Consider the following 72,089-nt stretch of genomic DNA (forward strand, 5'->3'; position numbering starts at 1 on the left):
CTCCCCTCATAAAAACTCCCCACCAGCCTCACGTTTCCCCCCTCCCCCCCACTCCCTAACTTTCCCGTCTCTCACCCCACATACAACATCACATGCACACGATCTCATCAACACCCATATCTATGAATGCATAATCTCCTTCTATTTATATATAAACACAAAAGAAAGAACAAAAAAAAAAGGTAAAAACAAGGAGAGAAAACGGAGGCAGAGAAAATGAAAAAGTGTGCTTCTGTGCTTGAAGCTTTCCATAGCAATAGTTAAGAAATTTCAGCCATGAAAACATCTTTATTTCTCACGTCAAAATCAGTTCTTCCGCCTTTTTAAAATATCCCCAAATCCCATGAAAACACAGCCATTGAAGAACTGTCAATCTTCACATTTAGCAGCCCAGTTTTCACCATTAAACTCACCTAAAACCAGCTCAAAACGTCCATAAAACTCATCCCAAAATCACTGAAACACCATGATGTTTGTCCATGGTTCAGTTGGTTGAGTTCGATCGTTTTCGAGGTCGCCGATGCGGTTTATCAGTTTGATTCAAATCTTGTTGTGTTTTGCGCAAACAATTCGTGTGGAGCATTTTGTTTATAAAAGTTTTTACGTTATTAAAGGTCCATTATTTTCACCTTTCTTTACTATTTTTAGTTGAATGCTGTTTGTTATTTTCTTATGTTAAATCACTTGATTGTTTCATTTGGTTAAGGATTTTGAAGGAATATTATATTGTTTGTTCCTTGTTTCATTCATGAGATTTATTTGGTCAATGAGTTTATTTGTTTAAGATAAAATATTAAAATTGAATTAAGTGCAAACTTTGTGAAATGGACACTGAGAAATTCGGCTTGGACAATATTATGTTCAATCGTTCTTATGTCTTTCTTTCTTGTTGTTAATTGTTTGAGTTCATGATTGTCTCGAATACATAGTTGTTTGTCTGTTTATATTGGTCATCTGATATGAAGGAGATTTGTCTAATAAATTAAAGAAAGAAAGAGTAAAAATAACAATTGTGTGAGGGAGTGAGGTGAGTCGCGAATTAATGCAAGACTCGTCGCAAAAGAAAAAGGAAAGAGTAAAATAAATAAATAAATAATTAAATAAATATCTTAGATCTATAAAAGTAAATATTTGAAATATTCTAAAACGCTAGAAAAACTTTAGCTGTACTTTAAATATTAGACCATGTGTACATTCCGTACCTTGGTTTAACATTCTATTTCAAAGAAGTACCTTGTGTGCATCCCGCATCTTGGCGAACACAATTAATAAAAATATAATAATTAATTAGGCGGTAATAAATAATCCATAATCAATAAAATACAAGAATAGCTAGAAATTGATTTAAGCCTTACATTAGTCAATAAAGCGACCGTGCTAGAACCACGGGACTCGAGGGGTGCCTTACACTTTCCCCTCGATCAACAGAATTCCTTACTCAGTCTTCTGTTTTCGTAGACCATAAATTAGGAGTCAAATCTTCCTTTTGATAAGGGATTCAATGAAAGGTGACTTGGAACACCAAAACTCAATTCCAAGTGGCGACTCTAAATAATAAATAATCCCTTTTCAAAGTGTCACTTCAATTGGAAACACTCTTCTAACTCAACCTCGTAATAAGGGTTACGAGGGAAAAGAGGTGTGACAGCTCTGGCGACTCCGCTGGGGATAACTACTAATAAGAATTCGAGCTTTATATATTGATTCTTATTTGGCTTTTATCATGATTTGGATATTATTATGTTTGGAAGCCTAATGTGCTATTTGTCATTTCATTACCGCTTTAACATTTATTTGAACTGTGATATAAATTGTATCCTCTCTCGCACCCCTCTAAGTCTTCTGATAGGTAGTTATGTTGTGTTTGCCTACCAGCATCACAAAATTTCTGTCTTGAGATAAAGCCAGTTAGCCTACCAGCTTCTGGTGAAGGATTTAGTCACACATGTTTAGGCGGGAGAGCCGTTAGCTAGCCAGTGTTGTTCTACTACTGGTGACGCTTGACGCTCCTCGGCTCGGGTCGTCCACTCGGGTAAGCCAGGTCTAGATACCATCTCCTTTAGGATTTGAAAACTTAGAAGAACAAGCCACCAGCAATGAATATCCCTAGTAGGCTACGCTTTATTTGCATCATGTGCATTGGACTTAGCGGGACTCGGCACAGGGGTCGGGCCCATATAGGACATGTACCAATTTTTTAGACTAACATGTTCATTTTTCTATGCTACATATAACATTATTTGGTAGGCTTTACTGAAATATTGACCGGCTTTAGGATAGATTGATTGAACAGGGAAGAGAGAAAGAGAAAATTTCCTCAAAATTTTCATAAAAAACCCATTTTTTAAAAATAAATAAATAAATAAATTTTTGAAGGGTTCTAATGTGTAAAATCATAATTTTCAAAATGACTTTTTTTATTTATTTATTTAAATCGAACTACGCGGGTTTGATTCTCACCGGATGTGAGATACGTAGGCAACCTTCATTAGGTTCAACCCCAAATCAAAACAAAGTGTCTATGGACTATTATTGTTTTTTTTTCAAATAATAATAATAATATAGTCATTTTGTCAGTTTTATCTCTTTTGACTAGTTTTGTCCTTGCGTCCGGTCCTTTTGTCGAAATAGCCTTGAAAACTTCCTTAGAAATGCGAAATGGTTGTTTTAACAAAAGAGGCCAGTTTTTTTCTGTTCACTTATTTTTACGAAAAAATAGTCATTTTGAGCCTTTTATTTTTTAATTTCATGATTATTTTACTAATGTAATTAATTTTTTTTTAGTCCCACAGTTTGGCTTTTATTTTTTATTTTTATAGAGTCAAAACCCAAGAAATCGGATTTTTTGTGTCAATAATATATTTGATTAAAGTCTAACCTCGTGTCTGGGTAAACAGGTACACCATGAGTGGGAAAAGAGGTAAATCTGAAAAGAAGCCCAGATAAGAAGGGATACCGGATTTCTGATTGTCGATCAGATACCACAGTTGTTGTGGGATTGGTGGAGAGACTTTAAGGAATATGAGCGAAACCAAATAAAGAAGTACTTGGGACATTTGGTTCACATGATGACGATCAAGCCCAGGAGGGATATGATCGAAGCTTTAATTCCACACTGGGATCCTCAAAATAATGTATTCCGTTTTACCGACTGTGAAATGACTCCGACCTTGGAGGAAATCGCCCATTTTCAGGGGTGGGGCCGCAATCTTCGCCGTCAAAGGCCCGTAATACCAAAAAATGTTAATGAGGGTAAGTTTCTGAAGCTCCTGAACATAAATTACGGACAATATGAAGGTTTAGGAGGCAAGTGGGTTAAGTTGGGATTTCAGTTTCACTTGTATGGCCTAGAATGCAGTTTTGAAAGGAATGTGGGAAAATTGAAATCAAAGGAAAATAAGGAAACATGGAAGGTTCACAGAAGGTTTGTATTTATGGTTGCTTTTTTGGGCGCGTAGTTTTCTCGAAAAGGGAAGGACGCATTGACCTCCGCTTGGCAGGTGTAGTTGAGGCTCTGACTTCAGAAGGGGATGATTATACTTTGGTCCCAATGATTCTTTCTTGCATTTTTCGTGCTTTAACTAGATGTAAATTGGGCGCACGAAACTTTGATGGTTGCAACATTTTGTTACAGATATGGTTTTTGGAGCATTTTTATCGTCATCATACGATCACTGATTTTAGGGAGCTATGGCCCAATCATACTTATGATCACCAGAAAAGAATTGACGAATGTGACTTACCAGAAGGGATAGATGCCTGGAAAGTACTACTTCTTACTCCGTACGCCAAACGGATCACTTGGAATTATGATTGGTTTTTCTCTAAAGAGGTCATCTGTGAGTCTGCATACCATTCTTATTTGGTACTCATAGGATTGGATGGTGTTCAACCCTATGCTCCACTTCGAGTAATGCGCCAGTTTACACGACTACAAGAGGTGCCACCAACACGAGATATGAGCAAGTTCTGTTATGATTTTGGTAAAGATCAACCTCAAGACGAAGAAGAAATTATAAAAATTTGGTATGCAAGTAAAGTCTCGGAGTTGAATGAGATGGTAGAAGACCGAGATCGTGGAGAGGTGATCCCTGAATATATTACCTGTTTTAATGATCCTTCGTCATTTGGAGATAGGCCTGAGGGGTCGAACAGGAGGACAAATGATCAAAGAACTATAGAAAGGCTGAAAGAGGAATTGGAGCATGCTCAGATGACCATAACCAAACAACAAGCCCAGCAGCAAGCCGGAGTCGCTCAGATTCGTTTAAATATTGAGAAAGATTATCAACTTGCCTTACGGGTCATGGATAAAGATCTAAAACATGCTAAAAATGAGGCAGCCCGCTTAGAAGAAGAATTGGCAAACACAATTGGTTTAGTTAGAAGAGTTGAGGCAAACAAAAATGCTGAAATACATAAGCTGCAAGAAGACTTGAGTATCATTGAAGAAGATGCGAACCAACAACAATTGGAGTTTGATCAGCAGAAAGAGCAGTTTGAAAGAGAAAGGGCCTACTGGATACGCTCAAAGGGTCAGCTTCATGCACAATTAGAAGAAATAAAAAGGCAGAAGAAGGGTCATCAACATACAAATTTCAAGGCAGAGCGGCGTCAGTGGATGATTGAGAGAGGTGTGTTAAACCGTCGCATTGAAGAATATGAGGGACGGGAGGCTCAGATGGGGCACGCCCTCAACACTACCCAGATGTGGTTGCAGAACTATCACGTGAATATGGGGCAAGCTAGAGAGCAAGTACTTCGATTGGCAGAAAAAGCAGCATATATTCATGATGATCATCGCCATCTAAACAATGAGAAAGTTGGTCAACAGGCACATGCTCTAGTCCCACAGTTGCCAGTAGTGTTTCAAAATTTGTACGAGACTTTGGGGGGGAGAATGGAGGCCAAGAGATTCAAATCATTGATGATATCAATTTAAGCAAGAAGACCATTGAAGACTAAAGTTTTAGTGCAATCAATTAGCTTTTAGTTTCATTTTCGTTTATCGCATTTTAATTTTATATTTGGAGTCTGTTATTCTTATCAATATTTATTTTATTCCAGTCAAGTTCATGTCTTTAGAGTCAGTAGAGTCAGTTTCTATATATTTCCTTTTATCTCATTGTATATAAAAAAAATAAAAATGGTTGAAAATGAATGAAAAATATTTTAGTATGTTCTATTTTATTTTATTATTATTTTTTTATTAAAAAAAAATCTAAAAATCAAAATTGTTATTATTTCTCCCCTGAACTACATAATGGTCTGATTCATGCGGCGTTATGATACGTAAGCAATCCTCATCGGATTCGATCATAGCCATAATTGATCTTAAAAGAAATAAAATAAATAAATAAAAAAAGAGCGTTAAATTCAAGAGGAAATAAATCAATAAGCCGGGATGAAGCATAAAGCCTTCCAAGATCATTTTAGAAATGAAAATGGCATTAGGTGCATGACATATAATGTGTGATTAATATCTGCAAAATGCCTAACTCTAACACGTTTGTTGTTTGTCATTTTTAAAGATAAAGTAAAACAGAGGTGGTTGGTTTGTGGTTTAAACTGGTGACTCACCCTTACAACACGAGATCAAAAGGAAAAAGTAGAATGGCAAACAACAGTGAGAATGAGTCAGATAATGATGATGTCCATGAATAATTGGTTGAACAAGGTTCAGGACTGGTTGAAGAAGTAAGAGTGTTGAAGCAACAATTGGCAGAGATGTACCAAGCCTGGGTGAATGGACAAGCACCGCCCTCACTACCCATAGGGCCCTCGGATAATCTTCATAATGTGTCAGTTGCCACTCAAGTGCCTATCTCTATAACAAGTAATCCATTGTACCAACCTGGATTCAGTCTGAGCATTAACCTTCCCACTATCCCCAGTACCTCCATTCCACGTCCTCCAATCGCACCCCTCAGAAATGACTCACCTACTATACCCATTGTCCATACTTTCACTGTCCCTCAACCGGCTCTTGCTCAAAAGTCCAATAATGATCCACAACTAGATGCTCATGATGCCCAACATTACTCTCCAGAACTAACTTTAAAGGTTCCATATTTATACAAGTATACTCCTCATAACGTGTTCCCAATTGAGATCGAAAAGCCCAAAAAGAATATGGAACAAGAGGAAATGACCAGAAAAATGAAGAGCTTGGAACAAACCATGAGAAACATACAGGGTTTGGGGGGCCACAAGAGTGTTTCTTTTAACGATCTATGCATGTTTCCCCATGTTCATTTGCCACCCGGCTTCAAGACCCCCAAGTTTGATAAGTATGAGGGGCATGGTGATCCCGTTGCCCATTTGAAGAGGTATTGTAACCAATTAAGGGGAGCAGGAGGCAAAGAAGAATTGCTCATGGCTTATTTTGGGAAAAGTTTGACAGGAATTGCTTCAGAGTGGTTCATAGATCAAGACATCTCTCACTGGCACGTTTGGAATGACATGGCTCAAGATTTTGTCCAACAGTTTCAGTACAACATTGATATAGTGCCAGACCGCTCCTCTTTCGTCAACATAAAGAAGAAACCAACAGAAAGCTTCAGAGAATATGCAATCAAGTGGAGAGAGCAGGCTGCTAGGGTCAAACCACCAATGAAAGAGGCAGAAATGATTGACTATTTTCTCCAAGCTCAGGATCCTGATTACATCCATTACATATTGGCCGCCATTGGTAAGATTGGTGAAATAGTTGAGAATGGCATGAAGTCAGGCAAAATTGTGAGTCAGGCAGCCCTTAAGGCGACCACACAAGCAATGCAAAGCGGGTCAGGCAGTTTCGGAAATCGAAAAAAGAAGGAGGAAGGATCCCTGATGGCATCTGGGTTTGGGGGAGTTCAAAGAGGAATAGCTCCTTCTTACGTGCAATTCCAACAAGGACAATCCAATTCTCCTCAACATTATTATCCGCCTCAAGGTCCCCGATACTCAGTTCCCCTGCAACAATACACAGTGTTTAATGCTCAGGCTTATGCTAGGCCTCCCAATCACCAACAATGGCGGGCACCGATTCCACAAGGCTCGCGTCAACTCCGGCCAAATTTTCAGGCACCATATAATCCTCGTCCCTGACAAAAATATGTGATAGAACAGGAGCCAAAGAAAGAGTTCACCCCAATTGGAGAATCGTATACAAGCCTATTTCGAAAGTTGATGCAGTTGAAGTTGATTGAACCTATTATGCCGCGTTATGTGAATCCAAATTCAAAAGGTTTTGACTCAAATGCAAGATGTGAGTATCACTCTAACACCCAAGGGCATAGTACCGAAAATTATTGGACATTAAAGAAAGCCATTGAAAATTTGATTGAAGCAAAGGCAATTATGGTAACAAACAATGAGGATACTCCTAATATCACAAATAATCCGCTCCCAACTCATGATAATACATATTTTATTGGGATGATTTGTGATGATCGGGATTATAAGCGGTCTGGCAAAACAAAGATGGTTGTTAGAACCATAGGGCCAGAACCAAAAGTGATAGTGAGCCCGCCGCAATTGGCACCGTTGATTGTGAAAGGTGCGAGTTCTAGTTTGAACTTGGCATGTTCTGAAAAAACAATTCTCTATGTTCCTGGAAGCACAAAAAAGGTTGAGGTTCAATTGGGTGGGCCAAAACTTTACATCCCCGGGGGCATTCAAAAGATCATTCCGAATAATGGTTTGAGGAATATAACGGAGCCAGTCGTGATCCGACCTATTGCCCAACTCTTAGTGACAAACACAAAAGCTATTCCCTGGAATTATAACAAGACTGTCATGACATACAAAGGAAAAGAGATAGTTGAAGAACCAGGTGAAATGGGGGGCTTGACCCGCTCTGGAAGGTGTTATTCACCAGAGGAATTGAGAAAAGCTAAGCAAGCCAAGGAAAGTCACTTGCCAGTGAAAGAACCCGTAGCAGAAAAAGAAGCGGATGAATTTCTTAAGAAGATGAAAATGCAAGACTACTCAATTATTGACCAACTAAGGAAAACTCCTGCTCAGATATCTTTGTTTTCTCTGCTTTTGCATTCAGAAGAGCATCGTCGTGTGTTGATCAAAACTCTGAACGAGGCATATGTCTCAGAAAAGACAACGGTGAATTAGCTAGAAAAAATGGCTGAAAGACTCTTTGAAGTAAATAGAATTACTTTCAGCGATGATGATTTGCCTAAGGAAGGGGCTAGCTACAATAGAGCTTTGCATCTTATGGTCAAATGTGAAGGGCACTACGTAAAAGGAGTCATGATTGACGGAGGCTCAAGTGTAGATGTGTGTCCTCTTTCTACTTTACAACAGCTGAACATTGACACTAATAGAATTCGAACCAGTAATGTCAGCATTAGAGCTTTTGATGGTTCAAAAAGAGACACTATTGGGGAAATCGAACTCACCATGACAATCGGCCCGGTTGATTTTAACATTGTCTTTCAAGTGTTAGATATGGAAACTTCCTATAATTTTCTTTTGGGAAGGCCGTGGATCCATATGGCTAGAGCTGTACCATCCACCCTATATCAAATGGTCAAATTCGAGTGTGACAGGCAAGAAATTATTGTTCATGGGGAGGACGACTCATCCATCTATAAAGACCCGTCCATTCCATATATCGAAGCCAAGGAAGGATGTGAATCCATCATATATTAAGCATTTGAGGTGATTGAGGTGGACCAAGTGGAAGAAGGAAAACCAATTCTGCATCCCCGTCTTTCAGCCACATCTATGATGGTTGCTTCGCTGATGTTGAGGAACGGCTATGAACCAGGAAAAGGATTGGGATCCTCTCTGCAAGGAATTGTGAACCACATTGCTCCATTTTCGAAGAAAAATACCTTTGGCTTGGGCTTTAAACCGACATCAGCTGATATAGACAGAGCCAAGGCCCGCAAAAAGAATGGTTGGAATCTGTCCAAACCAATCCCTCACATTGCCTACTCTTTTGTCAAGCCACAATTTGAAGAAGTCCAAAATCCTTCTACTCAGGATGACATTGACGGAGTTTGCCAGGGTCTCAAGGAGATGTTCTATGAGATCAATATGGTTCAAGTTGGGGAGGGCCCTAGCCGTGCAAGTGTTCAACTGATTGGTCCAGATACCTCACTCAAAAACTGGGAAGCGACTCCTCTTCCCATCATGAAGGAATCTTGGTAGCCTGTTTTGTTGTTTTTTCTGTATTTGGATTATTTTAAGGGTTATAATCCAGATATTTTAGTTTAATTGCTTTGCTGTGATGTTAACCCTTCTATCCTTTCAAATTCAATGAAATGAAGTTCCATTTTCGTAGTAAAATTCTATCTTTTTATTTCCCTAATTTTTGTTAATTTCTTATCATTTTCAGTTTCGATAATGCTGGCTTTAAAAACATGACATGCACGCGGAATTATGCCCAAATCGTAAAAAGCTGTCTAATCTCAAAATAATGAATCAAGAAGTTGAGTATGACGAAGATGAGGCTTTTAGAGAAATAAAAAGGGAATTGTATCAATTTGAGAATAAGCCTAAGCCTAACTTAAATGAAACTGAGGTAATTAACCTGGGAAGTCCTGAAGAAACCAGAGAAACAAAAATAAGCATTCATACTGAACAAAAGACGAGAGATGCCATAATTCAAGTTTTGTTCGAGTACAGAGATGTATTTGCTTGGTCGTATGATGACATGCCGGGTTTGAGTGCCGATCTAGTGGTCCATAAGCTTCCCACACATCCTAATTTTCCACTAATCCAACAAAAATAAAGGAAGTTTAAGACAGACATGTGTGATAAGATTAAAGAAGAAATCACGAAGCAACTAAGTGCAAATGTGATCAGGGTCGTATGATACACTACATGGTTAGCAAATGTTATGCCAGTGCCAAAGAAGGATGGGAAAATCAGAGTTTGTGTTGACTATAGGGATTTAAACAAAGCAAGTCCAAATGACAACTTTCCCTTACCCAACATTCATATCCTTGTTGATAATTGTGCTAAACATGAAATCCAATCTTTTGTGGATTGTTATGCCGGATATCACCAAATTTTTATGGATAAAGAAGATGCAGAAAAGAATGCCTTCACAACTCCATGGGGAACAATATTGTTATAGGGTCATGCCATTCGGTTTGAAGAATGCAGGGGCAACTTACATGAGAGCCATGACTACCATATTCCATGACATGATGCATAAAGAGATTGAAGTGTACGTTGATAATGTGATCATTAAGTCGAGAACACAAGCTTACCATGTGCAAGACTTGAAAAAGTTCTTTGAAAGGCTACGAAGGTACAATATCAAACTAAATCCAGCCAAATGTGCATTTGGAGTTCCTTCTAGGAAGCTTTTGGGTTTTATAGTTAGTCGAAGAGGCATTGATTTAGATCCCTCCAAGATAAAGACCATTCGAGAGATGCCTCCCCCGAAGAACAAAACAGAAGTCATGAGTTTACTCGGGAGGTTGAATTACATTAGCAGGTTCATCTCGCAGCTTACAACCACATGTGAGCTTATTTTTAAGTTGTTGAAAAAGAACGCCGCTATCAAGTGGACAGATGAGTGCCAAGAAGCTTTTGATAAGATCAAGGAATATTTGTCAAATCCCCTATTTTGGTCCCGCCGGAACCTGATAGGCCTCTGTTTTTATATCTGTCAATAATGGATAGTTCCTTTGGTTGTGTTCTGGGTCAACATGATGCCACAGGCAAAAGGGAACAAGCAATATATTATTTGAGCAAAACGTTCACCACTTATGAGGCCAAATACACTCTTTTGGAAAGGACATGTTGCGCCTTAACCTGGGTCGCCCAGAAGCTTAGGCATTATCTTTTGGCCTATACAACTTACCTCATATCCCGAATGGATCCCCTGAAGTACATCTTTCAGAAGCCGATGCCAACAAGCAAATTGGCAAAAGTGGCAAATCTTGCTCACAGAGTTTGATATTATTTATGTCACTCGCACTGCCATGAAGGCACAAGCTTTGGCTGGTCATCTGGAAGAAAACCCGGTTGATGATGAGTATGAATCTTTGAACACATATTTCCCATATGAAGAGGTTAATTTAGTTGAAGAAGTAGTCCAAGATGACAGTCAAATTTGGAAACTATACTTTGATGGGGCTGTCAACATCAAAGGCGTAGGGATTAGGACAATTCTGGTATCACCTACTGGGCAACATTACCCTGCTACGGCGCGACTTCATTTTTTCTGTACAAACAACACATCAAAATATGAAGCTTGTATCATGGGTCTGAACATGGCAATAAATCTAAATGTGCATGAACTGTTGGTGATGGGAGATTCAGATTTGCTTATTCGACAGGCTCAAGGTGATTGGGAGACTCGAGACATCAAGCTCATTCTATATAGACAATGTGTGGAGGATCTTAGCAAAAGGTTCAAGTCCATCGAATTCAGGTACATTCCTAGGTTTCACAATGAATTAGCTGATGCCTTGGCCAGCCTAGCCTCAATGCTTCCATATCCGGGTTATACTCACATTGACCCATTAGAAATTCAAATTCGGTATCAACATAGTTATTGCAATACAATTGAAGTAGAACCAGATGGTGAACCATGGTATCGTGATATTAAACAGTTTCTAAAAACAAGAGAATATCCGAAACATGCTAACAAGGATCAAAAGAGAACTATTAGGAGACTCTCTAATGGTTTCTTTTTGAGTGGGGAAATCTTATACAAAAGAACTCTGGATTTGAATTTGTTGAGATGTGTGGATGCCAAAGAAGCTGAAATGATTATGAATGAGGTGCATTCGGGAGTTTGTGGTCCGCACACGAATGGATATGTTCTAGCAAAGAAAATCCTTCGAGCAGGATATTATTGGCTTACTATGGAACGAGATTGCTTTCGTTTTGTTTGCAAGTGCCACCAGTGTCAGATCCACTCGCCACCTTCAGAGTTGTATCCTATGTCGGCTCCTTGGCCTTTTGTTGCTTGGGGAATGGACGTCATTGGCCCAATCGAGCCAAAAGCTTCAAATGGGCACAGATTCATCTTGGTTGCAATTGATTACTTCACCAAATGGGTGGAAGCTATTACATTGAAAGCAGTTACCAAGAAAGCAGTAGTAGACTTTGTTCACTCCAACATCATCTGTCGTTTCGGTATTCCAAAAACCATTATTACAGATAATGCTGCTAATTTGAATAGTCATCTGATGAAAGAGGTATGTGAACAATTTAAAATTGAGCATCGCAATTCTACTCCTTACCGTCCCAAAGCTAATGGAGCTGTTGAAGCTGCGAATAAGAACATCAAGAAGATTCTTAGGAAGATAATCCAAGGGTCTAGACAATGGAACGAGAAACTGCCTTTTACTCTTTTGGGATACCGGACAACTGTCCGTACATCAGTTGGCGCAACGCCCTACTTATTGGTTTATGGAACTGAAGCGGTCATACCTGCTGAAATTGAGATTCCCTCTCTCCGAATCATTGTTGAAGCCGGGATTGAGGACACTGAATGGGTGAAGTCCCGATTGGAACAGTTGAATTTGATTGATAAAAAGCGTTTGGCGGTAGTTTGTTTTGGTCAGTTATACCAACAAAGAATGGCACGCGCTTACAATAGAAAAGTGCGCCCAAGACAATTCGAGGTAGGACAACTTATTTTAAAACGTATCTTTCCGCACCAAGAAGAAGCAAACGGAAAGTTCGCCCCAAATTGGCAAGGTCCTTACCTCGTCAAGAAAGTATTGTCAAAAGGAGCTCTACACTTGGCAGATATAGAAGGAAAGGTGACTGATATATCCGTCAACGCAGATGCGGTCAAGAGATACTATGTATGACATGGCTCTGTTGGGGCATTCTTATATTTAGCATTTTCAGGTTGGGATGACGAAAGGCTATCATTCTCGCTACCCAAACACTGGTCAACCCTAGTTATCCCTTTGAAGCCTTGTTTATATTTCTTTGTTTTCCCCTCTTTTGGAACCAATGTACTTTAAAAAAGAAAAAAAAAATTTCATCAAATCAAGTTCATGTTAATTGAACTACGTTCGACCTGATTCCGAAAGGATACGTAGGCAGCCTCACTCTGGGGTTCGGTCACACCAAAACAAAAATTCACATTTTCCCAGTATTCAAAGAAACTGGGGCATGATTTTATTTTATTTTCGATGGTTGTTCCATCAAAATGGTTCCAAAAGTTGTAATTCAGTTGAATAGTTCTTTTTACCTTTCCCTGCTAAGACCTTCTGATCAACTTTCGAGAATGCTAAGTCAGTATACTACGGGTAATGCCTCAGCCATTGAAGAGAGAAAAAAATAAATGAGAGAGTCTTATTAGTGAAAACCTTCACGGGCACTATACGGCAATAATGAGTTAAGAGAAAGGCAAATGAGAGAGGTCAATTGGTGAAAACCCACAAAGGGCATCATTGATCGATTTAAGGCTTCATACATCCCGACACAAGCATGGTCAAGACAAAGAACTCGGTTTCAAAGTTAAGTTTACAATAGATTTCGAGAATTAGACGGTTCAAATGGATCGGGCATCCAATCCAAAGTGCATGTTATGTTCATTGAAGTCAGCATATTTCCTCCAGATAAGTCCTTTCTTATTCTTTCCTCTGAAAGGGACACTTCTTGATTAAGTTGTAATACCTATTAGTTCACCTTCTTATTTTCTTTCGCATTACTTTTTTGAGTCTCTTTCAATCTAATTTTGTCAAAGCAAAGCAAAGAAAAGGCCGCAAAACTGGTTACAGTTTTCCCGTTATATAAAGCAAAGATTGCTGGGCATAAACCGTATGGGCAAAGGCATAAAGCCATCTGTGATTTTTCCTGACGAACAAAAATCTTGAAGGATTGAACAATGTTTCAAGGGTCAACAAAAGTTACTTAGTTAAAAGTTATTTTGGGAGAAAGTTTGTTTGCACCATGAACACAAATGATGATAGGCGCAAAATGGTTAGGTTTTGATGTTGAGAAAGAAGATCTCCAGAAAGAAAAGACAGAATCTCCCGGCAATTTGTACAATCATCGACGGAGTCAGTTTTTCTAACAAGTGTAATGGATGCAAGGTCAAGTCGCCTAAGAAATCAAGGCCACAAACTGACCACCATTTTAAAACTAATGAATCTTTCTTTGTTCAGAACAGGAACATAACAATTTTAGGAAACAATTCGTGAAAAGACGAACACCACCAAGTGAAGTCCTCAAATCCTTGATTTTCTTCCAATATACATGTAATCATTTTATTTCTATTTTCATTATAGGGAATCAATACACTATCTTCAACACATGGTACTACATCCCCTGGTTGCATTACTCTTTGCCAAAATTGGGTATTATATCCCCCGATTGCATTTTTTGTTGCAAACATAGGGTACGACATTCCCTAGTAGTATCCCAAAGTGCCAAGAGCCTCACCTTATTGCTAACACAGGGTACTACATCCCCTGGTTGCATTTCTTGTTGCAAACATAGGGTACGACATTCCCTAGTAGCTTCCTAGAGTGCCATGAGCCTCATCTTATTGCCAACACATGGTACTACATTCTCTGGTGGCGTTTCTTGTTGCAAACATAGGGTACGACATTCCCTAGTAGCATCCCAGAGTACCACGAGCCTCATCTTATTGCCAACACAGGGTACTACATCCCCTAGTTGCATTACTTTCTGTCAACATAGGGTACGACATTCCCTAGTAGTATCCCATAGTGCCAAGAGCCTCACCTTATTGCCAACATAGGGTACTACATCCCCTGGTTGCATTTCTTATTGGAAACATAGGGTACGACATTCCCTAGTAGCACCCCAGAGTGCCTCGAGCCTCATCTTATTGCCAACACAGGGTACTACATCCCCTGGGTGAATTTCTTATTGCAAACATAGGGTACGACATTCCCTAATAGCATCCTAGAGTGCCAAGAGCCTCACCTTATCGCTAACATAGGGTACTACATCCCCTGGTTGCATTTTTTGTTGCCAACATAGGGTACGACATTCCCTAGTAGTATCTCAGAGTGCCACGGGCCTCATCTTATTGCCAACACAGGGTACTACATCCCCTGGCTGCATTACTTTTTGCCAACGTAGGGTACGACATTCCCTAGTAGCATCTCAGAGTGCCATGAGCCTCATCTTATTGCCAACAAAGGGTAACACATCCCCTGATTGCCTTCCATCTTGTTAACATAGGGTACGACATTCCCTATTATAAAATAAAAATAAAAAATAAAATCTCATTTCCTTTTCAATTCTTCATTTTGCAATAGCAAAGATAGTTTTATTGTGTTTCAATAACTCACAAAAAATTTCTAGTGCAAACTGGGGCAGAAAATATTTGTTTGTTTTGTTTGTTTATGATGGCTGGTAGGTTTTTATGCAAAGTATGGATTGGATGTGCAAGAATAAGATTCCAGCTCTCGCCAGAGAAAGTGGAACGCTTGATCTCAAATACCAGCCAAACCAGCTTTCACATAGGCATGCAGAGACATAGGATCTTAAGATCCATTTTTCTATCATCTGATCAAGAAACAAGCCTGCGAGAATATTTCATAGTCTGCTGCATCGAGAGCATCAAGTTTCAATCTAAAGTCAATGGGAGAAACAAATCAAGAATCAAGACAAGACTCGAGATGTCATGTAGTATTTCAAGAGTATGTAATTTTCTTTTTATTTTGATGTAATAGTAGGAACCGCGGATCGGAACCTCGACGGAACTTCGCTCGACTCTCCATCTAAGCATACTCTATCAATCATTTTTCACTTGAACTACACGTAACCTGATTCCCTTATAACCCATCATATGTAGGCTACCTATAACCAAGGCACGGTCGCACCTTTTTCTTTTATCTTCTTATCCTTTTTAAATAATAGTGAGGTCAAAAATCAGTCACATTGTTCATTTTCTTTATATGAAAACTCTTTATGTTTCCAAGCAAAGAGGGGCATGCTGTGAACAACTAATTTTTGACCACATCCAAATTATATATTATTTTAGTGTAAATATTATTTTTAGGTTTAATCTTAATATTTTAAACTTTTATCTTACTCTTAAAAGGTTTTGTTTTAAAAAAAAAAAAACTACAAAAATAGTCACATTCTTAGAGTATAAATTTTATCTCTAAAAATAGTTCAAATATATATATATATATATATATATATATATATATATATATATATATATATATATATATATATATATATATATGGTTTCTTTTAATTAGAATTTTAATAAGTAAGCTATAGAATCTTTCTTAGTATCATTTAAAGTACATGTAAATATTTAGTTTTCCTATATTGTAAGACATGTTGGTTAATATTCTTATCTTAATTTATCTTTTAAAATAAAAATAAAAATAAGCAAAATGAAGTTAACGTCACAAAGATAAAGTTTGTTAACAAATTTTTATCTCAAAATATGATATTTGCTAATAACTATCCCAATCCCATTATCTCTATTTTTAGCCTAATCTAATCCCACGGTCTGCTTATTTCCTAACCCCTTCACTTCCCCTCTTCTTCACGTCTCCCCTCATAAAAACTCCCCACCAGCCTCACGTTTCTCCCCCCCACACTCCCTAACTTTCCCGTCTCTCACCCCACACACAACATCACATGCACATGATCTCATCAACACCCATATCTATGAATGCATGATCTCCTTCCATTTATATATAAACACAAAAGAAAGAACAAAAAAAAACGTAAAAACAAGGAGAGAAAACGGAGGCAGAGAAAACGAAAAAGTGTGCTTCTGTGCTTGAAGCTTTCCATAGCAATAGTTAAGAAATTTCAGCCATGAAAACATCTTTATTTCTCACGTCAAAATCAGTTCTTTCGCCTTTTTAAAACATCCCCAAATCCCATGAAAACGCAGCCATTGAAGAGCTGCCAATCTTCATATTTACCACCCCAGTTTTCACCATTAAACTCACCTAAAACCAGCTCAAAATGTCCATAAAGCTCATCCCAAAATCACTGAAACACCATGATGTTTGTCCAAGGTTCAGTTGGTTGAGTTCGATCGGTTTCGAGGTCGCCGATGCGGTTTATCAGTTTGATTCAAATCTTGTTGTGTTTTACGCAAACAATTCGTGTGGAGCATTTTGTTTATAAAGTCAGAAAGTTTTTACGTTATTAAAGGTCCATTATTTTCACCTTTCTTTACTATTTTTAGTTGAATGCTGTTTGTTGTTTTCTTATGTTAAATCACTTGATTGTTTCATTTGGTTAAGGATTTTAAAGGAATATTATATTGTTTGTTCCTTATTTCATTCATGAGATTTATTTGGTCAATGAGTTTATTTATTTAAGATAAAATATTAAAATTGAATTAAGTGCAAACTTTGTGAAATGGACACTGAGAAATTCGGCTTGGGCAGTATTATGTTTAGTCGTTCTTATGTCTTTCTTTCTTGTTATTAATTGTTTGAGTTCATGATTGTCTCGAATACATAATTGTTTGTCTGTTTATATTGGTCATCTGATATGAAGGGGATTTGTCTAGTAAATTAAAGAAAGAAAGAGTAAAAATAACAATTGTGTGAGGGAGTGAGGCGAGTCGCAAATTAATACAAGACTCGTCGCAAAAGAAAAAGGAAAGAGTAAAATAAATAAATAATTAAATAAATATCTTAGATCTATAAAAGTAAATATTTGAAATATTCTAAAACGCTAGAAAATTTTTAGCTGTACTTTAAATATTAGACCATGTGTACATTCCGTACCTTGGTTTAACATTCTATTTCAAAGAAGTACCTTGTGTGCATCCCGCATCTTGGTGAACACAATTAATAAAAATATAATAATTAATTAGGCGGTAATAAATAATCCATAATCAATAAAATACAAGAATAGATAGAAATTGATTTAAGCCTTACATTAGTCAATAAAGCGATCGTGCTAGAACCACGCGACTGGAGGGGTGCCTTACACCTTCCCCTCGATCAACAGAATTCCTTACTCAGTCTTCTATTTTCGTAGACCATAAATTAGGAGTCAAATCTTTCTTTTGATAAGGGATTCAATGAAAGGTAATTTGGAACACCAAAACTCAATTCTAAGTGGCGACTCTAAATAATAAATAATCCCTTTTCAAAGTGTCACTTCAATTGGAAACACTCTTCTAACTCAACCTCGTAATAAGGGTTACGGGAAAAAAGAGGTGTAACAACGTGTACCTAATAAGTATCAAGCCTAATCTCGAAGAGGTAGAGACGAGATGGCCGACTTTGACACTCACTAAGAGTCAATAATAATAAATGAAATAAAGATAGCAATATCTAGATCAACATGATTTATAAAATTTACAATGATTTTCTTTAACCAGCAGAAATAATTTAATTCCTTCAATCCCAATAAATTTTTAATTTATCAATTAGCCTCATTTATAGGAACAACAATAATTTCCTTAACAAGCAGAGATAATTAATTCTTTCAATTTCAATAATTTCTAATTTATCAATTAAATTTCTTCAAATGCAATAATTCTCCATCTATTAATTAAATTCACAAGCTGCAATTAAAATAGCAAAGTATCGAGTAATTATTATTATTATTAGGCACGATTTCTGCCGAGGTCGTACGGCCCGATCTAGAGTGTCGTGTACAGGGACGTGCGACACGATCCATAGATGCATCTATCATACCGAGGCGTTCGACCCGCTCCACAAGAAAGGAGGACATTTTCTTATGTACCTCCGGAAGGAGAGTATATTCATTAAAAGATCAATTCGAGAGGATGAACAATTTCTTTTAATAATTAATTAATTTAAACAGAAAATTAAGCATATGAGATTTTTATCTTTTAATATTTTTTCCTAATAATTCACAATATATACCAAATAATTTAATTAAATAACGGATATAATTTACACAAGTAATTCATGCTTTGAGTCCTAAACTACCCGAACTTTAGCATTAATAGTTGCTACGTACGGACTCTCGTCACCTCGTGCGTACGTAGCCCCCACAATTAGCAATAATTATTAGTTTAATTACTTATGGGGTAATTTTTCCCTCACAATATTAGACAAGAGACTTACCTTGTCTCAAAGTCCACTTTTCGATTACCACGTCGCGTTAAGTTCACAATTCGGTGTCGAAAATTCCGAAGCTATCTAAATATTATACAAAATAATTAATACATGTTCAATAATTTGAATTTAGGCTATTAATTAAATTACTCTAACTAAAACAGTAAAATTCCTAAAATTTACCCCCGGATTCCGAAATATTTTCGATGAAAACGTTACCCATAATCTCAAGAAATCAAATATATAATTTCTATCTAATTTCATAACCATTTTCGTGGTTAAAATCTCGTTTTTATAAAATCTAGGTTTTTCATCTAAATCTTTGATTTCTAAGATTTACTAGTTATAATCTACCTATAATCTATATATTTAACTCAAGGGGTGTGGAATTAACTTACATTCCAATTGCTAGTTAAAATCCCCCTCTCAAAAGCTCTAAATCGCCCCGAAATGGAGGAAAAATGAGCTCAAAATGTCTGAGCCCCGATTTTAACACATTCTGCCAAGCAGGGATTTCGCACCTGCGGAAAAGCCTCTCAGGTGCGAGCTTACTTGACTGCCCAGCTCCGCATCTGCGCTCTTCTTCTCGCACCTGCGCGTTCGCAGGTGTGCTCGAGATTCCGCACCTGCGATGGCAGGCCTCCCCTTCCCTCTTCGTTTCTGTTAATAAATCTCGCATCTGCGAGTGTCGCTCCTGCGAGCTTCTGCCGCACCTGCGAATGTCGTACCTGCGGCTGCCCAAGCGCAAGTGCGATTCTGACAGTAGCTGGGAGCTTCAGTTCTGGCTCCCAATTTCCAACTTGGTCCGAGCCTCGTCCGAAATATTGACACTCGGAGGGTCCCCGGTACCCCCGCCCGAACATACCAATAAGTTTGAAATCGTAAAACGAACTCGCTCGAACTCACGGAACGTGTAAAAGAACATCAAATCTATGAATCATACCCCAAACCAAATTGATTCAAACTTAAGAACTTCAAGTTTTTCAATTTACTTTCAATGCGCCGAAACATACTTAAAATACTTGGAATGACACGAATTTTTGCGTGCAAGTCTTAAATCACTATACGGAACTATTCCCAAAGTCGAAATTTCAAACGGACTTCAATTACTCAAAAACCTACTCCAAACCAAATTTAAAGAACTTTAAACCTTCAAATAGTTGATTTTCATTATTAAGCGCCAAAACGTTTCCGGGTTATCCAAAACCCGATTCGAACATACGCCCAGGTCTGAAATCATCATACGAACCTATTGGAACCGTCAAATCCCGATTCTGGGATCGTTTTCTCAAAATGTTGACCGAAATCAAACTTGGCCTTTTAAGGCTAACTTAAGGAACCAAGTGTTCCGATTTCAACCCGAACACTTCCAAATCCCGAACCAATCATCCCTGCAAGTCATAAATCATTAAAAACACATACGGGAAGTTTTATTTTAGGGAACGGAGTTTCGAAAGTTAAAATGACCGATTGGGTCATTACATGTTAGCTCTACCGACCTTACGATTAACGACCGTCACCAATCGGTCGATTTTCCCCGTTTTTTTTAGTAATGATATATACGCACTCTCCTCGCCCTATCGTAGTTCTCCATTTACTCTCATACAATTTAATATCTCTAGTTATCTATAAGACTGCATACATTTCCTCGTTTGAAAAAACTTACGTATAGCTAGGCTTTATAATGATGAAATCTTCTAATGTCTCTTTCCTCCAAAAGTATGGATTTTACCACCCAAAAATACAAAGATATCACATTATCTTGTATTTACCTTTGCACTTATTTTTCTTTTGATCAGTTTGCCAATATATACTACTACTAGAAGGTGTTGCCCGTGTAATCACGGGCCAAACATTAGTGGAAGCCATATTCGATTATTGAACTCTACAATAGATATGCCTTCTTACCTCTTAGTAAAGTTTGTGGATAATCCCTAAGAATTAAGATTACACATACACAATAAAAAAAAAAAAACTTGGTTAAAGTAACATAAGTAGTTGGTGTATACCATCATTGTGGAATCTCTGCACAAACTTGAGTTTTACCAAAATAATGAATGCTGGACAGGTTGAAATATAGAGACTACATTTCAGATAGATTCTCCAAATTCCTTATAAAGTTTGTTGCCTCAGTCAATGCCCACTTCTTATCCAGAAAGCTGGTATATTCTTCTTGCTTGTTCAACTTTTATATGCAGTAAAAAAAATTCACAACAGCAAAGAGCAAACTAAGTAACATAGTGGATTACACTTGGCTTCTCTTGCACTTTGGACTCATTAGTTTACTGAATGCTCGTCACCAATTGTTTGCAAGAGAATGCATTTCTATATTCTTTAGTTTCTACATATCATCACCATTTTGAATTATAAAGAACTCAGTTGGGGAATAGTAGCAGTAGGATCACCGCTTGATACCAGCAACAGAATGCCAGTTGAAAGGATTCTTGAGCATTGTATGTGTCGTCGTTTCTTTTCCATGGTGCGTTGCATCACAAAGAGCAATTAGACGAATGGCAATTCTAGAACAATTAATGTGGTGTGGTTCATCCTTTGCCCGCTGTACTGAAAATCAATTAAACTCAGCATTTAATATATGCCACACGGAGAGAGGAATTGCTGCACATGTTACACAGGAAGCAGATTTCACCAAAATCATTTAAATCCATTTGAGTAGAGAAGAATTCAACTTCTTGGATATTTTACCTGTTCCTTTTGAAAAACCAGAAACCTACCTGACCATTATGTCTAAAATAGCAGTTGTACATCTTCTCTTTTGATTCTCATAATTATGGCAGGTAGCAACATATGTGAATTTCATGTCAGTTTTCAGCTTCTATGGAGCTTACAATTATCTTTGACTTTTTCTTAGCTTCCTCATATGATATTGTAACCACCTCGCAGCCTTCACGAATCTCTGCTAAGTGAAAAACAAATAGGTAAAATATTATTTTTTCACAAGAAAATATAACACTGTTGTCCTGTCCCGAGCATCAAGCAACAAAAGAACTGTCTCTTATTTATGTTGCAAGATATAATTGCAAATGATAATCTCTTCGACATAACATGGCAGGACAGTTAATACGAAAGAACTATGTTTGCTCATTAATAACTCATGCTACCATGTAAAAGAACCAATCATCATAACAAACTGTAATATGTGTAATCAAGTGATACTTGACATTAATAACTACTGAGTAAGCAAGCAAGGAAATCATAACTGCTAATTAAAAAATAAACAAAAGGTTTTTTCATCTCAAAGGAGTTCGTAAGAACTCTAAACCCTTAAGACAAACATAGTATCTATTAGCACAAAGATTTATTTGATGAAATGAGAAATCAAATCAAAATATTATTGAACAATCCAAGGCGAATTGCAGTTTATGCCATAGCGAAGTATAGAGGAAACTCCTATAAAAATAGCTAAACTTATGAGGATGTTTTCAAATAAATAGGATAAGTACATTAAAAATTGCCCAGCTATATTTCACATATAAAATAGATATAACTAATCACACAATAAGGTAAAACTAACTTGATTGAATTGTAGGTACTAAATTATTACACGTTTGCCTCTTCTATAATTAATCAGCAAAAAAATTAGAGTTCTCATTAACAGGTAAAAAGTATCTATTTATAATACTCGAAAAATTTGTTGTTGGTCATAATGACGTCTGTGGAATCTGGACGATATGAACAATAATCTTGCCAACAATGGAGCATCATAAGCTGCCAAGTTATATATAAAGGACTCAAAAAATCGGCTAGCAGATACATTGTAAAAGGCATCAAGTAGCATTAGAGTTTTCTTATCCCAAGTTTATCCTTCAGTAATGTGATCAATTTATCATCCGCTACTCCCTAGGTGGACTAAGATGCAACTCCCTTAGCAAAAATCAAAGGAAGATGGAAACAACTAGTTTTCAGAAATGTCAAGTCGAAAATCTATTTCAACACAGGATTCTCATGAAGCTACCACTTTACTCTCTCTAAAAGTTCCAAGCCCCTCTTGATGGCTCTTGCTCTTTTTGTTCATCACATGTTCTTTCCCTTCTATAGATATTAATACCTGAAAAAAGCAAAGTCTTGTGCAAGCTATTCTTATCCAAGTTTGATTCAGGCCAAATGGATAAGCAATATCGTTATACGAAGTGGAGAAAATACAGGCGATGGGTCCAAATTCCGATCACAGAACATACAACTACTTGTTCATACCCCAAAAACGGAGTCAAGAAAGAAATATAAAGAGAGAAAAATTGTACATCTTCAATCACTTTGCAACTTTTGGGCCATCTCCCCTGTGACTCGAGTAAATTTGGATTTGAAAAGTTCACGTGGTACATATACCAAAATATGTAAGACTTCACAACTTCATATTTTGCATCAATGTAGGTCAAAATGTCACTTACACCAAACTAAAACAGAAAACATATGAAACATCACAGAAAGTTGCTAGCTAAGATTAAGCATGTGCATTCATATAAAGATGCCCATGTCTAGATGATATCATTAAGCTTATAATAAATTTGTATATATCATAACTTTGAGATAAGCTCACAAGAAAGGCTTGACGAATCTATTTAATTCATTAAAATCTCAAGCAAGAATTTCTTTTAACTACATAATCATGCATGAAAACATTACCAAAATCAAGTTCACATGCCTTGCAAGAGTTCATAACTAATCTAGAAAGCTTGGGAATTTGGTTACTTTAGAAGTCGAGAGCATTGCTCCTTTAAACTATGTGGTTACATGCAGTGGCGGACCCAGAATTTTGTGCAAGCGGGTTCAATATTAGAAGTACATAACTTTAGTTGTAAAATAGTAGTTGTTAAGTGGGTTCAAATAAAATATTTATACAAAATTTACGCAGCTTTAATCCTAATTTATACATATACACAGTATTATTTTTGATGAAGCGGGTTCGGTTGAACCCGCTTGCCACCATGTGCGTCCGCCACGGGTTACATGTCAATTCTACTCAAACCCATATTTTTATATCATTGGACACATATTCATGTTCAAATATATCCCATTGTTATCACAAAGTACCTGCATATAAAATACGAAATTGGAACCAGCATGGAGCAAAAATTGACTTCTTAACACTTGTGTTAACACTTGTAGATCTTCTTCCGCAAGCTCTTGTCCTGACCCTTTGGGATGGTTTCATCTAACCGAATCCATGTATGGGTAACTTATATTTTAATGGGTCGTATTGTCTTGTCAACTCCCATTTAGTTACCTGCTAGCAAAAGTTGTTCTGAACCGAGTCAGTAATTAGCTTTTTTTATTTATAGTGAATTAACTAAATAGTATATAATACATAAGATATTGTTCAGTAATTTTGTCTAGTAGAAGTAATGTACATTTGGAGTTGCTAAATGATCCTTCTTGTGCCGAGGGTCTACCAGGGGTAAGGTCTGCGTACACACTACCTCCCCAGACCCCATTTGTGGGATCTCACTAATTGTTGTTGTTGTTTTGAGTTGCTAAATGATAGTATGTTTATGTAATAGAACAACTGGAAAAAAAAGGAATAAAAACTTGTTCAATTGTTTCAGGTTTATTGTCAAACACTTTTGCTGCATCAAAGTTCTTCCATTTTTGTTACTACTATTTATTCCTGATGGCAATTCAGTGCTTCTGTAGAAGAGTTCTTAAAAATAACTACATACATGAAGAAAGAGGAGAAACAAACAAATATCCAAAATCACATACTCTGTAGGAGTATTAAAAAGAAAAACAAAGCGAAAGGCAAAGATACTTTGAGAGAGAGTGAAAATTGTAAATCAATAATCTTGTCAAAAAATAAAATCGAACATCTAAATGCTCATCAAGAAGAAACAGAGAACAAAAATCAGCAAATCCACATACAAAGGGGAACCACAATAGAAATTTTGAAATGAATCAAGAATTCATGGCCAAAAGCAGAAGTAAGGAAGACATGCATATCAAATGAGATAGAAATACCAGACATGAATGTAGAAAATCTAGCAAGAAATTATTCAAAAGAATAGAGAAACCAACATCGAACAAAAATAGACAAAACTTTCAAAGAAATCTAGAAATGAAATCCAGAACACAACACAAGAAAAAGAAACAGGGGAGAAAATTTATAAAACTTAATAAACACAATAGACGCTAGAAAATTGAGGCAAGCAGAATGAAAAATCACAAAAAGACAGAATTTATGAAAGAAATATGAACATAGACAGAGGAGAAATCTCAAACACAAAGGATCAAAAGAAGCCCAGACGAATTGTAAAACTCACTAAACTTGCAGAGTGTGCGAAGGAGAGAAAATTAGAGGAGTTGTAATCTGTCTGCACTCTGCAAATTGAAACAGAGGAGCATTTGAAATGAATTACACGTGGTAAGGTAAAGGAAAAGTGCAGACACGTGTTACTTCACCAACAACTATGGGCCAAACATAGAGTACTATTCACACTTCGTTTTGGACAGTTCAGGAATGCCATGTTCGTACCCTCAAACTCCCACTTCTAAATAATAGAAATTACTGATCATTTGCCAGTTACCACGCAAATTTGAGATACCGTTGAATTAGTGTTACTATATATGGTATTGTCTTTAATCTGCTTGGACACTCGAGAGTGGAGACTGTTAATTCATTTTGTCATTCTAACTTAATCAAAGTATCTAGAACCTAGTTTTTAGCTAAAATTGTCCCTTAGTTAAGTTTAACTTTATTCTTTATCTATTGTGCTAAGTATTTATTGTCCTTTAAGTTTGCCAAACTTGAGCAGGTTTAGTCCACTTAACAAAAGACCCAAACTGGTAGGTAAAAAAACTTTAACTACTCAAATTTTGCAGAATCGATGTAGTGAATCTAAACCTGTTTAACGAGCCGGGTTGACCCGGTTCCGGACTGGCCCGGTGGAAGGGGATCGGGTAGGGCTGGGTTAGGGGGTTGGTCCGTATATATTTTTTTACCGGTTAACCGGATCGGTCAAACTCGGTCAATGAAAGTTACTTTTGAACCAATTAACCGGATCGGCCCGACCCGGTTCAACGACTATTTTTTTAATTTTTTTTAAAATTATCACATTTGTTTCCACAATCTTAAAGGTGATAAATGGGTGGGCCGAGCTGGGCCCTTAGGCCCGAAACCGTTCCGATTCAATTTTTCATCGGATGGGCTCAGACTAGTTAAGCCCGATTTTAAAAACTTGGCAACCGGTCATTATTTTTCTCAACCGGGCCGGTCCGATTAACCGGTTCAACAGTAATTTTCATTGACCGAGTTTGACCGGTCCGATTAACCGGTAAAAAAATTATATACTGACTAACCCCCAAACCCCCCAAACCCAGCCCTACCCGGCCCCCTTCCACCAGTTCGGGCCGGTTCGATTTACTACCGGTCTAGGCCGGTCCGGAACCGAGTCAACCCGGCCTATTAAATAGGTTTAGGTTCATTACATCGGTTCTGCAAAATTTGAGTACTGCAAGTTTTTTTACCCACCAGTTTGGGTCTTTTGTTAAGTGGACTAAACCTGCTCAAGTTTAGCAAACTTAAAAGACAATAAGTGCTCAGGACAATAGATAAAGGACAAAGTTAGACTTACCCCCAAATATAAGGGACAATTTTGGCTAAAAACTCTCTCGAACCTTATATAAGTATGGGAAGATGTGTAAAGAGGAAACATTCTTTTTTTTCGTTCTTCTTAATGTAATAAATAGTAACCGTACCTTACTATTACGACCGGCGAAAGTTAGAAATTTTTCCAAAGGGTGTTCAAACCTTGAAAGAAATTTTTCGATAAAAAGTGTTCAGTATATGTTATATACATCTAAAATTAATATTTTATTTATATAAACAGTATACTTTTTCGTAATATTTGTACGACCTTAGCAAAAGGTGGCTTCGTCCCTGTCTTTGGACATTGTTAGGCTCACATAATAACATCGAGCTTCTATAAGGGTGAAGACCAGTCATCAACTCATAAAGAGTAGAGCAGGCAAAATTGATATTCGTACTTTCCGACTATCGTGTTCACAGGTTATTGAGACGAAAACAGTACAGTAATAGGCATATTGCTGTCACCACTTTTATTTTACTGTAGAATAATGTAATCTTCCTATATTGATATATATAATAATGTCACAAAACAAACCAAACAGCTGGAATAGCTCAGTTGGTTAGAGCGTGTGGCTGTTAACCACAAGGTCGGAGGTTCAAGCCCTCCTTCTAGCGTTTTTGCACTAAATTTTTTTGACTGGTTAAGGAGAAGATGTTTGGAAAAATAAAGGAATAAAACCGTGAGCGGCAGGATTCGAACCTGCGCGGGCAAAGCCCACATGATTTCTAGTCATGCCCGATAACCACTCAGGCACGCTCACCAATATATCATTTATCTTGCTGTTTTCCCATGAAGTGAGTTAATGGCTTTAATGCCAAGCCCATGAATATTTCATGAACACTAGTGAAGGTTCAGCGCGGAGGAGTTAGAGAAATCGGGTTATGTTCCCTGATATAAAAATGGCTATCCAGAAAGGATATGAAATGGTAGTCACTTTTTTAACATGTTATTTAGTTTTTATTCAGTATTTTTAATGTGGATCAAAAATAGCCACTACTCTATTAAAATTAATACGAAAAGACGTTGTTATCCTTTCTTCATGAGTGTTGTGTAAATATTAAGGACATAGTGTCCTTAACATTTACACTGCACACATGAAGTTAAGGACGCCATGTCCTTAATATTTACATTGCACATATAAAGTTAATGACATGATTTCTTAAAGTTTAACAACGGAAGGTGCAAATACATGACACTTTGTCCTTAATATTTACACAACATTCATGAAGTTAAGGACACAATGTCCTTAATATTTACACAACACTCATAAAGTTAAGGACACTAAGTCCTTAACATTTACAGTGCACATATGAAGTTAAGGACATGAGGTTCTAAAGTTTAACAACGGAAGGTGCAAATACATAACGCTTTGTCCTTGATATTTACACAGCATTCACGAAGTTAAGGACATCATGTCCTTAATATTTACACATCACCCATGTCTAGCACAAGGGTATTTTCGTCCGGATGAGTACAAATTTATTAAGCACTGGCTAAAGAGTAAAGACATCTCTAATTAGTGGCTAACTGTGCACTTCCCCTATGAAATGCTATACAACATTTCTTTACAAGAAAATAAATTAAGTTGGGCTGGATTCTTACGTGGTACATATGGGCTGGATCATCTGATTCCAAACTGTACCAAGTCCAATAAATTATGATGTAAATAGAAGGAAACAAAATAAAGAAGAATTAACCTAAATAGCCGTGCACCAAACCATTTTAATATAGCTAATATATATATATATATATATATATATATATATATATATATATATATATATATATATATAAAATCAACGTATCATTTATATATTGTGAATCCGGCTGGCCCAACTCCCACCTTATTACCCTGTTTAGCTCTATTCTCCTTGTTTACATAGTAGCCAACAGCCCCATGGAAGTAGCAGTAGAAATGACACCAGGTGGCCACTCTAGATGGCTGCTATTTAGGAATTAACCAGTGTATCCTGAATTTCAGTTTTTCAATTCAATTTTTTCAGGACAAAAAGGTCCTGAATTGTCGTGAAGTTAAGACGTTTTGTTTAAAATTTCAAAATAAAAATAAGTATTGATTAGTCTCTAAATATCATCCCTGAAAATGACTATTTGTGCACTTGCCCGAAGTAGCAGCAGCATCTACAGTGTCTAAGGTAGTGTTGTATCCTTTGCATTATTTGCACCGGATGACATTTTAGGTATCATTCTTTAAAGTTTGACCTCTGTTAGCCTAGTAGGCAAAATAGGTTTCGTTTTTGAAAATAATTGAATAATTTTTTTGCAGACAAATTTAATTGATTGAACGAGTACAAAATTGAAAGGTAGACTCAAAAAAGGCAAAACTCCCGTATTGTATTTTTGAAAGGTATTTTTGTCATGGTGATTAATACTTAAATATTTTCTTCACAAAAAAAAAGAGAAACAGCTTAACTGCAGCTCGACAATGCTCTAACAACTACTGGTTTTTGCTGCATGCTGTCTTGCACATCACTGGCGGAGCTAGAAGGCCGAGTACGGGTTCGGCTGAACTCAATAACTTTTGCTGATCAACTAATGTATTTGTGTTTAAAAAATTCATTAAATATATACAAATATTAAATTTAGAATCCATTTATCAGTCTTGAAGTCGTTATAAAATTTAAAACTCATAAAGTTAAAATTCTGGCTCCGTATCTGTAGCATCATGATCTACAAAGGTAGAATGGTTGATTAGTTTAATCAGTCCCTTTCTGTTAGTACTCGGGATGTCATCTGGAAACATACATTACAAGAAAGATTACCACATAGACATAGTATAGTATATCAATTGTTAGACAAATGATAGCGTAGATAAACCGGGTATATATATGATGTTTTGTAGATTGGTTATATTAGAATGGTTAACTAGAATATATCCGTTACACTTATATATGATGTACTATATATCAAGGAGGAAAATGTTGCTGCAGACTGTAATACACTACTGAACAGCAAAGGAACTTTATTGTATGATCGCCAATAAATAAACTACATTTGGTTTAATTCATCAATTTAGTTCATCTGTAGCAAATAATCTATGTGATGTATAGTCAATTGTATATTACCAATGAAGATCATTTAAGTTTTATCTAATTAAGAAAGTCCAAGACTAATAAAAATAAAAACTAAAATTAAAATAAAAGTTGCATAGATTCTTAAAACTACTAACTACACAAATAAAATAAATTAAATTACTGTTAGTTGAAATACATACTTTCGGACAAAAGATTATTAGGAGGACCTCCTCCTCTTACCTTACAACATAAATATTAAAACATTTTGTTCCGTTAATTTATTGCATTATTCTGGTAGTTAAAGTATGCTTTTATGGGATACATTTAATTGAGTAACTGCAATATTAAATTAGAGATAATGACACACTTTAAAGAATAAAATTCACTAAGTATTCACATGACCATTCAATCTTTTTAATAAAAAAAATCTGTCAATAACACTTAAGAAGATAAGAACCAAAATTAATTGTGTGTAAATACTAACATTAGAATAATGAGTATTGTTTGACAGTTGATTATGAACTTCAATAAGTTTTCAATCATCTATAGTATAACCCGAAAAGCAAAAATATTTTATTCATAAAGTTACTAACTCGTTGTCTAGTGATTTTTAAACTATTAAATATATAACATGTGATTTTTTAAATTAATTAGATTACATTATATTTTAACTTAAAGTTACTTACAAATTGTCAATGTCATAGATTAATGCCTAGTGAATTGAACGTTTGAATTTTTTGGCAGAACCTTCATAATACAAGTAGGTGGTAGAATTATCTTTGTTCCTCTCACAACTCCACACTTTTTCTTTGTAGGGTTATTCTTCTTTTGATCTCATCCTTATTTGCTTTTGTTTCTTTCTTTTTCTTTTGAACACCAAAAGTATTTAAATCTTTGAGTATTATGAAAACACGGAAAGAAACTGAGAATTTTAAAAAAGAACGTTAGAGTAAACATGTTATAAATTTATAAAACCCATTTGAAGAAAAATCAAGGAGTTATGAGTGTTAGAAGAGAAACAACTTTAGACAAAGAACATCAGTTCAAAAAAGTTCATTGAAGAAAGAAAGCAAGGCAAAAAGAATTAAGAACATATAGAAAAATGATAAATCTATATATAAGAGGAAAAGAAAAGCACATTAGAATCTCACTTCGACATAGGAGAAAATCACTACTCAAAGTTATTATAATTGTATAGTATAAATATATAAAACAAAAAATAGATATCAAACTCTATGTATTATTTGAAAAAAATCACTACTTCAACTTATACAACAAAAACCTAAAGATGACAAAATCAAAGACCATTAATGAGAATTGTGAAATAGGCTTTACTTCAATCTTCGCCTCATTATTTGACACTTCCTCTGAAATATTCTTCTTAAGATTCACACATGTATGGAATATCTCCGTGCATTTACCTTAAACAAACAACAACGAATATAATTTAAACCATACCTTATTATATTTTTTTCTTTTTCACTCTACAACCTTTGACATAGAGATAGCTCAAACCATTATAAGCAGAATGTAAAGTTAGTATCAATCTTATTTGTTCAAAACATAGAATTCCTTATAAAGGTACATATGGAGGAACATATAATAAATTATCATAAACTTACACATTAAATATAGAGGTTATGAATATGAAAGATATGGGAGTTATTGAGATTATTAAAAATATAAGTTATGAAGATAAAGAGGTGTGAGCTATGAAGATAGAATTTTTAATATAAAATAAATGGAAAAAATGATGAAAACCCCCCAAAAAGGAGAAAAAAGATAAATATGTTTCTTGGCTTAAGAAAGGTGCCACCTCACTCTCATATTGCCCACTTATATATATATATATATATATATATATATATATATATATATATATATATATATGAGAGAGAGAGAGAGAGAGAGAGAGAGAGAGATTTATTAAAGGAGTAGGTTTTTTTTTATCCTTATCCCTTTTTCCGATGGTCCTGATTTTAAGGCATTTGTTGATGTCTAGTTTTATATCTATCCGTTTCAATTTAGATGATGTAGTTTGACTCGGCACGAGATTTAAGTTTTTTTTTTTTTTTAAAACTTGTGGTGTTAAAAGCTTAAGGGATAAAAGTTTTATGGGGCCATGACATTTGTGTGGTTATAAAAGCTTCTTATTAAAGGTAAAATGATTAAAATAAAAATTTTAAAATTAAATTATTTCCAAATTTAAAAATATGTCATTTATTTTGAACAGCCAAAAAGTACCTCATCTAAAGGAATTGCAAAGAAGCTTCCTCTCATCTCTTCTTTTGCACCTAATAGAATGAGAAATAAGGATTACATGGTGAAAGGGAAAGAAAAGAAAATCCTCTCTGATAAGTCATGCCTTGTTAGAGGAAAATGCCATTTGATCTTAGCTCATAGCTAGCCCAAGTGGCATTATGCTCTAGTATTTGTTAGCATAGCAAGTGGAGTACTATTTATCATATCTTAGACTAACATAAACTACAATTGCCTAAAATATGAATACATTTGTTGGTGCACGAAATGTCTTTTTTTCTTTTCTTTTCTTTTCAAATCAACAGTAGCTAGGTGGGAGCTAGCTAAGAAACCTGTGGATATTAATTAAGCTAATTACCTAGCCCCTGTGTACTCGAACAAGTTCACAGGACGTTTACCGAAAATTTTAACATAATATATTAATTACGTCCAAAGGGTTCCTAAAGTCAACACAACTTAGGAGGCACATGATCCGAGTCCGAAACCTAATTGTGATTTTTTTAAACTCTAGCTACCATAATAGGTAAAAAAACATACTGGGCACTATTTTATATATAGCGCAGTTATTCACCGCGCTATATCTTAACGATACGTTTGTCCGTTAAGGTTTAGCGCGGTGAATAATCGCGCTATATTTGAACTTAAAATGGACGGGAAGGTATAACGTGCATATATACCGCGCTATAGTGTTGCGCGATATATATGCACGCTATACCTATATAAAAAAGCGTGCCTTCTCCTTCCTTCCCCACGGACGCGACCCTCCCTTTCCCATTTTTTATTCCAGCAGCGGTCCCCCCATTTTAACGAAAAAAGCTCGGTTGAAGCCCACTGGTTCCACAAAAAGTATAGATTCTCGGTATTGTAGCAAGCTAACATCGTATCTAAGGCGTTATCGCGTGGTGGGTTGCTCATTTCGGTTCCAAATCATCAAATATTCAACTTTCAAAAAAATTAAAATCGAGGTATTCCGACTTATTTTTTGTTAAAACTCGTGTATAAAAAAATGCCATTTAGTTATTTTTTACCGTGTTCTATATTATTTCGTAATTGTTTTGTGATTTAATTAATTTATTTTTTATACATATTATATTATTAGTGTGCTAAAAAAATTAATAAAATAGAGAAATTATTATTTTATGAATAATAATGTTTTTAGTTATTATAAAAAATGGTAATTCGTTATTTTTTTACTGTGGTATATGTATTTTTGTGATTATTTTGTGATTAAATTAATTTGTTATTTTTTATCCGGATTAGATTAATTATGTGCTAAAAGATTAGTAAAATAGATAAATTATTATTTTAGGAATAATTAATCTTATTTAGATGTTATTGTTGTACATATATTAATATGTGACTTTAATGTTGTTTAGTTCCCTAAAGTGTTATGTTGTGCCCGTAATTTTAATGTAGTGCCCGTAATTGTAATGTAGTGCCCTTTAGTGTAGTAAAATATAGTGCCATTTTGCGTAGTATCTTTGTCGTTATTGAAATTAATCATTAATTATCTGTTAGCCCCAAAAATATCTGAAAAAAGATGATAGTTCAAACACAAAATCTCTCAAATTCTAATCAACAAACGTAAGAAAATAACATTAAAAAATAGCAATATTTGTCAAACTAAGTATTTTTATATGAATATTTAATAATTAAAGCATGTATAGTTATGAAAATTAATTATTTAATTCTATTATACTAAAACATAAGTGAGTAAGAAAATAAACATATAAAATAATAAACTAACATATAAAATAAAAAAATAAAAAATTACATATAGACAATGATTATCTTGTTTTCCCAACAGTTATCGAGTGGGAGGGACTACATAAGTTTCTACCACAGACGTTGGACGTATGAGTCCCATATTATTGTAGAAATCAAGCAAGTGGTCTTATTGATGATAGCGATGAAATACGATAAATGTGTGTCAACTGGGGCCTAGATTACGATGCCCTCGGTCTGGAGGAGTGCGTACACGATGTTGACGAAGAAGATTAAGACAGTGACAATGAAATAGTGCCAGACAATGACGATAATGGCGAATGACAATTTTTTTTTCTTGGGTGTAAGTTAAATTCTTGTACTGAAGTACTAATGCTAAATATCAATTAGATTTAACCCCAATGGAAACATAATTTTATTTTATACATTTTTCAAGTTGAACATTTACATACATTTATTACAACAAATTACTGCAACAAAACACTACGTGTATCCTTGATAATTGGGCACATTAGATGAACTTCCACCGGGAGCTGAATTACCACCGCTACCCAAACCAGCTGAAGGACATTTACGACGGTCGTATCCTGTTTGGGAACATATGCCACATTTACGCGCATAAACGGTATCGCCAATATCCATTTGGTTCCGTATACACGTTCTTTTTTGCACTTGTCGTTGACACACATAATCCTTGTTACACATCATTTTAAATGGTTCCGGCGGCCAATAATGCTCAGCACCCACTAGCTGCAACTGTCCACTATAGGTATTTAAGTATGCAACAATACTATATTCTTTATCAACGTGCCTCGTTGCTGCGAAACATGTACGTTGAAAGCACTTCATGACATGTGAGCACGACATGTGATAGATGGACCATTTTCCACAGGAGCATAACCTTCTGGCTTCAGTGACGGTGTGTGTATTATTCCCCAGATTGTGATAAATAGCAGTGCGAACTTCAAAAATATTTTACTCGTTGCAATACTGCAAAAATGAATGCCACTGCGTTCGCTTCCTATATTTCTCAAATCTTTTCATTGGTATTGGCATAAATTCAACACCCCTTTCCATCAATGACGATGCACCTCTAGATCTTTCAACAAACCTCTTCGCCATCTGCTTGAATGACATCCGCACCATGGTAGTGACAGGCAATCCACGTGTAGACTTCAATAACCCGTTGAAAGAATCTGACACATTTGTCGTCAGAATTCCCCATCTTCTCCCACTATCCGCATACAAAGTCCACTTGTCAAGCTCATGTCGCATCAACCAACTATAGGCTCCTTGGACCGGATCAATTCCATTTGCTTCCTGAATTTACATGATGATCTGTTGCAGCCATCCACATTAAATCATGCAAGTCCTTGTTCGGATAAGCCCTCTGCAAGTTGGCCTTCAGGTGCCTCACATAGTAACAGTGGTAGGCATACAGTTCCTGCCATGCACGCAAATTCTATACAGAACTTAAAATACCACTATGCAGATCAGATATTAGACAAATACCTGAATGTTGTCTGACAATGTGCTCCTTCAAGTGGTTCAAAAATAATGTCCATGTCTATTAGCTTTCATTGGTACAAATAGCAAATGCTAGGGGAAATATACTTCCATTAGCATCTACTGCAACGACGATCAACAACTTAATATCATACTTTCCATAGACATGAGTGCCGTCTATAGATATTACCGACCGACAATGCACAAAACCATCAATGGCTGATTTAAATGCCCAAAACACATATCTGAATATGTGTTTTGGTATTCCCGGACTCCGCTCAAGCTTCCATTCAATAATAGTCCCGGGGTTAAAGTATTGCAATGTAGCCATGTACTTGGTTAGAGAGGCAAATGACTTATCCCAGTTACCATAAACAATTTCAAACGCACGTTTGTGCCCGAGAAATACCTTTCTTTTGTAATGGTACATCCATATACCTGGTGGACAGATGTTATACACTCTTTTGTCACGACCCCAATTTCCCTCTGTAGGACGTCGTGATGGAACCTAGTCTCTAAGATTAGGTAAGCCTAACAATTTACGGAATAACTGAATAATAAACTGAACTCCAATCTCAACACATGATATATAAATGAAAAATGCGATTTAAATAATTACAACTCCCAAAATCCGGTAGAAATAAGTCACAAGCTTCTAAGAGAAAATGCTAAGTATCTTTATACATAAAAGTCTAAAGAGAATAAGGGGAAATAACATAATAAGGATAGAGGGGGACTCTGAGGTCTGCGGACGCTGGCAGATATACCTAGAAGTCTCCACGCACGGTCCAACTCACTGATATCTGGGCTGGTAGGAAGAACCTGGATCTGCACAAAAAGATGTGCAGAAGTGTAGTATAAGTACACCACAACGGTACCCAGTAAATGCCAGGCCTAACCTTGGTAGAGTAGTGACGAAGTCAAGTTAGGGCCCTACTGGTTTAAAAGGAAAGTAAGGCAGAAGATATAATAATATTTTGAAATGACTGAGAATTTAAGCAATAAGAAGTTTCAGAAAATATCAGCACAGTAAATAGAGGTAAACAACATGGGCACTCCCGAGGTACCGCCTCGTAGTTCCAAATGTAAATATGCATGATAGGGGGGATCTCCCGAGTAAACACATCGTAGTCCCAAAGTAAATATGTAATACATGGGGATCTCCCGAGGAACCGCCTCGTAGTCCCAAAGTAAATATACAGTACATGGGGATCTCCCGAGTAAACACCTCATAGTCCCAAAGTAAATATGCAGTACATGGGGATCTTCCGAGGAACCATCTCGTAGTCCCAAAGTAAATATGCAGTACATGGGGATCTCCCGAGTAAACGCCTCGTAGTCCCAAAATAAATATGTAGTACACGGGGATCTCCCGAGGAACCGCCTCGTAATCTCAAAGTAAATATGCAGTATACGGGGGATCTCCCCAGGAACCGCCTCGTAGTCCCAAAGTAAATATGTAGTACATGTGGATCTCCCGAGGAACCGCCTCGTAGTCCCAAAGTAAATATGCAGCCGATAATCGAAGGAAACATAAATTTACAGTAAGAAATCTTATAGTTAAAGATTTAATTCAAATCAAGGGAAGCAGGTAATTCAACTAAGCATGTTGTACAAATTGCAAGTAAGAGTTAAGGCACATAGGCATGCGATACTAGGCTAAACATGAACACTACATATGCTAAGGCAACTCAGTTAAGGAATTTAAAAGAAGACAACTTGACAAGAACCGAAAATTTCCATAATTAGCCCATGTACGCACTCATCACCTCGCGTACACGACGCTCACACAAGGTAAGACATATCACATATCACATATTGTTACAACAGTACCAAATCCTAAAGGGATTTCCCTACACAAGGTTAGACAAGTCACTTACCTCAAATCTCGCTCAATTAATTGGTAAGAATGCCTTTTCCTCCACTTTCTGACTCCGAATGGCCCAAATCTATCCAAAATCAATTATATAACATGAATACAATTACAAAAAACTAATTTAAATCATAAATCTACAACTTTAGCAAAGAATCGAAAAATCGCCCCAAAAAGTCGACCCGGGCTCACATCTCGGAATCGAGTAAAAGTCACAAAATACGAACACCCATTCGATATCGAGTTCACCTATACCAAAATTACCAAAATTCGACACCAAGTCGCCACTCAAATCCCCAAATTTAACTCTCCATATCCCTAGCTTCAAACTCCCAAATTTCACCTTTAACACACGCAACCTAGGTGGGAAAATCAATGGGGAAATAATGTTATTGATAAAAAATAATTACAAGAGACTTACCTCAAGAAACCCCGTCGAAAATGCTCTCAAAAATCGCCAAGACCCGATCTCAAAATGTTTAAAATGAGCAAAAATCGTGAACCCTTGCATTTAAGTATTCTGTCCAGCATTTTCGCTTCTGCGGACACTTAGCCGCATCTGCGGCATCGCAGAAGCGACAACTTATCAGCTTCTACGGTTCCCTCACTCCAGCGGTCGCTCTTTCGCACCAGCAGAATTTCTGCTTCGGCAGACCTAAATCCGCTTCTGCGCAAACTCGACCGCTTCTGCGAATAGGCCTCCCAAGCACTCATCCGCTTTTGCGATCCCTCTTCCGTAGAAGCGACTCCGCTTCTGCGGCCTTCACGTCGTATCTGCGACCACTAGCCACTTCCCCCAGATCCGTATCTACGCCCACTTGCTCGCTTCCGCGGGCTCGCACCTGCGGTCAATCTTGCGCAAGTGCGATTACATCAGAGCTGGTGCCTTCAGCCATTCCCACAAGTCCAAATTTGATCCGTTAACCATCGGGAATCCACTCGAGGCCCACAGGACCTCAACCAAACTTACCAAAAAGTTCTAAAACGTCATACAGACTTAGTCAAGCCTTTAGATCACATCAAACAACGCTAAAAATACGAATTGCCCATCGATTCAAGCCTAACGAACTTTAAAACTTCAAACTTCTACATCTAATGCCGAAACCTATCAAATCAAGTTCGATTGACCTCACATTTTTCACACAAGTCATAATTGACATTACGGACCTACTCCAATTTTCGGAATCGAAATCTGACCCCAATATCAAAAAGTCCACTCCAAGTCAAACTTTTCAAAAATTGTCAAATTTCCTACTTTCACCAATTGACGTTAAAATGAACTACAAACATCCTATTCAACATCCGAACACACTTTTAGGACCAAAAACACGCTACAAAGCTACATGAACTGACAAAACTCCATTCCGAATCCATCTTCACACAATTCAAACTACGGTCAATTCCAACGACTTAAACTTCCCTTTTAGGGACCATGTGTCCCATTTCACTCCGAAACCAAAAACAAAACTTCCTGGCAAGCCACAAAACCCAAAAATGAAATAGAGGGAGAAATAATTAGGGATTCGGGTCTAATACTCTCAAAACGACCGACCGGATCGTTACATCCTCCCTCTCTTAAAACAAACGTTCATCCTCGAACGAGTATAGAGACATACCTGGAGTGGTGAAAAGATGAGGATAACGGATGCGCATATCATGCCCGGTCTCCCAAGTCGCCTCCTCGACCGGGTGACCCCTCCACTGAACTTTCACTGAAGCAATGCTCTTTGACCTCAACCTTCGAACCTGCCTGTCCAAAATGGCCACCGGCTCCTCAACATAAGATAGATCCTTGTCCAACTAGACTGAGCTGAAGTCTAATACATGAGATGGATTGCCGTGATACTTCCGGAGCATGGATACATGAAATACTGGATGAACTGTAGAAAGACTAGATGGTAGTGCAAGTCTGTAAGCCACCTCTCCAACCCTCTCAAGAATCTCAAAAGGTCCGATATACGCAGGGTTCAACTTGCCCTTCTTTTCGAACCTCATAACACCCTTCATAGGCGAAACTCGGAGCAAGACCCGCTCCCCAACCGTGAATGTAATGTCACGAACCTTCTGATCCGCATAACTCTTCTGCTTGGACTGGATTGGACTGTACGAAGTCGATCCTAAATTAATTTAACTTTCTCCAAGGCATCCTGAACCAAATCTGTACATAATAGTTAGCCTCACCTGGCTTGAACTAACCCACTGGAGACCGGCACCGTCTACCATACAAAGGCTCATACGGCGCCATCTGAATACTTGAATGATAACCTTTGTTGTAGGGAAACTCCACAAGTGGTAAGAACTGATCCCAAGCACCCCCAAAATCAATCACACACGCACGAAGTATATCCTCCAATATCTGAATAGTGCGCTCGGACTGCCCATTCATCTGAGGGTGAAATGATATACTCAACTCCAAAAGAGTACCCAACTTATGCTGTAAGGCTCTCCAGAACGGTGATGTAAACTGTGTCCCCCGGTCAGAGATAATAGATATCGGTACGCCATGAAGTCTGACAATCTTACGGATGTAAACTTGAGCTAGCTTCTCCGAAGAGTAAGTAGTAACCACAGGAATGAAATGAGCTAACTTGGTCAATCTATCCACAATCACCCAAACTGCATCGAACTTCCTCTGAGTCTGTGGGAGCCCAACAACGAAATCCATAGTGATCCACTCCCATTTCCACTCCGAAATCTCTAACTTCTGAAGCAATCCACTCGTTCACTGATGCTCATACTTCACCTGCTGACAATTTAGGCAATAAGCTACATATTACACTATGTCCTTCTTCATCCGCCTCCACCAATAGTGCTGCCTCAAATCCTGATACATCTTCGTGGCACCTGGGTGAATGGAATTGTTACACCCCATATTTTCGTACGTGAAAGTATGCCGTAAGTCAATTGATGTAAGCTCGGAAATGAGATTCTCTTTGAAAGTATATAAATTGATCTAATGATATTACATCCCGTATTTCCATTAAACATACAAACGACTAGGTTGGGGACGAATGCACTTAAATATGAGAAAGAAGATTTTGGACAAATAAAAATGAGCTGCTTGCTTACCCGACGTGCCTGCTTCACCAACTTACTTTCCGTCCTACTTTCTTGAGCTACTCGATTCATGTCTAAATTATTTAATGAGGATGAGACACATGTTTCAAAATGGAAAAAGGACCAGCATGAATCACCTATTTGATTAAGTAGGTGCATCACCTACTTAGAGCTTGTGGATCAAATTAAAAGGGAATGGAAAAGGATAGAGATGGGCAAGTCTTGGGGCAGCCCAAGACCCATCTTCCCAAACCCATTAGTGGGGCCATATAAACATAGATATATCTCAATTTAACTTAGAAAATAATTCATAATCCCTATATATCTATTGTAACATGAAGGAGCTCCAAAATATCAGCCCAAGATCTCTCTCAAAGTTATCCTAGGGTTCAAGACCAAATCCACAAGTTGGTAAGGTGATTTCTCTCTTGGAAGATCAAGATCATCTAGTTATCTCTCTACTTTGTTGTTTTGGGGTAAAGAGCTTATTTGAGCTTGAAGTAAAGCTTAGTTGGGTGAGTATTCTTGCTGCCAAGGTAAGGTTTAACTTCTCCTATATGTATTTAAGATCATCTATGTATATCTAGTTGATTTGATAAAGGAAACTTGTGAAGTAAGTTAAACTTCATGTTGAAGTGTTGTAGTTGCTGGACTATTTTGGAGTTGAATTCTTGATGTTTTATGGCTGGAAATTAGAAATAACTTAATAATACTATTTCTATTGTGGTTGATGTGTTTGGAAGAAGAGAAGGCTTGGAAAGTGCAAGTTAGAACTTGGTTGTTGGGTGAGATGGTGTGGACTATTTTGGTGATGTATTGTAATGAATATGAGGCTAGATATTGTTATATATATATATATATATTTGTTGACATTCTGGACATGTTGGTCTTGTTTGTGGATTTGAGGAAAATGAAAAGAATAAGGGAATGTGTTGTCTAGAATTTCGTAGATGAGCTAGTCGCTCATTTGTGTTGAGTTCTAGCTTCCGTAAGCTTAACAATGGTCCCTTATTATTTGTTGTAGATTGAAGTACTAACGGGCTGAACCGACGTCGTGTGCTTAGGTAAATGACAAAGGTATGTTAAGACTATCCCTTCCGTTCTTTTGGCATGATCCATATAATACAAACGAAACGAGCAAACGCGCAACTTTTACAAATGACACTATTTTTTAAAGTACTAGGGGTTCCTATGTTCTTGATTCCCCATGTGTCCTATTATTCTATCATCTGTTCATGGGTCTAAAAAAATACTTAAGTTCATAAAGTTTATTTCATGATATTAACCGAAGGCATATTGATCTTATGACATCCTAAGAGATCTTATTCACTTACTTCGTATGCATTGCATTCATTTATACATATACATTGACCCATGACGATATGGCTTTATATATGAGTATATTATATGTATATGGGGTATGGGGAAAGGTTATGGCATTATATACGCACCACCACCTGATCAGCTGGTATACATTGATGATTTCGCTCATAGAGGTCGAGATGATATGATGGGATGCCCTCAGAGGCATGATGATTTTATGTACTCATATACCTATGCATGGTATGCTATTTACACGCATATGCATGACATTATAAATGTTTCACGATTCACAGAGATATTCAGACTTACATGTTGAGTTCTTTACACCATGTTTCTTTCATGTCTTACATACTCGGTACTTTATTTGTACTGACGTCCCTTTTGCCTAGGGACGCTGCGTTTCATGCTCACAGGTCCCGATAGACAGGTTGACGGTCCTCATAGTAGGCTATCAACTCAGCGGAAGGTGTTGGTGCACTCCACTTGCTCCGGAGTTGCCTATTTGGTCAATATGATTTGGACATGTATTGATTGGTATGGTAGGGCCCTGTCCCGACCTTTATGACGTGTATGTACTCTTAGAGGCTTGTAGGCAGATGTCATGTATATGGATACTTGTATGGCTTTATCGGCATATGTTTTGAGTGTACAAATGATCATGTCGGCCTTATAGGCCTGTATGTCATGTGTATAAGTTTCTATATCATGCTGAGTCGTCCTATATCTAGTATTCCCTTATGTTTTATTCCAGTTATCTCATGATGACCCTTCTGGCCCATTTACCTATGATGGTATGATAAGAAAGATATGTTACATTGGTACTCGGTTAAGTAAGGCACCGGGTGCCCGTCGCGGCCCTCCGATTTGGGTCATGACAGGAATACCGCGAACTGTGAGCCTCCTAGAGAATTAACTCACGCAAACCATCTATATTAGGCACACAGAGCCTGCCCTGCATCTGTAATACACCGTCATATCCAATAGTGACTTCCTTGGCATTACCGTGCTGAATCGATTGATGCTCCATGATACGATCATAAAGAGAAGACTGAGAGACCACACAAGCCAAAACTCTGCTCGGCTCGAAAACATCCAATCTGACAAACTGGTTGGCCAAGGCCTGAACATCCAAGGCTAAAGGCCTCTCTACTACTGGTAGATATGCTAAAATGCCCAAACTTTCCGCCTTGCGACTCAAGGCATCGGCCACCGTATTGGCCTTCCTGGGATGATAGAGAATGGTGATATCATAATCCTTAAGCAACTCCAACCATCTCCGCTGCTGCAAGTTAAGATCCTTCTGTTTAAATAGATGTTGTAGACTCCGGTGATCGGTGAAAAACTCACAAGGAACACCATACAAATAGTGCCGCCAGATCTTCAATGCATGAACAATAGCTGCTAACTCAAGGCCGTGGACATGATAATTCTTCTCATGCACCTTCAACTATCTAGATGCGTAGGCAATCACCCTACCGTCCTGCATCAACACCGTGCCGAGACCAATGAGTGACGCATCATAATACACCGTATATGACCCCTATATAGTAGGCAACACTAATACAGGGGCTGTAGTCAAAGCAGTCTTGAGATTTTGGAAGCTCTCCTCACAATCCTCGGTCCATCTGAACGGAGCACCCTTCTAGGTTAATCTGGTCATAGGTGATGCAATAGATGAGAAACCTTCTACAAATCGACAGTAATACCCCCCCAAGCCAAGAAAACTCCGGGTCTCCATAGCTGAGGACGGTCTAAGACAACTCTGCACTACTTCAATCTTCTTCGGATCTACCTTGATCCCCTCACTCGATACTACAAGACCCAAATTTTTCACTGAATCTAGTCAAAATTCACACTTCAAAAATTTTGCATATAACTTCTTCTCCTTCAAGGTATGAAGCACAGTCCTCAAGTGCTGCTCATGATCCTCCCGACTCCGGGAGTACAATAGAATGTCGTCAATAAACACAATGACGAAGAAGTCAAGATAGGGCTGAAATACAAGGTTCATTAAGTGCATGAATGTTGCTGGGGCATTGGTCAGCCCAAAATACATCACAAGGAACTTCTAATGACCATACCGAGTCCTGAAAGCAGTCTTCGGAATATCTGGCTCCCGAATCTTCAACTGATGATAGCCGGAACACAAGTTGATCCTAGAGAATACTCTCGCACCCTGAAGTTGATCGAATAGGTCATCAATACATGGCAATGAATACCTGTTCTTTACTGTAACCTTGTTCAACTAGCGATAATTGATACACATTCGCATAAAACCATCCTTCTTCTTCACAAACAAGACATGAGCACCCCAAGGTGACACACTGGGCCAAATGATGCCCTTATCGAGCAACTCTTGCAACTGTTCCTTTAACTCCTTCAACTCTGCTGGGGACATACGATAAGGTGAGATAGAAATGGGATGAGTTCCTGATAAGTGGGGATTTTGGCTACTTATTAGCGCTTTTTTACTTTCTTTTTAGTCCAAAAGCGCTTAATTGTGTTCCTGAAAACTGATAAAATATGCTTAATCGCAGGAATATTGGAAGATGAGCTCCAAGGATGAAATCCACTTCAAGAAGAAGTAATCTAAACTTAAGGACAAAAACAACACAAAACCTCAAAGTGTGGTCCGTAGAATACCATCTGCGGCCGCAGGTCATAAAACAATTCAATCAGAGAAGGTGGACCGCACATGAAATTGTGCGGCCGTAGAAACTGGTAAAAGCCAAAGTTCAGAGAACTTGCATCTCAAGTTCAACAAGAGTGCGTACCGCACAATTATTGTGCGGCCGCAGAAGAACATGATGCGGCCGCAACTACATTTGTGTGGACTACAGAAGAGCATGGTGCGGCCGCAGACATATTTGTGCTGTCCGCAGAAAGAGAGAAGTACGGCCGCAATTCAGAATTGTGCGGCCGCAGGTTTCCAATCCTGTCAGGCTTCAACAGGATTTGTGCGGCCGCAGAACCTCCGAAAGGAAATTTTTGTTCGAAAATTCTAGCACTATATAAATAGAAGAGTTTCACTTTTTAGGTTAAGTTTTGACATCAGCTGCTATAGTAGACGGTTTCATTTACTCTTTTTAGTAGTTTTAGCTATTTTGAGCTTTTTAAATATTGATTTCATCATTTTAATTATCAATATGGGTTTAATTATCACGTCTTCTTTTTCTTCCAATTTAAGCATGAGTAGCTAGATTTTCACTAGGGTTGTGACCCAACCCTGGTGTGTAAACTTAATGGGTGTTTGAGTTATTGCTTGTTTATGGTTGGGTGTTAATTATCTAGCCTAGTTCTTGCTTTTATATGAAGAATTAATGGTTACAAATATTATCTCATCCCTATTTGACTTGGTCTCTATTTGAGAAAGAGAGACTTAGTCTAGGAAAACTTGGCTAGCAAGAAATTGGGTCAATCGAGAGATTGATAAACCCAATTAAAGGGTTAAACCTAGAGATAGTAAAACCCGACTTGAGCTTATTATCAACTGTTTTGTTCAATACCCATTTGGACTTGAGAAAGCCAAACTGGGCAAAATCACTCTCTGACCGAGAGGTAGTGAGTGAGTACTTGAGTGTTGATATCTATAATACACCCCGACCAATAAAACAAGCTTTAAAGTTTGCAACCCATTAGGCAAACACCTAGGTGAAGGTCATAGCCCTAGGCCTTTTATATCATTTGAAAATAATTTTCTAGTTTCATTTTTTAAATCGCAATCGTAGTTTAATCTAGATTTTCAAACAAAACCAATTATTGCGGAAGTGTAAATTTAGATATACAAACTCACACGCTAAGATATATACTACTAACACCTATTCACATAGCTCCCTACGAAATTCGACTCCGACTCTTGTTCGGTATTACTATTGCTTAGACCATTTTCATATCCTCAAATAGAGGAGTGAAATTGGACGAGATCAATATTTGGCGCCGTTGCCGGGGAACTAAAAAACGGTGTTAGCTATATATTTAGGTGTATTTTTAGAATATCTTCTTTTTCTTCCTTGTTACTAACGTGTAAGTATTGTAGGTGCAATCATGGCAAACAATGAGCTTGTAAACATAGCCGTGGGGGATGTGGACGTTGATGATGATGTAATGGATGAGGTCCCTCTTGAACCTCAAGACAATAGACGAGGCCGACCGCCTCAAGACAATGTACCCGTTCCACCCCCACCTCCACCACGAGCGGCTCCACACCGGATGTTGCCAAATGAAGGGTGATAAGTATATATTATATATGTTTTTAGGTATATATTATATTAAATAAACAAATACTTTATTTATAGATATGACTTTTTGTTCAATATTTATACAAATTACTAATATAAGTTGCAGGAAAAGAAAACAAAAGAAAAGGAGAAAAAAGAAGAGTGTTCAAGCAGAGATATCAAAAAGGACAAGGATGGCATCCCCAATCCAAGGATGTCATCCTCAATTCTAAGGATGACATTCGTGGAAGAATCAACTGGAGAAAATTGAGCAACTCAGACTAAGGATGACATCCCAGACCACATCCTAGGCCAAGGGTGACATCCTTGGAAATTTATGCTTGTGTTTGTCCCTATAAAAAGGGCGTAAACTTCAATTGAAAGGAGAACCATTCTTGTGTAGAAAACACCAACGTTAATTAGCTTTGTTTTAGTTTTAAAAGTTATTTCTCTTATTGTAGGAATAGTATTTTTCTGTTTTATCTTTTCTCCATAATGGAGTAATTTTCTTTGGTTGGGATACTAGATAAAGCTATAAAAGTGTTATAATAATTATCTTAATTTTATTATCTTTTTATGTTGAGATTTTCTCTTTATCATCATTATACACCAAGGTATTTGATATTGATTATTTCTATTATTTGATATAATTATATCACTTACTGAAATCTTTATCTTGTTATTTTGTTTCTTATTCTGGAAAAGGGAAAGATTTTAACAAGTTTATTTATTTAGAAAAGGCTAATCGAAAGAGGCTTTTTCTCACTTGGTGCATTCAACTAAGATAATTCTTGTTTGAAGCCATTACTTTAATTGGTTAACTACACTAATCGAAAGAAGTGTTATTAGTCAATTATTATTTAATGTCACAAACTGTCAATAAATTAATAACATTAAGCGCGAGCGATGCTATTTATATATTGTTGTTATGTGGAGTGATGTCTTAGAAATAAGTGGTCATTCTTCAAACAAGGTGTTTGTTTCACTGTTAATCGATTGACTACACTAATCGAAAGAGGTGTTATTAATTGGTTACTTTTATGTGATTTGGTTGAATTAGAAATAAGCGATCATCTCATTAAACAGAGAAATAAATAATAAAAGTTTGATTTTATTATAATGGTTTATCTTGCTGATTCACAATATCCCAACCTCTATCTTTTGTTATAAAACTATAAATATTTATTGCTTTTATTTTTTTAATTTTTTCAACAACTCTCTCTTTACCAATTTGATTCTCTCAAATAGTGACAAAGACAATACAAATCTGTAGCCTAGGTGGTTCCAATCTCTGTGGGACGATATCTTAAACTTTACTATAATTTGACAGAGTACGAGCAGAAAAATCATATACGCCCAGAGCTCGTCAAATTTTTGGCGCCGTTACCAGGGATTGATAAACATCTACTTTAGATTAATTGTCTTACTAGTACTTTGAGATTTAGTTTTCTTTAGCTTCAAATCTTTTGTTTTCTAGCGCCTGACAAGTACTAGGGAGCAATACCATACCAAAAAAATAATTATTAAAAAAAAGGATCCTGAAGGTCAACTTATTCCTCGTACTTTCAAATGAATTTAGATCAACCAAGTAAACTGCTTGTTGAGTTGGTAGAAGAATACTGTCAGAAGGCCATCGTATGTGACTATTGTGGAGGCAACCACCAAAGCTTTGAATGCCAAACAAGTAACATATTCTCCTATGCGGATTCTAGGAGAATGAATGACCTTGAACAATTAATAAATAAAATCAGTCAAAGGTCCATTGCTTGTGAATATTGTGGTAGAATTCACCTTACTCATGAATTCCAACTCGGTAATTCCTATTTTTTTTGGTTTATCGAATGAACAATCTAATGTTATTTCAAGTTCTTGCAGGTTTACTGATTCTAGTGAATATGACTGCAATCCGGAGTGCAATTAATATTCACAAAAGAATAAAAATATTGAGAGTCAATCACCTCAAGAGGAGAATGTAAATTTGAAAAACGTTGTGCATAATTTCATAGAAAATACCGACGAAAAATATGCACAAAATCATAAAGCCATTACGGATCTAACAATAAAAGTAAATCAATTAGTAAGTATGGCAATCTCCTTGAATTTTTGTGGCAAGCTTTTAAATGAAATTGTATCGTGTGAGGATGGACCAATTGATCAAAAAATTGAGCTTTGTGAGAAAGTACCTACCACTCATGGTGAATATCCTGATCCAATCGAGAAGGCTGACAATAAAGGTTTGGTTGAAAATAATTCAATAGGAGATGAGTTCTTACTCGAATTTTCTTATTCACATAAATTAATTTAGTTGGAAGAAAATGAGAATAAAGAGGTTGTCATACGTACAAACCAAATTTTCAATGACCATCATTCTTTAATTTCTTTTGATCATTATGAATTTATGGATTTTGTTATTGGAGACTTTCAGGAAAATGCATGGAATGATCCTGGTAAAAAATACAAAAAAGAGTTAAGGATCACCATGTACAGTTATTCACCCGCTCGAGACAAGGCCAAAAAAGAACGGAATGTGAGAAAAAAGAATATATTTTTTATATTCTTGGACAAGTGTGCTCCAAGATGAACCCCGATGAGCGAAAAAGAAAGAGTGATTCAGAATTGGGGTTGGAGTTCACAAGCTCCGGAAAAAAGAAAAAGAAAATATCCAGGGGAGCCCCTTTACCCCGTCTTGCTTTTATATTATTTATTATTGGGGCATGACAATATTTAAGTTTGGGGGTAGAGGAATATATATATTTGTGTATATTTATATTTTTTAGTATAACTTCTTTTATACATCTCCATGGATTTTACTTTGTTCAGTTCTTTGCCATGGTCATAATATTTTGAACTGAACATTTTCTAGAATATTTAGTACATAAGTCGGCTAATAACTTCGTTTTTTTTAGAATGAGATTTTGAAAAACGGGATTAATTGAGTATCATCCATGTGTTTTATGAATAATTTTACACTCTCATATTTATTTATTGGTGATTAAAATTATAATATTTGTTGATCCCAAGTGTATGTGTTGTGAGGTTATATTGCCAAGTTTTCTAACTTATTCGAAAATCTAGAACTTGTCTTAAATGTGGTTCGAGGCGAAATTCTAGGTAGATTTTTGAGTTGAGAAATGAAAGTAGGCTTTCCTTGTTGAACCATTACCTAAATTAACCTGCCTTAATTATATTTATCCCTTGTCAGCCCCTTTGAGCCTAAATAAATTATTTCTTATTTTCTTGATAGCCAAACTTTAACCCTTAGCCTATTTTTATTATCACATCTATTTTTTCACCCTATCTCCTTTCTGGCACTTTAAAAATACAAAAAACTAAGTGTGATGGAGTTGTAATGGAAGAAAGAGATAGATGATTGTTGGGTTTACTTATCTTTTGAGAATGTTGTCATGTGACTTTAAAAGAAATAAATTATTGCGTGTGAAAAAATAATTATAGCAATAAAGAGAATTTTGAAAACTGTAAAAAGGGGGCAAACAAGAAAAACAATGAAAGAGTTTAAAAAGGAAAGACAACGAAAAAAAGGGAAGTTAAATTGGTTTAGAAAGAAGGAAGACAATTGTACTTAAATGTTAAAAGTATTGTGGTGCTTATAAGATACTTGAGTCACTTTATCCATATGTATCTTACCTGTCCTTGTACCAACATTACAACCTTATTAAAGCCCTACATGATCTCAACTCAAAGACTCCTATATTAGTGGAGAACCACATGATAGTCAAGCATATGAAAATTTTCAGTGGCTTGAGATAGTTCTTTGTTGAGAGTGAGCGAATTTTTCAATGTCCTTCTTTGTTTTGAATTGATATATTGTGATTTATGGGCATCTATCTCATTTGGTGAGACACACTTGAGATTTAAAAGTATTATAATTTTTGTTCTCAATAAGTGAACATGAGTACGATTAAAGATTATTTGAACTCGTGGTTTGATCTTGGTTATATTCTTGTTTGCAGAAAGTTCTCATAATTTTATTTTAAAAAATTTAGCCGCTATTTTATTCTGTGTACTTTGCTTGAGGACGAGCAAACTTTCAAGTATGGGGGTATTTGATAAGTATATATTATATATGTTTTTAGGTATATATTATATTAAATAAATAAATACTTTATTTATAGATATGACTTTTTGTTCAATATTTGTACAAATTATTAATATAAGTTGCAGGAAAAGAAAAGAAAAGAAAAGGAGAAAAAAGAAGAGTGTTCAAGCAGAGATATAAAAAAGGACAAGGATGCCATCCCCAATCCAAGGATGTCATCCTCAATTCTAAGGATGACATCCGTGGAAGAAACAACTGGAGAAAATTGAACAACTCAGACCAAGGATGACATCCGAGACCACATCCTATGCCAAGGATGACATCCTTGGGAATTTATGCTTGTGTTTGTCCCTATAAAAAGGACGTAAACTTCAATTGAAAGGAGAACCATTCTTGTGGAGAGAACATCAACTTTAATTAGCTTTGTTTTAGTTTTAAAAGTTATTTCTCTTATTGTAGGAATAGTATTTTTCTGTTTTATCTTTTCTCCATAATGGAGTAATTTTCTTTAGTTGGGATACTAGATGAAGCTATAAAAGTGTTATAATAATTATCTTAATTTTATTATCTTCTTATGTTAAGATTTTCTCTTTATCATCATTATACACCAAGGTATTTGATATTGATTATTTTTATTATTTGATATAATTATATCACTTACTGAAATCTTTATCTTGTTATTTTGTTTCTTATTCTGGAGAAGTGAAAGATTTAAACAAGTTTATTGATTTAGAAAAGACTAATCGAAAGAGGCTTTTTCTCACTTGGTGCACTCAACTAAGATAATTCTTGTTTGAAGCCATCACTTTAATTGGTTAACTACACTAATCGAAAGAGGTGTTATTAGTCAATTATTGTTTAATGTTACTAAATGTCAATAAATTAATAACATTAAGTGCGAGCGATGCTATTTATATATTATTTTTATGTGGAGTGATGTCTTAGAAATAAGTGGTCATTCTTCAAACAAGGTCTTTGTTTCATTGTTAATCGATTGACTACACTAATCGAAAAGGGTGTTATTAATTGGTTACTTTTATGTGATTTGGTTGAATTAGAAATAAGTGATCATCTCATTAAACAGAGAAATAAATAATAAAAGTTTGATTTTATTATAATGGTTTATCTTGCTGATTCACAATATCCCAACCTCTATCTTTTGTTATAAAACTATAAATATTTATTGCTTTTATTTTTTTAATTTTTTCAACAACTCTCTCTTTACCAATTTGATTCTCTCAAATAGTGACAAAGACAATACAAATATGTAGCCTAGGTGGTTCCAATCTCTGTGAGACGATATCTTAAACTTTACTATAATTTGACAGAGTACGAACAAAAAAAATCATATATGCCCAGAGCTCGTCAAAGGGTATGCAAGTGCCATAGTCTCGCACCCCATTAAGGCGGGCAACTTTCAAATCATGAATGTCATGCTCACATTGTTAGAGCAACGAGGATTATTCATCGGGGCTCCGAGTCAAAATGCATACAAATACTTGAAGGGGTTTGTGGACACTTGTTGGGGAAGAAAACAGACAAACGTTTCTGAGGATGCTTTAAGGTTGAGGTTATTTCCTTTCTCTCTACGAGGGAAAGCTTTGGTTGGTTAGAGAGATTGCCAAACCATTCCATCCATACATGGCATGAGTTGGCGGAAACATTTATCTCCAAGTTCTTTTCTCCTGGACATATGGCTACTCTTAGAGAGGAAATTCTAGCATTCAAACAAGAGCCCAATGAGCCGTTGCATGAAATATGAGAGAGGTACCGAACTATGGTCAAAGAGTGCCCCAATAATGACATGACGGATGCTATGATTCAACAAACTTTCTATCGAGGGATCAATACGACCAATCAGTGTGTGGTAAATCAACTTGCCGGTGGAAATTTCATGACAACGCCGTATGTAGAAGCTTGTGAGATTTTTAGATGAAATGGCGGACACTTTATCAGCATGGAAAAGTAGGAAAAATGTTCCTCAAGGTGATCCGAACGTGATTTACCTACATAAAGAATTACATGACCATGGGCAAGTCATAGCCGAGTTAACAACCACCATGAATCAATTAGCAAAGGTTCAACTTCAACAAGTACAAAACCGAAGGCAAGTCAATGCTATGGAGGGAGTCAATATGATGGTAAATAAGAGAAGAACAAGAAGTCTACAATTGCAACAAAGAGTGGACAATCCTGTGCAAGATGATAATGGATTTGGTCAAGGTGATTCTTACAATGATCAGGAGGAAGAGGTCCAATAGGTGAACAACTTTCAAGGGCAAAGAAACAACTTTCAAGGCCCTAGTCAACAACAATGGAGACCTTCAAATAATCAAGGCAATTGGAATTCTAACAACCAAGGTAATTGGAATAGTGGAAACAATCAAGACAATTGGAGTGGAAGCAATAACCAAGGGAATTGGCAAAACAATAACAATCAAGGTAATTGGGGAGGCAACAACCAAGGTGAGTGGAACAACAACCAAGAAAATTGGGGGTCGGGGTTTCAAAAGCCCAAGATGAATCAACAACCGAGCAACCCACCTCCTTATCCTTCTTATGGTCCTAGTCCCTCCAACAATGAAATGAGTCGTATTGAGAACATGTTCAAGCAAATGATGGAGAAGAATACCGATTCCGATTCCCAACTTGCTTCACACAACACGTCAATCTGAAACTTAGAAGTGCAAATGGGTCAAATCTCTCAAGCTTTAAATTCTCATCCTAAGGGGGCACTACCAAGTGATACGGTGGTGAACCCAAAGGGTGAGAACAATATGAGGCATGCCATGGCCGTTACTACAAGAAGTGGAAGAGGTGGGAATGCAACTACCTCAAGTCAAAGGCAACTTGTGAATGATGAACAACTGATAGAGGAATAGGAGATTCCAAACAATGTTGTGCACGCAAATAGGGAAGTGCGGATTGATATTGATGACACAGTGGAAGAGACTCAAGAGGATGTGAACCCGTCTAGGGATCATGTGATTGACATACCGGAACCGGTAGTGCAAAAAGCTAAGGCACCATTGCCTAAGCCACCTCCTCCCTATCCTCAAAGTCTCCAATAAAAACGTCGATGACTTTTAAAACTATCAAAGTCACACACCAAGTGAGTGCAATCGTGCATTCGATGGCTCCTAAGTTGGAAGATCTCGGTGCTTTCATAATCCCTTTTACCATTGGAAGTGCCAAGTTTGCAAAAGCTCTTTGTGATCTTGGGGCAAGTATCAATTTGATGCCCTATTCAGTTTTCAAGTCATTGGGAATTGGGAAACCAAGACCCACATCTATGAGATTACAAATGGCCGATCGTACAATGAAGAAACCGTTGGGGGTGATTGAGGATGTATTGGTTCGAGTTGACAAGTTCATTCTCCCGGCGGATTTTGTTATTCTTGATTATGAAGTGGACTATGAGGTCCCGATTATTCTTGGTAGACCTTTCCTTGCTACGAGGAAGGCTCTTATTGATGTGGAAGCCGGTGACCTCACCTTCTGGGTGGGTGATGAAAAGGTGGTGTTCCACGTGTGCAAATCTATGAGGGAACCGAATAGCAATGAAGTGTGTTCGTTCGTGGACTTGGTGACCGATGTGATTATTGATGATACAAGTACCACGATTAATGTGGGTGATATGTTGGAGGCCATTTTGCTCAATTTTGATAATGATGATATGGATGGCTTTATGGAATGTGTTAATTCTTTGCAAGAGATGGGGTCATACAATTATGCACCTCGGAAACTTTCCTTGGATCTTGAGAATAGGAAAACTCCTCCTACAAAGCCTTCAATTGAAGGGCCTCCTATTTTGGAGTTAAAGCTATTACCTCCACATCTCAGGTATGAATTCCTTTGCCCTTGCTCTACTTTACCGGTTATTCTTCCCTCTTGTTTGACTAACGTGCAGGTTGACTCTACATTGGCAGTGCTCCACAAGAGGAAGAAAGCTATTGGGTGGACTTTGCCAGATATTCAGGGAATAAGCCCCGCATTTTGCATGCACAAGATTAACTTGGAGTACGATGCCAAGCCATACATTGAACATCAAAGGAGACTCAATGAAGTCATGCAAGACGTGGTCAAAAAGGATATTATCAAATGGTTGGATGCCGGGGTGGTCTACCCTATTTCCGACAGTTTGTGGACTTCTCCGGTGCAATGTGTTCCGAAGAAGGGGGCATAACTGTGGTCACCAATGATAAGAACGAGTTGATTCCAATAAGAACGGTGACCGGGTGGAGAGTGTGTATGGACTATCGAAAGCTAAACAAAGTCACAAGGAAAGACCATTTCCCACTACCCTTTCTTGACCAAATGCTTGATAGGTTGGCCGTTCGGGAGTTCTATTGCTTTCTAGATGGATATTCGGGCTATAAATAAATCCTTATTGCCCCGGAAAATCAAGAGAAAACAACTTTCGCTTGTCCCTATAGCACTTTCGCTTTCAAGCGGATGCCATTTAGCTTATGCAATGCACCGACAACTTTTCAATGGTGTATGATGGTGATCTTTACGGATATGGTAGAGGACTACCTTGAAGTCTTCATGGATGACTTTTCGGTAGTCGAGGATTCCTTTGTAATTGCTTGGCAAACTTGGATAAAGTGTTGGCAATATGTGAAGAAACAAACTTGGTGCTCAATTGGGAGAAATGACATTTCATGGTCGAGGAAGGCATTGTCCTTGTCCACAGGATCTCAAAGAATGGCATTGAAGTCGACAAGGCAAAGATTAAGGTGATTTCTAAATTTTCACCTCCAACTTCGGTGAAAGGCGTACAAAGTTTCTTAGGCCACGTGGTATTTTACCGGCGTTTCATAAAGGATTTCTCTAAAGTGGTGAACCCATTGTGCAAGCTTTTGGAGAAAGATGCTAAGTTCCACTTCAATGATAATTGCATGAGAGCCTTTGAATTGCTAAAGTTCAAGTTGACTACTACTCCCATTATCACCACTGCAAATTGGAGTGTCCCTTTTGAGCTCATGTGTGATGCAAGCGATGTAGTGGTAGGGGCTATCTTGGGGCAACGCATCAATAAGATTTTTCAGCCGGTCTACTATGATAGTAAGACCATGAATAGTTCCCAAGTCAACTATACCATTACGGAGAAAGAGCTCCTTACCATTATGTTTGCTATTAAGAAGTTTCGCCCGTACTTGATGGGTGCAAAAGTGATTATCCACACGGATCATGCGTCACTTCATTATCTTATGAGCAAGAAAGATTCCAAAGCCCGGTTTATGAGATGGGTGCTTTTGTTGCAAGAGTTTGATATAGACATCCAAGATCGAAAAAGAAGTAAAAACCAAGTGGCAGACCACTTGTCTCATTTGGAGGAGGAGGGGAGGCCGCATGATGGCCTTGAAATCAATGACTCCTTCCCCGATGAGCAACTCTTGGCTATTTTAATTAAAGAGGTGCCATGGTTCGCAAATCTAGCAAATTTTCTTGTAAGTGGTATCATCCCGGATGAGTTCTCTTCAAACCAAAGGAAGAAGCTCAAATGGGACTGTCAAGACTATCATTGGGATGGACCGTACCTTTTTCGAATTTGTACGGATGGAGTGATTAGAAGATGTGTACTGGAGGAGGAACAATGTGAAATCCTTGGAGCTTGTCATTCTTCGCCGTATAGTGGCCACCATGGTGGAGCAAGAACGATGGCTAAAGTGCTAAGTTGCAGTTTCTATTGGACCACTCTCTACACAGATGCAAGTGATATGGTGAAAAGATGTGATGAATGCCAATGAGCCGGTGGAATCTCGAAGAAGAATAAAATGCCTCTCACTACCAATTTGGAGATTGATATCTTTGATGTGTGGGGTATTGACTTCATGGGTCCCTTTGTGAGTTCTTGTGGAAACACCTACATCTTGGTCGCGGATGATTATGTGTCTAAATGGGTTGAGGCCGTTGCTCTACACAACAGTGAAGTGAGAAGTGTGGTGGCATTTTTGAAGAAGAATATTTTCACAAGATTTGGTACTCCGCCGGCTATCATAAGCGATGGGGGGTCTTATTTTTGCAACAAAGCTTTCGACACCTTACTCACTAAGTATGATGTCACTCACAAAGTCATGACTCCCTATCATCCACAAGCAAGCGGTCAAGTAAAAGTCTCCAACCAGGAGATAAAGAGTATCTTGTCCAAAACAATGAATGCTAACCAGACGGATTGGTCAAAAAAGCTTGATGATGCACTATGGGCTTATCAGAATGCTTTTAAAACTCCTATCTGGATGTCTCCATACCGGTTGGTGTTTGGCAAAGCTTGTCATCTTCCGATGGAACTCGACCACAAAGCCATGTGGGCTTTAAAGAAGTTAAATCTTGATTGGGATGCAACCACTAACTTGCGGGTTTCACAATTGAATGAATTAGATGAGTTTCGGTACCATGCATATGCAAGTTCGTCCTTGTACAAAGAGAGAATGAAGTACCTTCATGACAGATACATCCGAAACAAGGAGTTCAAGGTGGGCGATCTTGTTTTGTTGTTCAACTCACGATTGAAGATGTTTCCCGAAAAACTGAAATCCAAATGAAGTGGTCCCTTTGAAATTGTGGGTGTGACACCATTTGGTGCATTGGACTTGAAGAACAAAAATGATGAGGTATTCCGAGTCAATGGTCATCGGGTGAAGCATTATTTGGGACAAGCAAATGATGGCCACATGGTGGCAGTGATTCATTTGAAGTGATGGTAATCTGCGTCATATCGCGACGTTAAATTAGACGCTTCTTGGGAGGCAACCCATGTTTCTTTTCTTCTTCTTTAGATATGTCTTATTTTGTGCTAACTGGATTTGAAGTGTATTGCAGGAATGAATGTGCTTTACAGGAACTGTACTCAGAAAAATTGGCTAAGTAAGAAAAAAGTGTGGACCGCACAATTTTGAATACTACAGCAGAAGGAAATTACGGCAGCACAATTCTTGTGCGTACCACAAAAATTGAGATGAAAAAATGCAAACGCTCTGAAGTTTGTTTGTCAGAGAAACAGCCAAAGTGCGACCGCACAACGAATTCTGCGGTCCGCACCAAAATCTGCGGCCGCACAGCTAAATATGCGGACCGCAACTCATCAAAGGAATGTGAACCTCCAGGTAGTAGAGTGTTCTACGGTCCACACTCGTCCTTCTTGTATAAATAGTAATGCTAAAGCTATTGTATAAACTTTTCATTCTCTGAGCACTAAAAAAAGGGCTAAAACTTTGCACACATTTGTTCAATTATCTACCACCTAGATACGCTTCTGTGATCATTCCTTAGCACTACTTCATCCCTGGTATGTTCAAATTATTTTTAGGATTCTTTAATTTTCTTAGTTTATTTTACAATTTGTTAGTTATTTTAGACCATTTGTCATTAGAAGTCAATTTTCTATACATGTGGGGTTTAAATTGTGTGGGTCAACTCCTAATTGCTATTTGGGGAATGAGTATCCTGATTATCATGTTTAATTACTATTATTATGTCCAATTTGTGCATAAATTGAAACCCTTAAGGAATTTGTCTGACTTAATTTTGAAATCTACAGCCGCACAAGAAATTGTGCGGTCCGCAGAAGTGTTGACTAGGGCAGTTGGTAAGGCAATAATGTGCGGACCGCACTTGATATTGTGCAGACCGTAGTAATCTCATCGCGGCCGCAAAAAAGTGTGTGCGGCCGCAGATCAGGCCAAACTCTGTCTTCAGAGAGTTGCCATTCAGAGGTACTCATAGTGTGGCCGCACGAACAATTGTGCATACTGCACTTCAGATGTGCGGTCGCACTCAAAAATTGTGCGTACCGCAGTTTCATCTCTACGGCCGCAAGTCCAAATTGTGCGGTCCGCACAACCCAGGCTGCGGCCGCACTTCCCTTCACTACAAACATATTGTGTTCTGTTTATCTGCACTTGAACTAGAACTGACTCCTGCTGCTGTTTGTTACAGAAAATGGTTAGATTACGAGGTCGTGGTGATACATCAAAGGGGAGGGGTGAACCTTCCAGAGGCAGAGGCAGAAGCAATTTACCCCTCGCCCTTCAAAGGGTAATCAGTAAGAAAGCCACCATAGGCCGAGGAAGATAGCCCGAGCCTTCTGAGTCTAGTTCATATGTCCCATCTCGGGAAGCGTCAGAGGGTGACTCATCGCAAGAGCAGCCTGTTGTTCTATCATATCCACAACAACCGCAGGGCAGATACCAACTTAGAGATGAGCCTTCCTCCTCTGAGAGCACTTCCGAGGGTTCAGAAGCTGACAGTCAGGCTTCAAATCCCTCATCCACACATGCCCCCGGCGCAGTTGCTACTACAATAGATGTTGATGATATTCCGAATGATGGTCGAGGGCGTGAAAACAGAGTTGTCGACCTTGAGAGGTTGAAGAAGAAAGAGATTTGGGAAGATAAGTCTGTTAGTCTGGCCACTTTCACAAGCTTCTGAGAGTGGTGGCCAATGAGATCGCTCACTCTTGAGCGTCAGTTCATGATAAAAGACCTTGAAAAATATAACCCGACAGTGTTGAGACAGGTTCGGGAGCGGAAGGGGTGGATGTAGTTCACCAAAAGTGTGGTTGATGCCAAGAAATACCTGGTTCGGGAATTTTATGCCAATGTGGCGCATATAAAAAAAGGGACCAAGGTAAAAAAAGTGAGAAATCTAAAGGTGAGATTCGATCAGAGCACCCTGAACACGTATTTAGGGTTTGAGGATGTGGAGCCTGTGCAATACCTAGAAACGTTAGCACTAGGAGATGCAGTTCGACCATGGCTAGCTGAGATTCTTGCCGCTCCGGGGCCTCCTCCAGCATGGATCACAGCAGGGGTTCCCATTCATCGGAACACCCTAAATTTTGAGGCAAAGGGATGGCAAACATTCGTGTATAGCAGACTATACCCGTGCCAAAATGAAACAAATCTTCCAATTCAGCGGGCAGTGCTAGTCACTTCTATCATGGCCGGGTACCCAATCAATGTGGGTGTCGTGCTGTCAGCCAACATGTATGTGGTTGCCAGGCAATGCGACACCTCCTACCCGTATCCAAACACTATCACTGAGTACCTTACGGATGCGGGTGTGGAGCCGAGGGAATTTGATACCAAGGTGTAGGCGAAGAAGCCCTTCTTATGGTATTCTTTGATGGGTGGTAGAAACCCAAAGAAAAAGTGTCAACCATCTACTACTACGGGCCAGTCTGATGAGCCCGCCGGGGTAGCTGCTAAGACAGTTGACATACCATCTACTTCAGCAAAACCTTCTGATAGTGCAACAACTATGCCTCCACCTCCTTCTTCAGGTCCTTCAGCATCAGTGCCTTCCACATCGGCTTTGAAGCTGGTGCCTATGGCCGCTCATCCACTATATGCGTTGTGAGTCTCCCAAACACTGGCGAGCCTCAACAACTGGATGTAGACAGCCACTGCAAAGCTGTCTGATATAACCAGTGCTGTTATAGCACAGTCATCCACTCCGGCACCCCAGATTTCTCTGACAATGGAGGATACATTGAAGAAGATCTTGGAGAACCAGACCACCATCATGGACACCTTGGTAGCACATGGAGTAGTGATTGAGGAGCTGGGGAAGCAGGTAAAGAAAATGAAGAAATCCCAGGCGTCCAGGAAATCAGTTGACAGGCTGAGGAGAGAGGTGACTAAGATATCAACAGCTGGTGATCTTTCATTTGATATGCTCATAGGGTCAGACCCACCAGCACCAGCAGATCCAGCAGCACCATTAGCTCCAGTGGCACCAGTTGGCCAATCTGAAGAGCCAGACCTGATTGCCAACTCCGCTGAGGCAGTGCGCCAAATGTTCACCAACCCAGTTACTCCCATAGCCGATGATGATGAGATCCAGTTAGAGGAGACTGAGGGCGGTGACACTGCTATGGACACTGAGGTGTCCAAGGCCACATAGGGAGCCTTTTTCACTCTTACCCTTCTTTATTCTTGTTTTGATTAAGCATTGGGGACAATGATTAATTTTATTCGGGGGTGGGGGGTGGGGGTGGAGTTATTTGCTATTTGGATGACTTTTAGACATTTGATTTGTAATAACTGATAATATTTTCTTCTTTCTCTTTATTCTGTATATATATTCTCTCTGTTCTCTCTTGATGTATATATTCTCTCTTTTTCTCTCTCATTATGTATATTCATTATGCTTTTAGTAGTTTGCTTTTTAGCTTCTTTATTCTATTTTCTTATTAGTCTATGTTTAATCTAGTAGCTTCTTTTTAATTTTGTAGTTTTTTTTTATGTTTTAGTGAACAATAAGCCTTTGGTTTTCTTAATGCCACGGTTCTTTCCAAAGGTAATTTTTGTGTGAACCGGTGACTCTTCCCAATGATGGATGGTGTGACAACCTTCTAAAGGGATTGAGTTCATTTTTGGTGTTTAGGTAAGAATAGTAGTAATAATGAATAAAAAGACCTAATTGAGTTAGGCTCGAAGAGTCAAACATGCTTCACTTGGTACCAACACATTTAACTACATGCTTATGGTTGAAAATAAGATTTTTGGAAAGAAATAGCTCTAGTTAGTGACCTTGTGTCTTTTGTGTTGACTTAGGCAATCATCGAGTGGTTTAGTCGAACCATAGTGATTTTCAATTTTGAATATGGTCGTTGTGGGCCCTTGACTCTATCCGCTTTAACAATCCAGTTGCGTGAGAGGTGAGATATTATTAGTGCAAGTCCAAGTACCCGTGCAAATGGTCTAGAACTTTCTAGGCGAAATTTTAAGTTTTACTTGGCTTGAGAAGTGATTGTAGGCTCTCCTTGACCCGTTTGAAATTTTCCATGGCCCACCAAAGTTGTTATCCCTAGTCAACCCAATTAAGCCTAAAACCTTTCTCATTTGATCACCATGTTACAAGCCTTTACCCATTTTGTTGTGACCCTCTCTTGGCACCCGAGCTTTCCTTAACACTCTTGTGAAATAATTGGCTAAAAACGTAAGTTTGGGGGAGAGACGAGGAGTTTGAAAAAAAAAAGTATCAAGGCAAAAGAGAAAAGAAATGAAGATAAGGAAGGGCAAGAAAAAGAAAAATGCAAAAAGAAAGTGAATAAGTTGAAGGGATTCAAAGAAAAGTAATGATGCAAAGCATGAAAAAAAATGAAGAAGGAGAAAATGAATAACATAGCCAAGAAAGAGTGATATTAAGTCTCTCTAGTTCCCCTAAGGAAAAGAAAATGCTTCAAAGAGTTGGCAAAAGCATGAGACGGTAAAAAATATTGGAGTGTTTGAGGAAAGATGAACCTGTTCTATCATAACTTATCCAACCTTATTCCAAAAGCCTTCATTGCATCCCGAAAAAGCCCTACGTGATTTCAAGTCGAGTAAGCTTACATTAGTAGTGATTCACATGAGGGGCAAGCCTATGGTACCTAAAGCCGTACTTGCGACATTCTTTTGAGAGAGATGAGTGAACTTTTCACAAACCTATGAATTGAGTGCTATATTCTTAAGTGAGATATGCAAAAGGAGAGTAGAGGAGGAGGAGTTTGGGGTCCACAATGACCTACATGAAAGAGCGAGCTTCCTTGATGAATAAAGTCAACTCTTGATGCTCAAGTGTCACATTAGAACTATTCGTGCTTAAAAGTTTAACTTGTTGTCTTGTTGATAATTCATAAGTGCCGTGGGTAATTGTTGGTCCCAATTGATATGTGATTGATTACCTTTGATTAGCTGGAATGGCTTTTAAATTGTGGAGGTGAGAATTACCTTATTTGCTTGAGGACAAGCAAAAGCTTAAGTTTGGGAGAGTTGATAAGTGGGGATTTTGACTACTTATTAGCGCCTTTTTGCTTTTGTGTTAGTCCAAAAGTGCTTAATTGTGTTCCTGAAAACTCATAAAATATTCTTAATCGTAGGAATATTGGAAGCTAAGCTCCAAAGATCAAAACCATTTCAAGAAAGAGTAATCTGAACTTAAGGACAAAAACAACACAAAAGCTCAAAGTGCGGTCTGCAGAATACCATCTGCGGCCGTAGGTCATAAAGCAATTCCATCAGAGAAGGTTGCAAGATGCGGACCGCACATGAAATTGTGTGGCCACAGAAACTGGGTAAAAGCCAAAGTTCAGAGAGTCTGCATCTCAAGTTCAACAAGAGTGCGGACCGCACAATTATTGTGCTGCCGCAAAAGAGCATGATGCGGCTGCAACCACATTTGTGTGGACCGCAGAAGAGCATGGTGCGGCCGCACACATATTTGTGTTGTCCATAGAAAGAGAGAAGTGTGGCCGCAGTTCAGAATTGTGCAGCCTCAGGTTTCCAATCCTATCAGGCTGAAGCAAAGTGCGGACCGTACATGGAATTGTGTGGTCGCAGAACCTCCGAAAGGGCATTTTTGTCCGAAAATTTCAGCAGTGTATAAATAGAAGAGTTTCACCTTTTTAGGTTAAGTTTTGATATCAGCTGCTACAATAGACGGTTTCTTTCTCTTTTTAGTATCTTTGCTATTTTGAGCTTTTTGAATATTGATTTCATCATTTTAATTATCAATATGTGTTTAATTATCACTTCTTCTTTTTTTTCCAATTTAAGCATGAGTAGCTAGATTTTCACTAGGGTTGGGTGTGTAAACTTAATGGGTGTTTAATTTATTGCTTGTTATGGTTAGGTATTGATTATCTAGCCTAGTTCTTGCTTTTATGTAAAAAATTAATGGTTGTAAGCATTATCTCATGCCTATTTGGCTTGGTCTGTACTTAAGAAAGAGAGACTTAGTCTAGGAAAACTTGGTTAGCAAGAAATTGGGTCAATCAAGAGATTGATAAGCCCAATTAAAGGGTTGAACCTAGAGATAGTAAAACCCGGCTTGAGCTTATTATCAACTGTTTTGTTCAATACCCATTTGGACTTGAGAAAGTCAAACTGGGAAAAACCACTCTCTGACCGAGAGGTAGTGAGTGGGTACTTGAGTGTTGATAGCTACAATACACCCCGACCAATAAAACAAGCTTTAAAGTTTACAACTTATTAGGCAAACACCTGTGTGAATGTCATAGCCCTAGGCCTTTTATATCATTTGAAAAACAACCAAAAATAATTTCCTAGTTTCATTTTTTAAATCGCAATTGTAGTTTAATTTAGATTTTCAAACAAAACCAATTATTGCGGAAGTGAAAATTTAGATATATAAACTCACGCGCTAAGATATATACTACTAACACCTATTCACATAGCTCTCTGCGAAATTCGACCCCGACTCTTGTTGGGTATTACTATTGCTTTGACTGTTTTCATATCCTCAAATAGAGGAGTGAAATTGGACGAGATCAGTGCCCGGTAATAAATCAATGCCAAAGTCAATATCTCTGTCGGCCGGCATGCCCGGAAGATCTGCCGGAAATACGTCTGCAAAATCCCTCACTACCGGAACTGACTTGACGGTAGGAGTATCAACTCTAACATCTCTCACATACGCCATATACGCATCACATCCCTTTTCAACCATTCGCTGAGCCTTAAGAAATGAGACAACCCTACTAGGAACATGATCTAAGGTAACTCTCCACTCTAGCCGTGGTAGACCTAGCATAGCCAACGTTACCGTATTGGAATGACAATCAAGGATAGTGTGATAGGGTGACAACCAATCCATGCCCAAAATAACATCGAAATCCACCGTACTGAGAAATAATGAATAGGCTCTGGTCTCAAAACCACTAAGAACAATCAAACATGACTGATACACACGGTCAACAATAATAGAATCACCCACGGGTGTAGATACATAAACATGTGAAATCAGAGAATCACAGGATACACCCAAATATAAAGCAAAATAAGATGACACATAGGAATAAGTGGAGACTGGATCAAATAAGACTGATGCATCTCTATGACAGACCGGAACAATACCTGTGATGACAGCATCAGATGCAACTGCCTCCGTCCTGGCAGGAAGGGCATAATATCTAGCCTGGACCCCCTCTAGGGCGACCTCTACCTGTCTGACCTCCACCTCTAGTTGGTTGTGCAGGTGGGGTGGTAGCTGGTGCTGTAACCATAGCCTGAGGACCTGGTGGAGCACGCAGTGCCTGAGAAATTTGTAGAGGTGCACCCCTCCTGAATCTAAGGCAATCCCTTACCAAATGACGAGTGTCGCCACACTCAAAACAAGCTCTCGGAGGACGTGGATGATGCGACTGGCATGGGACTGATCGACTAGACTGACCACTGGAAGCACCCCGTACAGGAGGCATACTAGACACTGGCGGTGCATAATAAGGATTTTGGGGCCTAGTAGTGGCTGGAGCACCGCTGGCGGCTGGAAGTGCTGAATGAACAGGGTGACCCATATAACCCCTGCCCTGACGAGCTGTCGCTGGGGTACGTGTACCACTGTAAGTGCCAAACTCTCGAGACCTCTTGGCCTCTCTCTCATCTCTATCCCGAGTCAGCATACCCTTTAACCTCCTAGCAATCCCTACTACTTGCTGGTATGCAATATCTATCTCCAACTCTCAGGACAAGCTCAATATGATTCTGGGGTTTAGCCCCTAAATAATCCGACGAACCCGCTCTCGAAGAGTAGCAACCAAGGCTGGTACATGCTTGGACAAATCACTAAATCGGACCGCATACTCTGACACGGTCATAGCACCCAGGCGCAAATACTCAAACTCTGCGCACCAAGCATCCGTGAGACTATGGGGAACATACTCCCTCAAGAATATATCTGAGAACTGAGTCCAAGTGAGTGAAGTTGCCTCAACTGGACTATCCAACTTGTATGCGCGCCACCACTTATAGGCCGCTCCTCTAAGTTGGAACGTAGTGAAAGAAACCCCACTAGTCTCCGCAACACCCATAGTACGGAGGATACGGTGGCACTCCTCAAGAAAACCCTGGGCATCCTCTGAGGTCAGGCCACTAAAAGTGGGTGGATGGTAATTCTTGTACCTCTCGAGTCTGAGTTGCTCCGCCTTAGAAACTGCTGCTCTAACCTCGGGCTGAACTGGAGCTACATGCTGTATCGGTATGATCTCTGGAACCTGGTCGACCTGAACCCGCTGCTCTGGGGTACCGACGACGGGAGTCTGTGCTCCTCCCCTGGCCTGAGATGTGGAAGGAGCAAGGGGTATCAATCCTGCCTGAGCCAAGGTGTTGAACATGCTCAGAAACTGGGCTAGAGTATCCTAGAGGGATGGTGCAGTAACAGGCGTCTCAGGTTCCTATCCTCCAACTGGAGCTACTGATGACTACTCTATAGCAGCTGGTGCGGGTGCTCTGGTTACACCACGTGGACGTCCTCGGCCTCTACCCCGGTCCCGGCCCCTCGTGGATCTAGCAGAGGGCACGAGTGTCTGGTCATCTGATCCAGCTGTACATGTTCTCACCATCTGTGAGAGAATAGAAAGACAGAAATTTAGAATCCGAAACCAAAATCTCGCATGATAAGGAATCAAGAAAGTGAAGCTTTTCCTAATAGTTCCATTGTCTCCCTCAGATAAGTACACATATCTCCGTACCGATCCGTGAGACTCTACTAAACCTGCTTGTGACTCATAACACCTATGAACCTAGTGCTCTGATACCAACTTGTCACAACACCAATTTCCCTCTGTAGGACGTCGTGATGGCACCTAGTCTCTAAGACTAGGTAAGCCTAACAATTTACGGAATAACTGAATAATAAACTGAACTCCAATCTCAACATATGATATATAAATGGAAACTTCGATTTAAATAATTACAACTCCCAAAACCCGATAGAAATAAGTCATAAGCTTCTAAGAGAAAATACTAAGTATCTTTATACATAAAAGTCTAAAGAGAATAAGGGAAAATAATATAATAAGGATAGAGGGGGACTATGAGGTATGCGGACGCTGGCAGATATACCTAGAAGTATCCACGCACGGTCCAGCTCACTGATATCTGGGCTGGTAGGAAGAACCTGGATCTGCACAAAAAGATGTGCAGAAGTGTAGTATGAGTACACCACAACGGTACCCAGTAAGTGCCAAGCCTAACCTCAGTAGAGTAGTGACAAGGTCAAGTCAGGGCCCTACTGGTTTAAAAGGAAAGTAAGGCAGAAGATATAATAATATTTTGAAATGACTAAGAATTTAAGCAATAAGAAATTTCAGAAAATATCAACACACTAAATAGAGATAAACAATAGGGGCACTCCCGAGGTACCGCCTCGTAGTCCCAAATGTAAATATGCATGACATGGGGGATCTCCCGAGTAAACACCTGGTAGTCCCAAAGTAAATATGCAGTATATGGGGATCTCCCTTAGGAATCGCCTCGTAGTCCCAAAGTAAATATGTAGTACAGGGGGATCTCCCGAGTAAATGCCTCGTAGTCCAAAGTAAATATGCAGTACAAGGGGATCTCCCGAGGAACCGCCTCGTAGTTCCAAAGTAAATATGCAGTACAGGGGGATCTCCCGAGTAAACGCCTCGTAGTCCCAAAAGAAATATGCAGTACATGAGGGATCTCCCGAGGAACCGCCTCGTAGTCCCAAAGTAAATATGCAGTACATGGGGGATCTCCCGAGGAACCGCCTCGTAGTCCCAAAGTAAATATGCAGCCGATAATCGAAGGAAACACGAATTTATAACAAGAAATCTTACAGTTAAAGATTTAATTCAAATCAAGGGAAGCAGGTAATTTAACTAAGCATGTTTCATGTCACGACCCAAAATCTCACCTGTCGTGATGACGCCTATCTTAATACTAGGCAAGACGACAACCCCAATAAAACACTATATCTTTTAAGTTTGAAAACATAATACTGAATTCAATAGAAAACCTCACCATTACAGATACAAAACACTCCCAAAATCCGGTGTCACTGAGTATATGAGCATCTAAATGATTCAAAGCCTGACTGATAAAAACACTGTCTGAAAGTATAAAGAAGTACAATAACTAGAAAAAAAAGAGTCAAGGTCAACGGATGCCAGGCAGCTACCTTGATAATCTCCGATTGATAGCACTCTGAAATCTAACAGTCGCCGTCTCCGAAAGCACATGGATCTGCACACGAGGTGCAGAGTGTTGTATGAGTACAACCAACTCAATAAGTAACAAGACTAACCTTTGGGCTAAAAGTGGTGACGAGCTCCACAAGTACAATCTAGTATAGAAATAACGATACAGAATGTAGGCATGCTTTAAATTTTGACAGTTAGACTCAGTACAAGTAAGATAGATCAATATTGCATGACATGAGGAATATGACATCTTAGTGGAAAACCTCGTGTACTCACGATCACTAATCACTCGGTCACTCGGTACTGTTAATGGTCAATCCAGCCTAGGGATATCCCATCCCGTATATATATATATATCGACTGACAGTCAGTCATTCAGTACCGTATAAGGCCAATCCAGCCCCGAGGTAATTTATCCCCAAATGTAAATGATTTGGAAAAGATCCATGTCCATGGAAATTCATCACAAATATAAATAAGGCAAGTCCATGCCCTAGGAATTCCATCCCGTATATAAATCATCTACGCTCACTGTGGAGGGTGCAGACTCCGGAGGGGTTCCTTCAGCCCAAGCGAGATATAAAGCCGATATGGCCTGCTGCAGGGGCAGACCCGATCCATATAATGATAAAGCCTATAAGGCCTGCTTCAGGCGGGCAACCCCGTTCCATATAATAATAATATATATAAAGTCGATATGGTCTGTTGCAGGCGAGCATCCCCGATCTCATAAATATCCTCACAATCGATGAACATGACTGAGTATGACATATATATTTTTAAAACAATTAAATTCAATAGCAACACGACCCTGTGGGTCCCAAAATATCGGCACGTATCCTAATCATGATCTTTAATACGAGTCTCACCTCAATTTCCTAACACGTGGAGAATATGCGAATAATAACATGATTCTTTAATTTTACAACTTCATAGGATTTATTCAAGTCGCAATTTCTATGGTGCACGTCCACACGCTCGTCACCTACCAAATTCGGGGATTTATACCCTCAGAACCAAGTTTAGAAGTGTTACTTATCTCAAACCGTGTAATTACTTACTTAGCTATGCCCTTGCCTCGCGAATTGGTCTCCGAAAGCCTCGAATCTAGTCATAATTAATTCGATTCAGTCAATACTATTTATTGGAATTAATTCCGTATGAAGATACTAATTTTCCAATAAAATTCGAAATTTAACTCAAAAATTGTCCGTGGGGCCCACATCTCGGAACTTGACAAAAGTTATAAAATATGAACGCTCATTCAACCACAAGTCCGACCATACCAAATTTACCAAATTTCGACATCAACTCGACCTCTAAATGTCAAATTCTCATTTTAAAATCCCTAGGACCAAATCCTCTAATTTCACCCCAAAAACATGTAATCTAGTCGAAATACTCAATGATAATCCAATATTATTGACTAACAATGATCATAAGTAACTTACCTAAAAATTTTCTGTGAATTCTCGCTCAAAAATCGCCTCGTGTTGGAAATGTCAAAAATGACAAAAATATCGGAACTCCTCTGTTTTGTACACCGCCCAGTGCTTTCGCACCAGCGGAAAGAAGTCCGCTTCTGTGAAGAAGCTGTCCGCTTCTGCGACGAGTCCAAACTGCTCCATTTCCGCTTCTGCGATCAATCAGCCGCATCTGCGACCTCGCAGGTGCGGCAAAATCTTCGCACCTGCGCAACCTGCCCTGCCATGCCCTGCACTCCTGGCCGCTTCTACGTTGGTCATTACGCACATGCGGTGTCGCACCTGCGATCAAATCTTCGCAGGTGCGGTTACACCAGAAGTAAAATTTTCAGATTTTCCTAAGTCCAAATTTTCAATCCGTTAACCATCCGAAACTCACCCGAGGCCCCGAGGACCTCGACCAAATACATCAACAAGTCCTAAAACATCATACGAACTTATTCGAGCCTTCAAATCACATCAAACAACGCTAAAAACACGAATCACACCCCAATTCAGGCTTAACAAAAACTAACGAATTCCAACTTCTACCTTCGATGCCGAAACCTATCAAATCAATTCCGATTGACCTCAAGTTTTGCACACAAGTCATAAATGACATAACATAGCTATTCAAATTTTGCAGAATCGGATTTCGATCACTATATCAAAAAGTCAACTCCTCGGTCAAACTTCTAAACTTAAATTTCTATTTTAAACCGTTTTAAGCCTAATTTAGCTACAGACTTCAAAATAATTTTTCGGACACGCTCCTAAGTGCAAAATCACCATACGGAGCTATTGCAATCATCAAAACTTTATTCTGGGGTCGTTTACATATAAGTCGACATCCGATCACTATTTCAACTTAAACTTTAAACCTTGAAATTAAGTATTCCAATTCATTCCAAAACCTCACCGGCCCGAACCAATCATCCCCGCAAGTCACATAATAACTATAAAGCATAAATTGAACAGTAAATAGGGGAACGAAATTGTAATACTCAAAATGACCGGTCGGGTCGTTACATTAAACAAATTGCAAGTAAGAGTTAAGGCATGTAGGCATGCAATACCAGGCTAAACATGATCACTACATATGCTAAGGCAACTCAGTTAAGGAATTTAAAAGAAGACAACTTGACAAGAACCGAAAATTTCTACAATTAGCCCGTGTACACACTCGACACCTCGCGTACACGGCGCTCACATATCACATATTATTACAACAGTACCAAATCCTAAAGGGATTCCCCCCCCCCCCAAACCCCCAACCCATCACACACACAAGGTTAGACAAGTCATTTACCTCAAATCTCGCTCAATCAATCGGTAAGAATGCCTTTCCCTCGACTTTCCAACTCCGAATGGCCCAAATCTAGCCAAAAGAATTACATAACATGATTACAACTACAAGAAACTAATTTAAATCATAAATCTATGACTTTAGCAAAGAATAAAAAAATCTCCCCAAAAGGTCAACCCGGGCCTACGTCTTGAAAACGGGAAAAAGTCACAAAAATATGAACACCCATTCGATATCGAGTTCACCCATACCAAAATTACCAAAATCCTACACCAAGTCGCCACTCAAATCCCCAAATTTAGCTCTCCAAATCCCTAGCCTCAAACTCTTAAATTCCACCTTAAACACACACAATCTAGGTGGAAGAATTAATGGAGAAACGAGGTTATTGATAAAAAATAAGTATAAGAGACTTACCTTAAGAAACCTCTCGAAAATGCTCTCAAAAATCGCTAAGACCCGAGCTCAAAATGCTTAAAATGAGCAAAAATCGTGAACCATTGCATTTAAGTGTTCTGTCCAGCATTTCCGCTTCTACGGACACTTAGCCGCATCTGCGGCATCGTAAAGCGACAACTTATCCGCTTCTGCGGTTCCCGCACTCCTGCGGTCGCTCTTTCGCACCTGCGGAACTTTCGCTTCTGCGGTCCTAAATCTACTTCTGCGGGTGGGCAACTGCGCAAACTCGGCTGCTTCTGCGGATATGCCTCCCAAGCACTCGTCCGCTTTTGTGATCCCTCTTCTGCAAAAGCGACTCCGCTTTTGTGGCCTTCACATCGCCACTTCCCCTAGCTCTGCATCTGTGCCCACTTGCTCGCTTCGGCGGGCTCGTACCTGCGGTCAATCTTGCAGAGGTGCGATTACACCAGAGCTGGTGCCTTCAGCCATTCCCACAAGTCTAAATTTGATCCGTTAACTATCCGGAATCCACCCGAGGCCCCTGGGACCTCAACCAAACTTACCAACAAGTCCTAAAATATCATACGGACTTAGTCGAGCCTTTAGATCACATCAAACAATGCTAAAAATACGAAGTTCACATCGATTCAAGCCTAACAAACTTTAAAACTTCAAACTTCTACATCCGATGCCGAAACCTACCAAATCAAGTTCGATTGACCTCAAATTTTGCACACAAGTCACCATTGACATTATGGACCTACTCCAACTTCCGAAATCAAAATCCGACCCCGATATCAAAAAGTTCACTCCCAGTCAAACTTTTCAAAAATCATCAAATTTTCAACTTTCGCCAAATAACGTTAAAATGACTTACGGACCTCCAATTTAACATCCGAACACTCTCCTAAGATCAAAATTACCCTACAGAGCTATAGGAATTGACGAAACTCCATTCCGGAGCCGTCTTCACACAATTCAAACTACGGTCAATTACTACGACTTAAACTTCTATTTTAGGGACTATGTGTCCCATTTCACTCCAAAACCCAAAACAAAACTTCCCGACAAGCTACAAAATTCAAAAATGAAATATAGGGAGCAATAATTAGGGGTTCGGGGCTAATACTCTCAAAACGACCGGCCGGGTCGTTACATCTTTGATCTTGTACCTTATGGACACTTCAATGTGTTAAATCAAGACAAGAGAAATCAAGTCAACATTCAAGTTAAAATGATTCCCACTGAATGTGTCCATTTCACAAATGTGGGTGCCAATGTATTTACCCACAACCCACATATTTGTTTTTAGCTTCCTTGCACACATCATCCAATTACAACCTTGAAACCATCTACGATAAATAACCTAGTATACTTCTGGAGATGACTCATGAACCACGATTTTATGACACTCTTTTATGTTGTACATTCGCACCGCCCTGCTTAGGCGCGCTTTATCAGAAAAAAACATGCCCTTTGACAACATTGTTACTCTAGATTCATCCCACATTGCTATCCGAATTTCGTCAAGATCCCTTGTGAGGGCATCCACATCCGGCATACTTGGCAAATGATCAAGGTAGGGAATCTCCCTTGAATGAAACGACACATGGTACTCGTACACTCTTGGTCTAACGGGAGGTGGAGCATGTTCCCTCGTCAAATCAGGTTTAACATTCTCGTCCTCATCATCATCACCCTCATCAGGGAAGGGTGTGTCATCTCCAGACTCATCAGCATTATTGTCATAATCACTATTCTCTTCCTGACTCTGTGTATCTGCCAGATCCCGATTAAATATGTCATTTTCGGGCAATTGAGTAAGGACAGGACCTTCAAGTTGCTCGTTTTCACTGCACAACCAATAAAATAATGAGTTTCTCAAATTCATCCAAACTTTACATATAAACTTTATCACTTCACTTACAAATCATAATGTGTTGATATCCCATGATGCACATTATCGTGGTTATGATGACTCCAGGATGGACCACCATGATCCAACACACCAAAATTAGGCATATTCCAACTGGTCGTTGGTTCATAACTTGTAAAATTCATATCTGTCTGGTACCCCTTGTGGAATATATGTGTTAATACAAATTCAATACATAAAAATAAACATCGTAACACAAAGGACAATTGAAGTTTACCACTCGGCTGGTAGATTATGTAAACTATGGGAGAAATTATTTCCTCGCTCCTCATTCGCCCACGGAGATAAGTTTAGATCAGGCCAAACTCTTTTCCCCGGAACCTCTTCGGCTAAAACTGCTCCAAAATAACCACCCGATGATTGAAGGATATCCCTACTTTACTGAACCTCATTATTACAAA

The 72,089-nt window shown here is 38.3% G+C and overlaps 1 protein-coding gene, 1 long non-coding RNA gene and 2 other non-coding genes across 9 annotated transcripts; 2 read left to right on the forward strand and 2 right to left on the reverse strand.

Moving 5' to 3' along the window:
• The first annotated feature begins 4,057 nt into the window (after positions 1-4,057).
• Positions 4,058-4,942, forward strand: LOC138904647 (uncharacterized). Its single transcript, XM_070193154.1, has one exon. It carries the CDS (start codon positions 4,058-4,060, stop codon positions 4,940-4,942), a length of 885 nt encoding a protein of 294 aa, XP_070049255.1.
• Positions 4,943-20,945: 16,003 nt separating this feature from the next.
• LOC104110960 (uncharacterized) lies at positions 20,946-25,596 on the reverse strand. Of its 6 annotated transcripts, none has more exons than XR_011413816.1 (2): positions 25,256-25,596; positions 20,946-24,225 (listed from the first exon to the last, which is right to left on the reverse strand). It is a non-coding gene; the product is annotated as an uncharacterized lncRNA (long non-coding RNA). The 6 variants fall into 6 exon arrangements; XR_011413817.1 differs by having other exon boundaries at positions 20,946-24,228; XR_011413812.1 differs by having other exon boundaries at positions 25,215-25,596.
• Positions 25,597-27,121: 1,525 nt separating this feature from the next.
• Positions 27,122-27,195, forward strand: TRNAN-GUU (transfer RNA asparagine (anticodon GUU)). Its single transcript has one exon. It is a non-coding gene; the product is annotated as a tRNA-Asn (tRNA).
• A 64-nt stretch (positions 27,196-27,259) lies between these two features.
• Positions 27,260-27,341, reverse strand: TRNAS-AGA (transfer RNA serine (anticodon AGA)). Its single transcript has one exon. It is a non-coding gene; the product is annotated as a tRNA-Ser (tRNA).
• Positions 27,342-72,089: the final 44,748 nt, after the last annotated feature.

The sequence above is a fragment of the Nicotiana tomentosiformis genome, chromosome 2 (genome assembly GCF_000390325.3).
Source record: "Nicotiana tomentosiformis chromosome 2, ASM39032v3, whole genome shotgun sequence".
Lineage (NCBI taxonomy): Eukaryota > Viridiplantae > Streptophyta > Magnoliopsida > Solanales > Solanaceae > Nicotiana > Nicotiana tomentosiformis.

Bases quoted from the DNA above. Each gene is read 5' to 3' on its own strand.
- LOC138904647 (XM_070193154.1), top strand. From the start codon at position 4,058: ATGGTAGAAGACCGAGATCGTGGAGAGGTGATCCCTGAATATATTACC.